The 72,089-nt window shown below is 36.2% G+C and overlaps 2 protein-coding genes across 2 annotated transcripts; one reads left to right on the top strand and one right to left on the bottom strand.

Moving 5' to 3' along the window:
* Window positions 1–35,137: 35,137 nt before the first annotated feature.
* On the bottom strand, window positions 35,138–51,337 carry LOC140167261 (C-type lectin mannose-binding isoform-like). The gene is made up of 4 exons (XM_072190599.1): window positions 51,230–51,337; window positions 49,147–49,401; window positions 45,371–45,537; window positions 35,138–37,656 (listed from the first exon to the last, which is right to left on the bottom strand). Exons 2-4 carry the CDS (start codon window positions 49,391–49,393, stop codon window positions 37,444–37,446), a joined length of 627 nt encoding a protein of 208 aa, XP_072046700.1. The 5' UTR covers window positions 49,394–49,401; window positions 51,230–51,337; the 3' UTR covers window positions 35,138–37,443.
* Window positions 51,338–69,183: 17,846 nt separating this feature from the next.
* LOC140167260 (uncharacterized) lies at window positions 69,184–70,184 on the top strand. The gene is given in 1 exon segment (XM_072190598.1): window positions 69,184–70,184. A coding segment is annotated over 1 exon segment (792 nt). The 5' UTR covers window positions 69,184–69,324; the 3' UTR covers window positions 70,117–70,184.
* Window positions 70,185–72,089: the final 1,905 nt, after the last annotated feature.

Below are 72,089 nucleotides of genomic sequence, written 5' to 3'. Positions count from 1 at the left end.
AAAATAGTTATTTACAGTGCACTATCTTCTATCCAGATTGCCTTGGCACACTAATATAAATAGAGTGTCAGTAAGTAAATAAACACAATACAAAAAGAAACGCCTCAATTGCATAACCCGTCATAAATCTTCACTTGGTCATGTTATGATCGACACAGTCGTGTGCGGCATCTTGTAATAGCTTCAAATTGACAAAGGCTGATGTATGAATTTGGTGCATTTTCAAAAGTTACAAATCAAAATATCACGCAGTAGAAATTTCACGCGACCAATTTTGTTCAAGTGTTAATATAGCTTAGCATTTTTCAGTGATTTTAAAGCACCTTTTTCAGATGCCATGATAGAAACTAGTCTCTATCCTTTTGCGAGCACTGCCCAGCTTTAACTAATGGTATTTTAACATATCAAATCTCGGGTTAAATGCCATAAATGAAAACATTAACCTTTGGAATACATTTTTCAACAACAAAAATTCTGGAAAATCGCTTGACGAGTACAAGACCAGTGAATTTCGAGCACCCTGTATATGACTGTTCCCCTATTTTTATTTCACCTTATACATTTGAGGATTTGCATCTGTAGCCTGTCATGGATAGTACGATCAGGTCAGACTAAGATGAACCTTGGTTTAGTATTCCCAATGCTTGAATCATATTTTGTACTTTGTTCTTAAAATTACAAAACATGACTTAGACAATTATTATCGTAGCTGGGTGACGTTATATAGAGTGAGGCCATGTGGGTTGCTGTAAAGGCCCATATACAACGTGTATACGGAGACTAAGTTTTATTTACACATGACAGTAGGTCCTACATGAACCTGAAAGCTTAAGCTTAATACCTAGCCTAGGCCTAGGCTCATACTGTATTTATAAGTATATGCACGATATTTAAGGCGATGAAATCACCAAAAAATGTGGGGTGGTTGAGGCCCACCATTGGTTTCTACAGTAAAATCGATGATTTTCATTTCGCTCTTGTACAATTATTCAAAGAGCTACTGACTTTTACTGACTTTTTTTTACTGACCTTTATATTTAGGAGAAAATTGGGTGAACATCGCCAATTTTGAATGGTTTCACTCACATTATGACGTCATTGTGTGGGGAATGTGTGCATTTTTTGGTATCACTGCCTAGAGGAGACCCATATACTCTGATCAGCTTGTAATAGGCGGGACTCATAACAAAACCGAATAATACATTGGAACCAAATATAACTGTATGGCCTTTATAATTGAAAATTGGGAGTTCAACAACCCCCCTTCGTAGTCCATGTTACAAAATATTCTAGGGTTAATACCTATGTGTTATGCTTTAATCTTACAACGGATGAAACTATGATATTTTTTCTTTAAAAGACAAACAATCGGCGAAAATAAGTACGCAACAAATAAACTGGCCTCAAAAAGAAACTTATAATTGTTCACAAAATCTTAAAATCCTCTCCATAAAAATGAATAAAAATTGCACACAGGATTACTTCAATACTCTACTCTAACAACATGCCAGTAACCAAGCAGTTGTCCAACTGACACAACAGCAAAATGCACTTACATGGAACACCTTTCTTTACCAAAATTCACAGCCCTTGTTGGGTTCCAATTATTCGCCTGTGAATGTGGTCCTGGAAGCTGTTCCGTGTCAGTGCATTTTACTGTTGTGTCAGATGGACAACTGCTTGGTTTCTGACATGTGTTTCTTTTTGAGGCCAGTTTAATTGGTAATATTATTAACCGACTCACCGTGTGATCCAAAATTTTGGGAACAGTCCATTAGTACGAAATTTGAGTTGAGTATGTATCGTGCAATAATTCAAGTTTTTTTTAATGTATTTTACTATTATTTGTCTATCTTTATTAATTTAATTGTAATTCACCAAGCAATTCAACCATTTTGCCTGCTATTTGAGTGTTTAATAAAATATACCTGAATATATATAAGTCCCAAAAGGGTTAAAGTTAGAGTTGAGTTTGTTGTAGGATTTGGGCTAGTGAAATGGTTAGTATTAGGGTTAGCATTAGGGTTAGGGTTGGTATTAGGGGTATGGTTAGGCTGTGGTAAGCGTCAGAGTTAGGATTTGAGTTAAGATCATGTTTAGGATTAGCATTGGGATTATGTTTAGGGTTAGGATTAGAGCTTAGGTTATATGGCTTGTTGCAGGGCTAGTGACCTGTAACTAAAAAGACCACAACCGAGAGCAAACTAGCAAGTCAGAGCTAACAAATACAAATTAAAGAAATGTACTTACTCATATCGTTAGTTTACTCTTGAAATTCATTTGGACAAATAACTTGCTGATAATCCAGATTGGGGCGGATCCTGGCAGGTGTGTCTAAGGTATGCGCCTCTTTCCCTGAGTTGTTAAATGGCTTATGGAATATGAGTGCAGGTGGTGTAATGTGTAAAGAGGCCTTGTAGATTTTGGATAGCGCATTAAAATCATTTAGGGTTTTTTTCTCTACGTGTAAATACTACTACTATTACAAGTGCTACCGTACTATATAAATAAAATTTTACCGCAATAGGCGCGTTCCAAAAGTTCATCAAGTATATCCTTTTCCCAGTTATGTCGTATGGTAAGCGAACGTGGGTCATCAATAAACCATAGTTTTCCATCTCCATATTCGTCATCACTTCCTGGACAGGTTTTGACATATTTCGGTGCTACGACGCCTTATTAATTATGTTACTGAATGTTTACCGGTAAAAAGTTTGTACTTAGACTCTATTCTATCATTATGCCGTGATCACAGCTATTATGATACTGTAATTTTTGTCTCATCATTATAGTGTTACCTTAGCAACAATAAACACCACTTTAATAAATTGGTCCTATATGAAAGAACAATGGATATTGACTAAACTAATGCATTATCACGAGAACCTTATCCAACCTGTGCAATATTTTTAAATGTATTGATGCTTACAGTAATTACACTCTCAGATCATCAACCTCAGAGAATGTGGTTATTAATATATAAGATATACACACTGAGACTGGCATGAGAACTTTCCGGTTCAGGGGGCTAAAGCATGTAATGATCTCTCCAATACACTAAAAATCCACTACAGTCTACATGTCTTCAAGAACATTACACTTGGCTCTCTGTCTGTGGGCGAGTTCTACCTCATGGTCGAAGAGCTTAATGATATACCTTTGGGCGACTCCTTGTGGTATTTGTGCTTATGCCCTTTATTTATGGGGTAATTTTAAACATTTATTTTTCTTACTCTTTTACGTATCATTTTGTATATATGGTAGTATTATTATGTTTTATCTTGTATTTTAATTTCTTGTAGCTAGTATATGTATATGATAATGATTTTATGCCTTTTATGTGTATGTTTAAATAATTATGTTGTTTTGTGTCCTGGGCAGCGAGGGAGAACAGTGCTGGTGACTGTTTGCTTGTTTAGGTTGTTGCCAGGTTAAAGAAGAAAAATAAATCAAATAAAAAGAGAATAGTAAGTCTATTAAAAAGCATTTAGTCATAAAGCTTAACTTATTGAAAGGGCATAAGGTTTATAGTTTTCTGTTACCATGTGCAAACTTATGACAAATAGTTTGCGAGCGACGAGCGAAGAATTGGTGCTATGGGTGGATTATGAAACTGTTGTGAATCATTTACGAGGTAATTGCCATATGCAATCGCCTCGATCCAGTTTGCAATAATAGTAAGGTACTTGCAGTAGTTCTCCCGGGAGTTAAACGAACTTGATCATATACAACACAATGAAATAGTCATACGCAACACACCAATGCTGACACCTTTAACATATAAGTTTTCAAATTTTTTTAAACAAAATAGTAACTTTAATATCAGGAGCCTCTCGTCATTATAGCCTGCAGATTTAACCGGCGGCTAATTAGTAAATATACCGCAGAATTCCATCTGCAAGCACATATCATGTATATGCATCTAAATGATTGTTTTCATAGATGAAGGAGACGGAAGGCAGACACCCTCCACAAAACAATACAATAGATTGGTCTTACAATTATACATGTTTGTACAGCCGCCTGTACCAGTAATAGAGCTATTAATACTCTAAATAATATTTTTGGAGGGTGTCTGCCTTTCGTCTCTTTCGTAAAAACACTTATTTATAGTATTATGATTGGAACACCCACGGGAAGCATCCCCGGGAGAAACATTATGTTTGTAACACTCATTGAAAGTCATTATGCCTAACACTCATGTAGAGGTATTATAGAGGCATTATGCTTGTAACACTCATTTCAAAGCATTATGCTTGTAACACTCGTTTAGAGGCATTATGCCTGTAACATTCATTTAAAGGCATTATGCTTTGTAACACTCATTTAGAGGCATTATGCTTGTAACACTCATTTAAAGGCATTATGCTTGTAACACTCATTTAAAGGCATTATGCTTGTAACACTCATTTAGAGGCATTATGCTTTGTAACACTCGTTTAGAGGCATTATGCTTGTAACACTCATTTAAAGGCATTATGCTTTGTAACACTCATTTAGAGGCATAATGCTTGTACCACTCATTTAGAGGCATTATGCTTTGTAACACTCATTTAGAGGCATTATGCTTTGTAACACTCATTTAAAGGCATTATGCTTGTAACACTCATTTAAAGGCATTATGCTTGTAACACTCATTTAGAGGCATAATGCTTGTACCACTCATTTAGAGGCATTGTGCTTTGTAACACTCATTTAGAGGCATAATGCTTGTACCACTCATTTAGAGGCATTATGCTTTGTAACACTCATTTAGAGGCATTATGCTTTGTAACACTCATTTAAAGGCATTATGCTTGTAACACTCATTTAAAGGCATTATGCTTGTAACACTCATTTAGAGGCATAATGCTTGTACCACTCATTTAGAGGCATTGTGCTTTGTAACACTCGTTTAGAGCCATTATGCTTGTACCACTCATTTAGAGGCATTATGCTTGTAAAACTCATTTTAAGGCATTATGCTTGTAACACTCATTTAGAGGCATTATGCTTGTAACACTCATTTAGAGGCATTATGTTTGTAACACTCATTTAGAGGCACTATGCTTGTAACACTCATTTAAAGGCATTATGCTTGTAACACTCATTTAAAGGCATTATGCTTGTAACACTCATTTAAAGGCATTATGCTTGTAACACTCATTTAGAGGCATTATGCTTTGTAACACTCGTTTAGAGGCATTATGCTTGTAACTGTAACGGGACCGAGCGGCTGGTGCTGATGTTATACGTGGTTATCAACTGGTTTAAGGGGTGGGTCGGCCAGAGCCGGAATCTGGCGGCGCACTGAGGCGTTGTGATGGACCAACTGGAAAGGGGACACGGTGACAACACTCAGAGGTTCCTTTTATGACTACTGCTTTATTTCTCCACCATACTTTACTCAGTTAACATAGATCATACCTAGTGATAATCCTTACTCCTTACTTTGTCTTGCTCCTTACATAATCTTACAACAATCACCAAATCACAGTTAATCCCAATTTACTTCATTTTGGAATACACGACTACACTACACTAGCCCATAATGGAACCTGGATGGACTGGACTTGAAGTTTGACTGCAACTCAGTCAACCAAGGAATGCTCATGCTCACAATATAGTCCAACTTGAACTATATTCGAAACTTGAATTTGAAGTTGCATTTGGAATCGTAAGAAAAGGTGAATTTCAAAACTGTATCTGAACTTCCACAGAGAATACGAAACTGGATTTGAACTGTATCCGAAATTTGAAACTGTATACAGGTGAATTGTGAACTTGGATACGAAGTTGCATTTGAAACTTGGATTGAAACTGTATAAAGACAAAAATAAATAAATATTTGCTTAGTTTCTACACATAAAATATAGCATGACATTGTAACATAAATGACCGGAGTGACTCACTGAATAATCTGACAGGTGACCCTTTTTTATAAAACATCTCGCCAACTCCCCATAAAAGAACTCATAAAGGTCAAATTGGTATTGAGATTATCACGACGCCAACTGACAAAGTATATCGAGGAACTCCTTAATCCGTATACTCGCCAATAATAACTCCCAACTGACAAAACCATTCAGCATAAGCACACTCATGGTCATTATCGAACATTATACATTATTTGTTGCAAGATCACACATAATACATTAAAAGACATGAGATAATCAATTACTACGAATACTTGCTACTGGTGCACTAAGTGAAAATGACAATGATATCTAATTCTCGGCTATCATTAATCACATCACACAAAATAATACAAATGAGCAAATTTTGGGTTCATGTGTGTATTTCCCCACAACATGACAGTTTATGACCAACTCGCCCCATAACTCCTCAAAGAAAATAAAAACTCGCCAACACATAACTCTCTTGGCATGTGCGAACTTTAGATGCGGCAATTTGCGGTAATTGACAGAATAGTGCACATAATATTAATAGCAAGGATTCATTCTTATAACATACAATTTTAACAAAGCATGCAAAAGTATTTTGTGCTACATGTATAATACATGTATATCAAAACATTGTGGACGAGTTACCTTCTTTTGGAAAATATTGATACTAACTAGTGAAGGCCTACTGGGCTCACAAAATAAATAACGCTTTAATAACTTCCAAATAGAGGACCTACATATCTGGTTGAAAATAAAACGGAATAAATGATAACTCGTCTGAACTCGACTTATACCTCGACTTCACAAACTCACATTTTGGAATGATATCTTTGGTAAAACAAGAAATCCCAATATAAAAATTCACCTATATATTTGGTCCTGAATTAGGTACACAGATTAGTAGCACACACTATTAAGAACACATATTTTAAATCTGATTCACTTTATGTATGATTCACTTTTTGTTGTACACATGATTATATATATAAAAAAAACTGGTAACTTTATGTAACCAGACACACATTTAGCATATAAAATGGACGGGTTTCAATATAAAAATATGACGCATAGACACACATAATTATGATACACAATAAAATTTGCATAATCAGCACCATATAAATATATGACACTCGAGTAAGGTGCCACCTTAATTTCTAGCACACCACTGTAGCACCACATGACTATAGGCCTATGCGTACATGTCAACTAGGCCTTACTTTCAGAAAAAGCACCAATATTTCCTTTGCAACTCTTCGGTTCACATTCATCCTTAACTCGCTCGTCTTTACACTACAAAAATAGACAAATGTTGTTCCTTTACCACGTCCACCACCATGTTCATATCCAAACAATTGCAAATGGAATACGGTAACCCAAAATGTTATGATTTAAATACTGTCTCATTCACGCCAACCTACAACCTAATGAAACAATAACACTCATTCTTTGGTACACACATAAAAATCTGGATCATGACTATAGTTCGCCTGCATCGCAACTGAGCTATAATAAATAATGGCATTTCTGCTCAAACATGATGCCATTTTGCATAACTGACATTTACACGCCTGCACACAAGTTCATGTAACATGATAAATGCATAATATGAAAACACAGCGTTATCACCTATTTACTAGAACTTCACATGATTGAAATGTAACATCATTGACATGAAACTGATTAATTTCTTTTAATCCGAAATTAATATTTGTAAGACATACACTTCTTTTGGCAATTTTGGTCACTCGAATTGACATCACAACATACAGAAAAGCAATTAATTAATTAATTATGAACATCCAAATAATCCAGGTCAACAACATTTTGGTCTATTTTTAGACATCATTTACAATGGCCTTATGATTTATACGGCAACTATACTTGTACATGCACAATTTATAAAATGTTAAATCTCACACTGAAACCTGGTTAGAAAATGACTAATGCACGGTCAATACGCTCATGTTTCATCCAAACAAGGTCATTACCAACTTAATACATATTATTGACATCCTTTATCCATAAGCAGCACCTCTACGTGACACAAAAAGGGAAATTTTGGGAAGATTTCTGGCTCCGCCTGTTAAATTTCATAACAAAGAATGGCTATCGCCTTTTTACATGTAAATCTGAATATCAAAATTGCTCGCATAAAATCCTATTTTACACCGCCAAAACGCTATCCAAAACACTCACCTCCGGTCCCACTGGATTCCATACATGTTATATTTTTAAGATTGATAATCAAAATTTACTGTTACCTGGAAACCTCCCGTTTCTGCCTCGATTTCTCTCTGTCAATACACGCAAAAATATTGTTTCGGCAACCCTTCAAAATTCCACACCATAACAATCTCGATTACTGGCCAACTGCGCAATCGCCAACATGTGCGATTACTGTAAAGTGCGCCATCGCGGTAACTCAGATATCAATTAGACGGGTGTCAGACATGATTTGTCTTCCCTTTTTATGACATTTGCGACATTTGCGACAATTTCGAACCCCCGCTACATAACACTCATTTAAAGGCATTATGCTTTGTAACACTCATTTAGAGGCATAATGCTTGTACCATTCATTTAGAGGCATTGTGCTTTGTAACACTCATTTAGAGGCATTATGATTGTAACACTCATTTACAGGCATAATGCTGGTAACACTCATTTCGAGGCATTATGCTTGTAACACTCATTTAAAGGCATTATGCTTTGCAACACTCATTTAAAGGCATTATGCTTGTAACACTCATTTAGAGGCATTATGCTTGTAACACTCATTTAGAGGCATTATGCTTGTAACACGCATTTAGAGGCATTATGCTTGTAATACTCATTTAGAGGCATTATGCTTGTAACACTCATTTAGAGGCATTATGCTTGTAACACTTATTTAGAGGCATTATGCTTGTAACACTTATTTAGAGGCATTATACTTGTAACACTCATTTAGAGGCATTATGCTTGTAACACTCATTTAGAGGCATTATGCTTGTAATACTCATTTAGAGGCATTATGCTTGTGACACTCATTTAGAGGCATTATGCTTGTAACACACATTTAAAGGCATTACGCTTTTAACACTCATTTAGAGGCATTATGCTTGTAACACTCATTTAGAGGCATTATGCTTTGTAACACTTATTTAGAGGCATGATGCTTGTAACACTCATTTAGAGGCATTATGCTTGTAACACTCATTTAAAGGCATTATGCTTGTAACACACATTTAGAGGCATTACGCTTGTAACACTTATTTAGAGGCATTATGCTTGTAACACTCATTTAGAGGCATTATGCTTGTAACACTCATTTAGAGGCATTACGCTTGTAACACTTATCAAGAGGCATTATGCTTGTAACATTCATTTAAAGCATTATGCTTGTAACACTCATTTAGAGGCATTATGCTTGAAACACATTTAGAGGCATTATGCTTGTAACACTCATTTAGAGGCATTATGCTTGTAACACTCATTAAGAGGCATTATGCTTGTAACACTCATTTAGAGGCATTATGCTTGTAACACTCATTTAGAGGCATTATGCTTGTAACACTTACTTAAGCATTATGCTTGTAACACTTATTTAGAGGCAATATGCTTGTAACACTCATTTAAAGCATTATGCTTGTAACACTCATTAGAGGCATTATGCTTGTAACACTCAGTTAAAAGCATTATGATTGTAACACTAATTTAGAGGCATTATGCTTGTAACACTCATTTAGAGGCATTATGCTTGTAACACTCATTTAAAGCATTATGCTTGTAACACTTATTTAGAGGCATTATGCTTGTAACACTCATTTGGAGACATTATGCTTGTAACACTCATTTAGAGGCATTATGCTTGTAACACTCATTTAAAGCATTATGCTTGTAACACTCATTTAGAGGCATTATGCTTGTAACACTCATTTAAAGCATTATGCTTGTAACACTTATTTAGAGGCATTATGCTTGTAACACTCATTTAGAGACATTATGCTTGTAACACTCATTTAGAGGCATTATGCTTGTAACACTCATTTAAAGCATAATGCTTGTAACACTCATTTAGAGGCATTATGCTTGTAACACTTATTTAGAGGCATTATGCTTGTAAATCTTATTTAGAGGCATTATGCTTGTACCACTCATTTAAAGCATTATGCTTGTAACACTCATTTAGAGGCATTATGCATGACGATGGAATTCTAGGGTACATTATTACAAAATATTGGTACAAACAAACAGTATGTGAAAACGACAATAAATCCTACTATCTAGTACTTTGTTTATCGGACTCTGTCTGTGAGATATGAAATAGCGCCACCGGTTGATCAGTAAGATTATACATGCATTATTACTATTAGCTTATTGCCACCCTGTACATGCTGTCTGAGCTCACTTTTTTTTATCTTCAGAAAACATATAACGCGGAAACTGGTGCGTAGGAGACCGGACGAGTGCAGATCCGTCGGAACACGCTTTTCAATACGGAATAAATGTTAACCTCATCGTGACATCATCCAAGCAGCAAAGTTCATTTCCCATTGAAAAAGCGTTATCCGACGGATCTGGACCATTATTCTTGTAGCGAGTTGCTGCGCAATGTACACAAATAGCGCCATCGGTTGATCAGGAAGAATAGAATGTAAATCATTATTGGCTTGATAAATGTATTGGTGGTGCTATGCTGCATGTTTAATGCTGATGTTAGTCATTTATCATCTCATCTTAGCAAACACGGACATGTGTTTAACATCAATGAACATAAAACATCAAAGAACACTTAAGTAGGGGAGTTGTGCAATTCTGTAGAGGGACAATGGTAATTACTTACAACATTCCCCATAGCCAAATACAGGTTTCACAAAAAATAAAGCACAAGGACATTTTGGTGTATTATAAATCCTTAAGGGCATACTACACCCATATATTGGTTTGATTGGTCTAAAAATTTTTTTTTTCATTTATAGCTAGGCGATATATGCACGGATCATGTGAAATAAAAAAAAAAAAAAAAGAGAAAAAAAATGCTTTTACACATTGTAGTAAGTCATTTTAGCCCTATATATTTTTTGTTTACTGTGTATCCTAGTAACTCAGATCTGTGTTTCATAACAAACTATAATTTATTCTTTTCAACATGTTCAAGTAGGGTACATGAATAGAATACATTAAATTTTAAAGCATTATGCTTGTAACACTCATTAGAGGCATTATGCTTGTAACACTCATTTAAAAGCATTATGCTTGTAACACTAATTTAGAGGCATTATGCTTGTAACACTCATTTAGAGGCATTATGCTTGTAACACTCATTTAAAGCATTATGCTTGTAACACTCATTTAGAGGCATTATGCTTGTAACACTCATTTAAAGCATTATGCTTGTAACACTTATTTAGAGGCATTATGCTTGTAACACTCATTTAGAGACATTATGCTTGTAACACTCATTTAGAGGCATTATGCTTGTAACACTCATTTAAAGCATAATGCTTGTAACACTCATTTAGAGGCATTATGCTTGTAACACTTATTTAGAGGCATTATGCTTGTAAAACTTATTTAGAGGCATTATGCTTGTACCACTCATTTAAAGCATTATGCTTGTAACACTCATTTAGAGGCAATATGCATGACGATGGAATTCTACGGTACATTATTACAAAATATTGGTACAAACAAACAGTATGTGAAAACGACAATAAATCCTACTATCTAGTACTTTGTTTATCGGACTCTGTCTGTGAGATATGAAATAGCGCCACCGGTTGATCAGTAAGATTATACATGCATTATTACTATTAGCTTATTGCCACCCTGTACATGCTGTCTGAGCTCACTTTTTTATCTTCAGAAAACATATAACTCGGAAACTGGTGCGTAGGAGACCGGACGAGTGCAGATCCGTCGGAACACGCTTTTCAATACGGAATAAATGTTAACCTCATCGTGACATCATCCAAGCAGCAAAGTTCATTTCCCATTGAAAAAGCGTTATCCGACGGATCTGGACCATTATTCTTGTAGCGAGTTGCTGCGCAATGTACACAAATAGCGCCATCGGTTGATCAGGAAGGATAGAATGTAAATCATTATTGGCTTGATAAATGTATTGGTGGTGCTATGCTGCATGTTGAATGCTGATGTTAGTCATTTATCATCTCATCTTAGCAAACACGGACATGTGCTTAACATCAATGAACATAAAACATCAAAGAACACTTAAGTAGGGGAGTTGTGCAATTCTGTAGAGGGACAATGGTAATTACTTACAACATTCCCCATAGCCAAATACAGGTTTCACAAAAAATAAAGCACAAGGACATTTTGGTGTATTATAAATCCTTAAGGGCATACTACACCCATATATTGGTTTGATTGGTCTAAAAAATATTTTTTCATTTATAGCTAGGCGATATATGCACGGATCATGTGAAATAAAAAAAAAAATGAAAAAAAAGAAGAAGAAAATGCTTTTACACATTGTAGTAAGTCATTTTAGCCCTATATATTTTTTGTTTACTGTGTATCCTAGTAACTCAGATCTGTGTTTCATAACAAACTATAATTTATTCTTTTCAACATGTTCAAGTAGGGTACATGAATAGAATACATTAAATCCTTTGTTATACTCTCTATAGAAAATCTATAGTGGTGAGTACAATTTAGAATGCCTAGTTGAGATGGATTTCACAAATAAATATAAAATAGTTACCAAAATCACAAAAGTTAAGCTTACGGAAAACTACCCAATATGGTGGTATAGGTGACAAGAAATACAATTTTTTCAACATTTCTGCAGTATGGTTGTGGTAACCTGTTACCTGGGGCTTAATTATGTTTCAGTGAAATAATGTCGCAAGTTAAAAATACAAAATATAATTTAATATTTTAAATCTGATTCACTTTATGTGGTCAGTTGTTGTACACATGATTATATATATAAAAAAAACTGGTAACTTTATGTAACCAGACACACATTTAGCATATAAAATGGACGGGTTTCAATATAAAAATATGACGCATAGACACACATAATTATGATACACAATAAAATTTGCATAATCAGCACCATATAAATATATGACACTCGAGTAAGGTGCCACCTTAATTTCTAGCACACCACTGTAGCACCACATGACTATAGGCCTATGCGTACATGTCAACTAGGCCTTACTTTCAGAAAAAGCACCAATATTTCCTTTGCAACTCTTCGGTTCACATTCATCCTTAACTCGCTCGTCTTTACACTACAAAAATAGACAAATGTTGTTCCTTTACCACGTCCACCACCATGTTCATATCCAAACAATTGCAAATGGAATACGGTAACCCAAAATGTTATGATTTAAATACTGTCTCATTCACGCCAACCTACAACCTAATGAAACAATAACACTCATTCTTTGGTACACACATAAAAATCTGGATCATGACTATAGTTCGCCTGCATCGCAACTGAGCTATAATAAATAATGGCATTTCTGCTCAAACATGATGCCATTTTGCATAACTGACATTTACACGCCTGCACACAAGTTCATGTAACATGATAAATGCATAATATGAAAACACAGCGTTATCACCTATTTACTAGAACTTCACATGATTGAAATGTAACATCATTGACATGAAACTGATTAATTTCTTTTAATCCGAAATTAATATTTGTAAGACATACACTTCTTTTGGCAATTTTGGTCACTCGAATTGACATCACAACATACAGAAAAGCAATTAATTAATTAATTATGAACATCCAAATAATCCAGGTCAACAACATTTTGGTCTATTTTTAGACATCATTTACAATGGCCTTATGATTTATACGGCAACTATACTTGTACATGCACAATTTATAAAATGTTAAATCTCACACTGAAACCTGGTTAGAAAATGACTAATGCACGGTCAATACGCTCATGTTTCATCCAAACAAGGTCATTACCAACTTAATACATATTATTGACATCCTTTATCCATAAGCAGCACCTCTACGTGACACAAAAAGGGAAATTTTGGGAAGATTTCTGGCTCCGCCTGTTAAATTTCATAACAAAGAATGGCTATCGCCTTTTTTACATGTAAATCTGAATATCAAAATTGCTCGCATAAAATCCTATTTTACACCGCCAAAACGCTATCCAAAACACTCACCTCCGGTCCCACTGGATTCCATACATGTTATATTTTTAAGATTGATAATCAAAATTTACTGTTACCTGGAAACCTCCCGTTTCTGCCTCGATTTCTCTCTGTCAATACACGCAAAAATATTGTTTCGGCAACCCTTCAAAATTCCACACCATAACAATCTCGATTACTGGCCAACTGCGCAATCGCCAACATGTGCGATTACTGTAAAGTGCGCCATCGCGGTAACTCAGATATCAATTAGACGGGTGTCAGACATGATTTGTCTTCTCCCTTTTTTATGACATTTGCGACATTTGCGACAATTTCGAACCCCCGCTACATAACACTCATTTAAAGGCATTATGCTTTGTAACACTCATTTAGAGGCATAATGCTTGTACCATTCATTTAGAGGCATTGTGCTTTGTAACACTCATTTAGAGGCATTATGATTGTAACACTCATTTACAGGCATAATGCTGGTAACACTCATTTCGAGGCATTATGCTTGTAACACTCATTTAAAGGCATTATGCTTTGCAACACTCATTTAAAGGCATTATGCTTGTAACACTCATTTAGAGGCATTATGCTTGTAACACTCATTTAGAGGCATTATGCTTGTAACACGCATTTAGAGGCATTATGCTTGTAATACTCATTTAGAGGCATTATGCTTGTAACACTCATTTAGAGGCATTATGCTTGTAACACTTATTTAGAGGCATTATGCTTGTAACACTTATTTAGAGGCATTATACTTGTAACACTCATTTAGAGGCATTATGCTTGTAACACTCATTTAGAGGCATTATGCTTGTAATACTCATTTAGAGGCATTATGCTTGTGACACTCATTTAGAGGCATTATGCTTGTAACACACATTTAAAGGCATTACGCTTTTAACACTCATTTAGAGGCATTATGCTTGTAACACTCATTTAGAGGCATTATGCTTTGTAACACTTATTTAGAGGCATGATGCTTGTAACACTCATTTAGAGGCATTATGCTTGTAACACTCATTTAAAGGCATTATGCTTGTAACACACATTTAGAGGCATTACGCTTGTAACACTTATTTAGAGGCATTATGCTTGTAACACTCATTTAGAGGCATTATGCTTGTAACACTCATTTAGAGGCATTACGCTTGTAACACTTATCAAGAGGCATTATGCTTGTAACATTCATTTAAAGCATTATGCTTGTAACACTCATTTAGAGGCATTATGCTTGAAACACATTTAGAGGCATTATGCTTGTAACACTCATTTAGAGGCATTATGCTTGTAACACTCATTAAGAGGCATTATGCTTGTAACACTCATTTAGAGGCATTATGCTTGTAACACTCATTTAGAGGCATTATGCTTGTAACACTTACTTAAGCATTATGCTTGTAACACTTATTTAGAGGCAATATGCTTGTAACACTCATTTAAAGCATTATGCTTGTAACACTCATTAGAGGCATTATGCTTGTAACACTCAGTTAAAAGCATTATGATTGTAACACTAATTTAGAGGCATTATGCTTGTAACACTCATTTAGAGGCATTATGCTTGTAACACTCATTTAAAGCATTATGCTTGTAACACTTATTTAGAGGCATTATGCTTGTAACACTCATTTGGAGACATTATGCTTGTAACACTCATTTAGAGGCATTATGCTTGTAACACTCATTTAAAGCATTATGCTTGTAACACTCATTTAGAGGCATTATGCTTGTAACACTCATTTAAAGCATTATGCTTGTAACACTTATTTAGAGGCATTATGCTTGTAACACTCATTTAGAGACATTATGCTTGTAACACTCATTTAGAGGCATTATGCTTGTAACACTCATTTAAAGCATAATGCTTGTAACACTCATTTAGAGGCATTATGCTTGTAACACTTATTTAGAGGCATTATGCTTGTAAATCTTATTTAGAGGCATTATGCTTGTACCACTCATTTAAAGCATTATGCTTGTAACACTCATTTAGAGGCATTATGCATGACGATGGAATTCTAGGGTACATTATTACAAAATATTGGTACAAACAAACAGTATGTGAAAACGACAATAAATCCTACTATCTAGTACTTTGTTTATCGGACTCTGTCTGTGAGATATGAAATAGCGCCACCGGTTGATCAGTAAGATTATACATGCATTATTACTATTAGCTTATTGCCACCCTGTACATGCTGTCTGAGCTCACTTTTTTTTATCTTCAGAAAACATATAACGCGGAAACTGGTGCGTAGGAGACCGGACGAGTGCAGATCCGTCGGAACACGCTTTTCAATACGGAATAAATGTTAACCTCATCGTGACATCATCCAAGCAGCAAAGTTCATTTCCCATTGAAAAAGCGGTATCCGACGGATCTGGACCATTATTCTTGTAGCGAGTTGCTGCGCAATGTACACAAATAGCGCCATCGGTTGATCAGGAAGAATAGAATGTAAATCATTATTGGCTTGATAAATGTATTGGTGGTGCTATGCTGCATGTTTAATGCTGATGTTAGTCATTTATCATCTCATCTTAGCAAACACGGACATGTGTTTAACATCAATGAACATAAAACATCAAAGAACACTTAAGTAGGGGAGTTGTGCAATTCTGTAGAGGGACAATGGTAATTACTTACAACATTCCCCATAGCCAAATACAGGTTTCACAAAAAATAAAGCACAAGGACATTTTGGTGTATTATAAATCCTTAAGGGCATACTACACCCATATATTGGTTTGATTGGTCTAAAATTTTTTTTTTCATTTATAGCTAGGCGATATATGCACGGATCATGTGAAATAAAAAAAAATGAAAAAAAAAAGAAGAAAAAAATGCTTTTACACATTGTAGTAAGTCATTTTAGCCCTATATATTTTTTGTTTACTGTGTATCCTAGTAACTCAGATCTGTGTTTCATAACAAACTATAATTTATTCTTTTCAACATGTTCAAGTAGGGTACATGAATAGAATACATTAAATTTTAAAGCATTATGCTTGTAACACTCATTAGAGGCATTATGCTTGTAACACTCATTTAAAAGCATTATGCTTGTAACACTAATTTAGAGGCATTATGCTTGTAACACTCATTTAGAGGCATTATGCTTGTAACACTCATTTAAAGCATTATGCTTGTAACACTCATTTAGAGGCATTATGCTTGTAACACTCATTTAAAGCATTATGCTTGTAACACTTATTTAGAGGCATTATGCTTGTAACACTCATTTAGAGACATTATGCTTGTAACACTCATTTAGAGGCATTATGCTTGTAACACTCATTTAAAGCATAATGCTTGTAACACTCATTTAGAGGCATTATGCTTGTAACACTTATTTAGAGGCATTATGCTTGTAAAACTTATTTAGAGGCATTATGCTTGTACCACTCATTTAAAGCATTATGCTTGTAACACTCATTTAGAGGCATTATGCATGACGATGGAATTCTACGGTACATTATTACAAAATATTGGTACAAACAAACAGTATGTGAAAACGACAATAAATCCTACTATCTAGTACTTTGTTTATCGGACTCTGTCTGTGAGATATGAAATAGCGCCACCGGTTGATCAGTAAGATTATACATGCATTATTACTATTAGCTTATTGCCACCCTGTACATGCTGTCTGAGCTCACTTTTTTTTATCTTCAGAAAACATATAACTCGGAAACTGGTGCGTAGGAGACCGGACGAGTGCAGATCCGTCGGAACACGCTTTTCAATACGGAATAAATGTTAACCTCATCGTGACATCATCCAAGCAGCAAAGTTCATTTCCCATTGAAAAAGCGTTATCCGACGGATCTGGACCATTATTCTTGTAGCGAGTTGCTGCGCAATGTACACAAATAGCGCCATCGGTTGATCAGGAAGGATAGAATGTAAATCATTATTGGCTTGATAAATGTATTGGTGGTGCTATGCTGCATGTTGAATGCTGATGTTAGTCATTTATCATCTCATCTTAGCAAACACGGACATGTGCTTAACATCAATGAACATAAAACATCAAAGAACACTTAAGTAGGGGAGTTGTGCAATTCTGTAGAGGGACAATAGTAATTACTTACAACATTCCCCATAGCCAAATACAGGTTTCACAAAAATAAAGCACAAGGACATTTTGGTGTATTATAAATCCTTAAGGGCATACTACACCCATATATTGGTTTGATTGGTCTAAAAAATATTTTTTCATTTATAGCTAGGCGATATATGCACGGATCATGTGAAATAAAAAAAATGAAAAAAAAAGAAGAAGAAAATGCTTTTACACATTGTAGTAAGTCATTTTAGCCCTATATATTTTTTGTTTACTGTGTATCCTAGTAACTCAGATCTGTGTTTCATAACAAACTATAATTTATTCTTTTCAACATGTTCAAGTAGGGTACATGAATAGAATACATTAAATCCTTTGTTATACTCTCTATAGAAAATCTATAGTGGTGAGTACAATTTAGAATGCCTAGTTGAGATGGATTTCACAAATAAATATAAAATAGTTACCAAAATCACAAAAGTTAAGCTTACGGAAAACTACCCATTATGGTGGTATAGGTGACAAGAAATACAATTTTTTTCAACATTTCTGCAGTATGGTTGTGGTAACCTGTTACCTGGGGCTTAATTATGTTTCAGTGAAATAATGTCGCAAGTTAAAAATACAAAATATAGCTCAACATTGAAAATAGAAGCATTTTAACCAGTTCCTTTTTTGATAGTTGTGGAGCACCAAGTTCATGAAGTCATAAAAGAAATCAGGAACCACTTATTCCCATTTTACATATCAAATTTATTTCCCTAACGTGTTAGCAACACATATCCAAAATTTTAACGAAATCCGTTGATAGTAAGCTTTCCAAAATTAAGTGAATTTAAATCATCAGTGATGTACCACCTTTTGGCTTCTACTTTTAAAAGCATGTAAGCTACGTTGATACCGATGCCACCAATAAAACGAGAAGATTTGCCCTTCATTTTGCATACCACTTTGTCCAATTTTTTTTGTAATTTCTTCACAAAATGCAAAAAAAAATGCAAACAAAAATCAATGGGTGTAGTACCCCCTTAATCTACTTGATAAAATTCGTATGTTTTAAAGTTTTAAAATTAGACTGATTAATGAGAAATGTCTCATCTTATTTTTATCAAACTTTTTGCTTCTGTAGAATCATTTAAATCATCTCTAAAAATGGGTTCAGAACGAAGTTATTTTCAAACTTGCTAGAAGTAATGCATGGTTTCAATTTTGTTTACTTATAATGTATTTCATGTATCGTCTATGTAGTTTTAAATGTGTGTTTATCAACCTTTATTTAGCAAATGACAAATACAGCTAAGATCTGTATATGACCAGATGAGGAATGAGTAAAAAAATGAGCAAAAATTTTACTCAACATTGAGCTCATATAGGTCACAACTCAACAAATGAGTAAAAAAAATTACTCAACATGACCTCAATGTTGAGCAATTCTTTACTCATTTGTTGAGTTGTGACCTATATGAGCTCAATGTTGAGTAAAATTTTACTCAACTGTTGAGTTGTGACCTTTTTACTCAATGTTGAGTAAAATATTTTTTGCAGTGAATATGTGAAAATAAAGCATCATAATGATAACATTTGATGCTTTACGCCCAATATTTAATTGGTCTCGATATGCGCTTTAAAATAATGGTATCGGCTACGTCACGCCCAATATCGCTGTTAAAACTCATAGCTCTACCAATGGGCATAATCGATGGAATTGGCACTAAAATGTAAAACTTAAATTTCTTGAATTGAAAACAGAAGCCAGCATTATCAAATCACTACAGAATTGTCCAAAATGTTATTTTGTGAATTTGAAGTATTGAGTCTGGTATTGAGTAGTCAATTCACTTGCGTAGATATTTTGGTGAAATAGTGTTTCTAGATTGTCCATTGTATTACTGTTATTTAGTTTGCTGCCCATAACCGTTATTTTATGTCTATTGTTTTGATAATGTACATTATTCCAGATAAATGTGGGGTTAACGCAATTTTAACGAAACAAATACAATGGATAATCTAAGAATAGAAAATGGTTTAAGGGATCTAAAATGAGCGTTTATTGCGTTTCGACAGTATTTTTTGTGGGACATGAGAGCACCTCAGACCTATCGAATTGCATTCTGAATACGAAACATGTCTTTCTGATATCAAATAATTTTCATTTTTGAAAATCACAATATAATACAAATTTTATGACAAATTATAAAAATTTGATATTTTTCAAATTTTTGATATATAACAGTCCTCGAAGTAAATTATATAAATCTAATGATATATTCTTAAAATGTATGTAGCAGGGAGGAAAGCCGACGGTCAATTGAAAATTTTGACCTTTCATATTGAAGATATAGATTTTTTTCCCAAAATCCATATCTTCAATACGAAAGGTCAAAATTTTCAATTGATCGTGGGTATTTCATCCCACCTACATACACGTTAAGTATAAATCATCAGATTTATAAAGTTTACTTCGAGTACTGTTAAATATCAAAAATATCAATTTTAATGATTTGCCATAAAATGTGTATTAAATTGCGAATTTCAAAAAACAAAATTATTTGATATCAGAATGACATTCTTCGTATTCAGAATGCAATTCGATATGTCTGATGTGCTCTAATGTCCCAAAATAAATACTGTCCAAACGTTCATACCCCAGCCCTTAAAGAGTTAAGAATTACCTAAGAGGTTTGGGATTTCGTGCAGCTTAAGGTGGTACTACACCCCTTGTTAAATATATGACTATTTTTGCATTTTTCTCAAAAACTAATAAAACACTGGTAACAAAAGTTATACATATTATAGGGGTCAGGAATCCAGTTACTACACTGGAATTTCAGTGACTCAAGACAAGCAGTTATTGATTTATTGATTTATTTATCAAATATTGGTTTTCCCTCATTTTTGACTGTAATTCCACAACTGTTGTCTCCCAGCAAACACAAAACGTTTTCGACATCATTCGCAAAAGGTTATAAAAGGTTGTCAGAAAATGTTTAAAGAGCCGTAATTGGTGACCAGGCCAGCCAAGCACCATATCTGTCACCAATAGCACCCATAAAATTTGACCTTATTGACCTTTTTTCTATTTCTAAGATTCAAACCTGTTTACAAGTTGTCAAATTCCTTATACTAGATTGTAAAAAATGTCATTATCCAATTATGAACACCTCCCTTGTGTATGTAGTTGGGGCAGTAAATACGGCCCTTTAAATGTCGGGTTTTATAAAGGGTATATTAAGGGTATAAAACGTTTTCATAACATTTAAAAACATTTTTTGATAATCTACTGCCCAACAAAAACAAAATGTTTTATAGAAAACGTTTAAATGGAACATGTATTAAACATTATAAAACCCTAAGAAACTATACGTAACTTTAGTGTATTTATAGTTGAGGGCCATGTGGACTTACGGTCTTTTTGCGCTCAGGTCTTCAATTAGCATCACAATATCCATACAACGTTGAAAACCAATGTGTAATTGTGCACTATTTTGTTTATAACAATAGGTCTTATTTTGTGCAAACTATGAACGAAATAGTTATGTTGATGATCACGCATAACTACAATACCACGGACACTGCCCAATCAATCAATCAATCAATCAATCAATCAATCAATCAATCAGTCTTTATTTCATTCAAAATACAACAATGCAATAACAGCAAAACAACACATTTGAATGAGGAGATGCTCAGAAGGCCAAAAAGGCCTGAACAAGCACCCACTTAACCTTAACCTAAGTTTCTTAATTTGTCTAATAAAATACAATTACATACACACAAACACCCCCCCTCCCCCCCCCCCACCCTCTTTCATACATTCATGTAGAACGAACTAAGCAGGAAAAAAATGATGAATAAAGAACATGCAGAATATAAGTGTTACAAGACAAATTAGGATTTCATAACATATGCTCACGTATGATATTGAACCATACATAGATATAAATCAATTTGGGAATGTCAGTGGTATATCAACATCCCATTACCTGATCAGTCTTGTGCACACACTTTTCCAAGGTTCAGACAAACGCAACAATGTAGGAACGGTAGTCCTCACGGACTTCTCCAAGGCATTTGACCTGGTAAACCACAATATAGCCGTTGAAAAGTTGATTGCTTTGGGGGTCCGGGAGGCTATCGTTCCTTGGGTTTGCAGTTTCCTCAATAATCGCATTCAGTGTGTGAGATATAACCAAACCTTGTCTGATTATGCCCCCTTGTGTGCTGGTGTCACGCAAGGTACCAAACTTGGTCCCATAATTTTCCAGGCTGTCATCAACGACGCTGCTGAAGGTTGCAGTTCTCATTACTGGAAATATGTCGACGATCTCACATTCGTTGAGAACCGTGCATGTAGTGAGAAAGGCAACCTTCAGTCTGATCTTGATGACTTCCTGGACTGGTCTGTAAGTAACCACCTGAAACTCAACCCTGACAAATGTCAAGCCATTCAAATCTGTTTCATGAGAAACTCACCTTCTCATCCCATTCTGAAGATACGCCATTCATTGCTTTCTTTTGTTTCATCTGCCAAAGTCCTGGGCATCTTCATACAGCAAGATCTTAAATGGGATGCCCAGGTGGATCACATGTGCAAGTGTGCTAACAAACGCCTCTTCATGCTCCGTTCTCTGAAACGTTTTGGTTTCAACGTTTCAGAGCTGACCACAGTTTACGTTGGTTACATACGTCCCCTATTGGAATACTCTGATGCCATTTGGCATTCAGCGCTCACTGTTAAACAATCAAATACACTTGAGCGAGTCCAAAAAAGGGCATGCAGAATCATTTTGGGTGCTAATTATATTTCGTATGATAATGCAGTTAGTGTATGTAAGCTAGACTCCCTCTCTGCCAGGAGGGAACAACACTCGCTTAAGTTCGCGCAATCGCTTGCTAAATCCGAGCGTACCAACATGTTGCTCCCTCCTAGTAGAAGTGAAGTTCATGGAAGACAGCTGAGAAATGCAGCCCATAACTCCAAATTGCGTGCACGCACAAGCATATTTGCTGAAAGCCCCATTCCCTACTACATTAATCTGTTGAATAAGTAGTAGTAGCTTGTGTGCTGGTGGCTTCTTATTGTTTTGTTAGCAAACTCTGTTTTTGTAAGACAGATCTTGTAATCTTCAGCATTTCTTGTGTGATACCTGAGGTGATTCCTCTGCTCAACCATTTCGTTAAACAAGGCTCACGGAAATAACTATTTCGTTGAACAAGGCTCACGGATGGGAACTTTTTTTTCTTGGACAAACTGTAGACCCGTTTATTTATTCATTATGATGGTCAAGTGAAACTACAAAATGCCATATAATTTTCACACGGATGGGAGCTCATTATTATGGGACACCCTGTAGAAACATGTACTTAAATTTACAAACATTATCCATTTTATAACCTGAACCTGAACACCTGTACTTAAAGGAAGTCTCTGGCAATCACAACATTATGTGTAAGAAAAATAATTATCATTATTTAAAACAAACTCATAGTGACCATAAAAACGATTAAAAACACGTGATATTCAAAACTCGCGGGCGCCAAAATTGTCGAGTGCAATGACGTCCCAGTAATATAATGAAAGCTGACGACAATTGAGCACATTTATAACCATCACGTCATTGCACTTAAACAATTTCGGCGCAGGAGTTTTGAATACCGCGTCTTGAGAGCCAACTGCTTTTATTCGTTATTTTAAATATTTCTCTAACATACAAGGCATAGGCATAATGTTATGATTGTCGGAGCAATTTGAATTTGCAAAAAATGTTCAATTCTAGACCTGGACGATACCATCTACATGTACCTATATTTTAAGCTTTTTTATTCTACAAGCTGTGTGCAAATTGAGGGCGCTATTTAGATATAATTTAAGTTTAAGTAGCCAAAAAAGTGTGACAATTTCGTTGCTATTTGTTACTCTTTTCCTGATGTTTAATGCTATGTGTACCTCTTGTACAGATGAAAACACGATATTAGATAAATATCGCCATCAGTGTTCACTTTTTCTTAAAAATGACGTAGTTTGACATGCTATCAAACAACCGTGCCTGAGCGAAAAAATGGGTCAATGGGTCCAAAAAACTGGCTACTGGCCAGAAGTGAGATTAATTGTCAGTATTAATTATTCTTGCATTGGTGGTAGCATGTATAAATTTATCAACAAGCCACACACGCTATTTGTGCGCAAGAGGTGGGATCCTTGGGAACCATTCTCATTAGCTAACCAACGGCTGCACGGATTTTTTTAATGGCAAATCAGACGTTCAAACAGTTACAAAATAAAAATCATCAGTCGGCAAAACTACTCTTATTATTAAATATACAAGAGAAAAATACCGGAACCAACGTGCATGATAAGTCTGACCGTAAAAGACTCGCATTGCTGATGCAGCTAATATAGAACTCTGAACATTCTGGTAAGTATTGTTTTAAATGGCAAACTATTAAGGCCAATAATGCATTACTTTTTGCAAACAAACTTCATTTCTGACTCACAAAGATAGTCATTCCACGTGTCGGAACCAGAATGGAAATTATAATGTACACAATTTTCACTACCTCCACCATTGTTTGGTTGGGTCGAGTGCCAGTTAGTGTAGTCCACCTGAGTGCCATCACTCCACTCGAATATACCTTCAGTAGTCTGGTCAAGCAATCCGATCCACGTCTGCAAATAATAACGCCCAAGAAAAGATTATGTTACCAAATAATATATAGGGTTTTTTTTTCTTATAAATCTTAGCAAATTTAAACAAATGAAAACTAAATCTGATATCAGGAAACATACTACATGAAATTGTAAATGCTTTAATTCGTGTTCTCTGACGTTCAAAACGTCACCGTGCCTAAGCCACCAGTGAAGCTTTGGAACTTTTTAATGTGGTCACAGTGCAATATTATAGATAAGTTATTAGTCAGTTTTCATATAATTTCCTTCACTATCTGCACAAAGCACTTAAATTTATTGCAATCAAATATCGAATCTTCTTAAATTACATAATATGTAATTATCATTTGTGCATTGCATCATTTAAATTGCGAAGAATTTCTTCAAAACTCATGTCAAAAAAACACTACAAAATGTCAAAACTATCGTGGGATGGTATGCATGAATCAGTCAATAGAAGTGGATAGTTTTGTTTTTTATGGCGTAAGTAAAGACGTGACGATAACAGTTTCACCAGAGGGTGTTTAAAGACATTCCCATAACCCAATGGGGTTTCTGACATTGGTATGTCTGGCTTTTGTACACATGTGGCACAGTTGACCATACTTTGCATTGGGATTGTGTGCAAATATCTGGTGTTTTCATCCTTTTATTTAACATTCAAAACATTGAGACTTATGAATACAATTACTGCAGCACGACAATATGAATGTTTTCTCTCAGAAAATCAAATTTAATTTGATAGCTCTCGCAATTTTAAAATCACCATTTTGGGTGTGTGGTAATGGGGACTTTGCCTTTAAAATTAGGCTATATTAATCAAATTTCCCAGTCATAGTGCATTGTAGGAATGCCTTTAAGCCTCCTCTGCAGTTTGACAGAATAATCAGTGTGTGGAATTTATCGGTGGTTATCGGTTTATTGGTAACCAGGACTTTGTAATGCTACGCGTATTGTCAAGTGTATATAAAATTGTAGGGACATGTTGTTGGAACCGTTTCTCAATAGTGTCCGTGTATGTGGAACGGGTATAGTTTACTTTAAAATGATTATGTACTTTCATTAGCATTAGATAACATATTCTTTCCCTAATTGTTTTGGACAATGTCACAGTAGAATTTGATCCCAAATTAATGGGTTTGAACTCAGTATAAATAACAAATAGAACCATCCTTACCCAAAACTTTATAACAAAAACCCAATACAGTGGAGGATGAATTTGTCAAGGAATACATTCTCAAATACTAACAGAACTAATTATTTACGAAAATTAAGCCAGGATCCCAATTTAAAGGGGACGTCATTTTTACCTTCTATCGATATATTGCGGCAGTGATTTTATTTTCAATTTTAATTTCAATTTTAATGTATACTTTTATACAGAGTTGGGTGGGGGATTTCTTTTACTCATCAGTGAGGTAAAATTATTTTGTTGCCCTGACCAATATGGCGGCCAAATGGTTTCACTTTTCGGTCGCCGCCGCTATCCATAGAGGTCAGTGGTAATGTCGGGTCGAATGGACTTAAGATACATCATTGCTAACGCAAGCGTGTTCGTCAACTATAACTTTAGTCGCTTCCGCCTTTGCAGCACGCTAGTTTGAATTCACTATGTGCAGTGACTGGAATCAAACTGCCGGCGAAGGAATAATACTAGATGGTCAGACGGTCTAATTCTGTCAAGCATATTATACCTTAATAATCACCATATTCCATCGATTTACAAGGAAATTGTTCTTGACATTTCATGAAAATCTCAACGTTGTCATTACTTATCATTAATACCGTATTGTTGTTATATATTTGTTCTTTTATTTGGAAAGCTGAATGTAATTGCCCCGATTTTTGTTATTTAGTTTTAACCAACGTTAAGGGATATCCCGTTTTCAATATCCATAAATTTGAAAAATGTCACTTACCCGATCCGATCCAATAAGCCCTTTGACAAAGTTGTTTTCCTCTGAGGAATGAATGCTCACAAGATGAGCTCCGTACTGACTGATGCAGTACATTTCAGCATCAGACCATGATTTAGGATTGTCAACATATTTGTAGCAATTCCCTTCCCATTCATGAGAGCAATCGCCTACAATGTGAAAAGAGAATTAGAGTAAATATTTAATCGCGTTTGTATTTTTAACTTCAAGTATGATTTTATAGAGGGCAAAGTTGTTCGGTGGTCCGGGCTTCGACTCGTGATCATGAGGTTACGGGTTCGAACCCAAGTGCCGTCGCCTTGTTTATGTAGTAAGGCCTTTAACCTCTATTGATCATTTTCCATTTTCATTTTCACACAAGAGTTATATCAGTTGCAGCAAAAAGTGCTCGATGCATTATTTGCAGAGCTTATTACAACATAAAATTAGGTGTATTTTGCAACCATCGGTTTCACGCAGGTCTTATCAGATATATCTGTTTGATTAGACTTTCTGATAATTTTGTCATTGTGAACTTTTATCGCCGATTTCATGCTTTTCATGCAGCTATAACTAACTTTTACGGTATTCTTGTTAAAGATTTTACGCAGCTTGTGCATTTCAGGAAAGTGCTTAGCTATCAGTGACAGGAATGTTCTACCGACATTTAGTGACGGTCCCGGGAAAAAAGCTTATGCTTCAGTCTTACAATTTTATGAAACTATAGTATTTTACCGTAAAGAGCACAAATATATCACCGAAAATATGTGCTCATCAGATAGATAGATAAGTATTATATAATTTTCAGGAGATAATTATGCTTAAGGGATCTAAAATGAGCGTTTTAATGATTTGCCATAAAATGTGTATTAAATTGCGAATTTCAAAAATCAAAATTATTTGATATCAGAATGACATTCTTCGTATTCAGAATGCAATTCGATATGTCTGATGTGCTCTAATGTCCCACAATAAATACTGTCCAAACGTTCATACCCCAGCCCTTAACTGATGCATTAAAAATGACCGCAGCAGATATGAGCTAGGTATAAATTTCGAACCCCGACAAGTTAATTTACTCTCGTGATTGAGTAAGCTTGAAATTCTCCTGGACCAGGAGGCGGGGGGGGTCAAGTAAGTTTAGTTTGGGTAGGGGTATGCCGCTGAGAAACAACTTTTCCCAAAAAATGTGGGGAAATTTCAATACTTTTGGCTTTTTAGAAAATATTGAAAAAAGGACCCATCCATATATCAAAATTGGCATATACAGGGTGAGTCAAAAAAAGTGCAATAGAGCAAAGAATCGATAATTGTGTAAGAACCACGTTGAACTTTCCAATTATTGAAAGTTTCTATAAATTCCAAACTCAATACGCACCCGTTGTGAAAAAATGAAGTCAATCACATCTACCGTTTAATTTTTATGAGCCCTTTTGCTATGATACCCAATTTCATTATTTGTCCACGAGGTACCATGTATTTTGAATGAGAGCACACAATGCACGATAAAGTCACCAGCTCTGAAACTGACTTTACCTTAATAAGGTTGATTTTAGCGTTATTTCAATTTCTTTTTTCTGTTCAAACAAACTTTCTAACATCACTTATAAGTACTTCATACCTCACTCGACTCCAACTCCAGTTTTTAAATCCCAATTATGTCCAACTACTGGATATTTTGTAATTCACACCACTTCAATTTGCGCGCATTTCATTTCGACATTTGAAAAAATCCGCCTACTTAATGTGTATGTTTTTGATAGAGAATAAACATCTTCAAAGTAAAGGTAAAATGAAAATAACAACAAATAATGTTTCTTTTCCTTAAACAAGACCAAGGACAATAACAATTTGGGTGCTCCATTTTATTTCAATGCCAATGAGGTTAAGAAAATAGCAGTTGTTCCAAATCTACCTTACACAGAGTGGGCTGACATTCAAATTTTAGACGTTTCGTGGACAAACATTCAAATTGGGTATCGCTATAAAATGGGTCATAAAAACAAAACGGTAAATGCTAATTCCTTGTTTTTTTCACAAAAAGTCACTAATGGATATATCACTTATAAAATGTTTTAAAACCTAAAAGGTTCAAATCGGTTCTTAAATAAAAATGGATTCTTTTCTCTATTGCATTTTTTTTGACTCACCCTGTAGAACCATTTGTACTGAGTGGGGACAATACCTTACTGCTAATGAACTTGCCCCGTTGTAACCCATGCGAAATTCGGGGAGCTGATCCTTGCTGCGTCTGAGTATTTTTAGGATCTGATCCTCTTTCGCTGAATTGTTACATGGTTTGTGGAGTCACTAGTAGTTTTTATCAAGTAATTTGGAAAAGTATGCAGAGGCCAAGTACATATTGAAAATCGGTTTACCACAATATGTGCGGTCCAAAAGTTCATCAAGTATGTCCGTCTTCCAGTTATGTCGCATGGTAAGTGGTCGTGGGTCATCAATAAACCACAGATAACCATCCTCATACTCGTCATCCCTTTCTGGGCACCTTGACATGAATACAGGTGCCACAACACGTTGACAAAAGCATAATTCTGCATATGGTAAAGACCATCTTAGGGCATCGCCTCTTGCTGGATCTGGTCTTTCTTTGAGAACACAAATGTGGCTCTGCACCATAGCCAGAGCTGTAAATTAATCAGAAATTCAAAAAACAAAGATTTATACTGTACTTTAATGCGTGTTATTGTGAAATTGTACAGTAAACTATGCAAGGCGACTTTATCTGTGTTATGGGTAAATATTGAGCCTGTCCTAAAATCATGGGTAAGATGATTAAAAAGGGGGTCTATTGACAGGCACATGACGCGTGCCAATATATGCGAGTGCCCCCCCCGATTCAAACAAAAGATGTATTGGTGCCCAAAACAGGGAATATGATCCATGGGCGAGAGGGGATATGATCCATGAGCGAGAAAGAAGTTGGGATATGTTTCCAAAAGAGGGCCCAATGGAAGTTCTGGTGCACCATTTGCACACTATTATCATGATTATTGTTTAAAAACAGAACGGAAATTGGACACTTGTTTATCAATATGCAAAACGAAGCACTTTGTGCTTCGTTTTTACACTATTATTGCTTTGAACAAGAAAGTTTACGAGTGTCTAAAACAGAAGCCAAAACGTCCATTTTTGATTACATCCTGGCAAAAGGCAATGCAGCTTACTTTGGCCTAAAGTCAAACGGTTCCATATTCATATTAATAGGCCTAAAACAAACAATCTCTTGCTCTTTCTTTTCTTCTCTCCCTTCTCTTTCTCTCCTTTCTCCCTCTTTTCCTTCTCTTTTTGACTTTTTCTTTTTTTTTGCGTTTTTAAGGGGGGGGGGGGGCGTCTTTCCTACTTTTGATATTTTTACGGGGAAGCGTGCCCCTCCACACCTGGATCCGTACCTGAGTATCATGCTGTAAACATTGCGTTTGACTATATTGACTGATCAATACCAGAAGTGGGTTAGTGTAATAGCTGCCCTGTGATGATTTGGCAATTTACATACAGTATATTGTATACATCTAACACATAGCAGCGGTTGCACTTACCCACTTCTGACACTGAGCAGTCGATAGCATGGTTGAAAAAGCTGTTATTATCCCTTTGTTTTTAAATTTAAAATATTGGTAAAATAAGAACAATTTGATTAAGGTGGTGTTGGAGGTATTATGGAAGTGATCTAAGCATGTTTTAAACAGATTAATTGAGTAGAGCAAAGCACACTTATCAATGTGCCTTTTGTTTGAAGCAAATTGGACAAATTTTCAAAATATATGAATTTACATTTTCTCTGTATCTTATTGTTTTATCAATAATCAATAAAGTTAATGAGCTAAAATGACTGGAGAAACTCATTAACATATAATTTTTCCAATAATTTGCTAAAAATTCATGCATAAATGCTCAGGGTACTTTTATTTTAAGTACTTTTGCCTTGAAACTTGATCAAAGTGTTTCGAATATGTTCTAATGTCTTATATAGTGAAGCCGCTCCCTAATTTGCATATTTGCATAATTAATTAGCATTGATGCAAATCAGCTCATTAATTATGCAAATTAAGGGGCGGCTTCACTATGTAATGCATTAGAACATATTAGAAACACTTTGACCAAGTCTCAGGGCAAAAGTATGCAAAATAAAAGTACCCATGCATTGATTTTTAGCAAAATATTTGAAAAAAAATTACATATTAATGAGCCTTTCCAGTCCTTTTAGCTCATTAACTATATTGATTATTGACAAAAACAATAGGATACAAAGTAAATATAAATTTATGTATTATGGAATCCGTATGTCCGATTTGTTCCAAAAAAGGCATACTGATATTAGTGATAAGTGTACTTTACCCTACTCAATTAATCTGTTAAACTCAAACTATTTCCTAATTTCTAGAAAATGCCTCCAATACCACCTTAAGAAATCAGTAGCATGGTGATCTTAAAACTCTGGGCTGGTTCAGACTTGACCAATGGGTAATTTTATACGGAGGTTAAAGTCACAATCCATGATTTTACTAGAATACCCTTAAATTCCTCATAATTAAAGTTTAGTATTTTTGGAACAAGTATGACAAACACAAATCTGACATTACTAATTAATGTAGGATAAGATGTGTACTTACTTCAATTCTCTACTTTCTTCAAGGTTGTCAGGTTGTCGAATTCATAAACTATGGTTAATATACAAACGCGAGCAGTCGATGCAATAATAGACATAGGATTTACAGAACCAGTTATTTGCAATGCTATGGAATAGGCATTAATATGACCAAATTCACCTTTTATGCTTGTTGATCTCTTAGTGGCAGGAGTACTTAGACAAACTATTTTATACAGGAAAACTCTGATTGTCCCTTTAAGCGGGAATCTTTAAATGATCGAGCTTGGTATTATGTATTGAAAGATTCCATGCAGTTCGAAAACGACATTTAATAAAAGCAATCAAAAGTGATATTGTGATATAATATAAACAAAAAATTAAGATGATAATTATTGTAGCCTAAACTGAATCTTTCTGTCCTTTACATAATTATTATACATGTAACATTTTCAGGTCTAAACTTGTTCTGCATGACCTTTTTCGAACTTTTGTAGAACCATTTAAGGTTACACGAAGAAACGTATAAAAAACGTATAAAAGACGTATAAAGTTGTTCTCTAAAACCGCGTTTTCTCAGCAATCAAATATCGCAGTGAGTCAAAAGTTAGTGCATGAATGTATCTTTACATTATTTTTGTGTGTTTATACAAATTTTTAGAATCCGTTTGAAAATCATTCGTTTAAATCATTTTTACGCACCATGTTCACAAGATCAAAAACGCGTTCCATGCAGTTTTTTTTCAAATGTTCGCTCCGTATGAAACCACGCCGAGTGATTGTTTTCTCCTTTTTTGTATTGTACTACAAATCGACCAAAGAAATAATGCTGCCATGGGGAAGAACCAAATACAGTACCGATTAAATTTTATTAGCCCGTTTTGGGGAACAATTTTCGAGAATCTTGTACCACAAAACACTGTTTTGTTACATTATCGATATCTGGATTGTGGAACGTTAATTTTGATTACTAACTGCCTCAAATGTCTGTCGCTTAATTTACCATTTGAATTTCACTCCAAATTTAAGCTACTTTTGCAAAAAAACGAGGTTTTTCGCCATCGATACCTCCGACATGTACAGCGGTAATGAGCTTGTTTATCATAAGAGCCTGTTATGCACTATTCGATAATAGTCAGTTTGAGATCAATTAATTTCATGTGTCCCTCAGTGGCTCAATCGGTTAGCGCGTTGGACTCACGCTCGACTATATAATACTATAGTTTTGAGCTGGAAAACTTTGCTACGTGTTCGAGTCCCTATGTGGTCCATTCCATTTAGTTTAGTTTAGTTTTCTCTCACTTTTTTTCTTTTTTCTTGTTTGTTTCTTTCTTTCTGACTGCAGCGATTGATTGTTTTTGCCCGTTTTTTTTTTCATTATATAATTCAGGAATTTTTAGGCCTATACTAGTCTAATAGGCGCGGCCTATGAATATATTTTTACAAATTAGATTAACAAAATAGGGCCCTATTGGTTGTTGGTTTTGTTATTGTTGTTGTAGTTATTGTTGTATATATTGCATAATCAGGGTATTAATAGGCCTACTAGGCCTATTATACTTATAGCCTATAAGCATTGATTTATTTCACGACAGATATCATCCAGGATGATTTTAAAAATTGAAAATTTAGAAAATCCAAAGGAAAATCCAAAGGAACATTGCCGAAAACGGCTGCCCACAATCCCCCCCCCCCCCCATCAGCCCATATGGTCCTATCATGGTCGCCCCTCCCTATCCCTGCAACATATAGGATGACTCACGAGCCGCTGTTTGTCCGTGGCCCTAGTTCAGATTGATACACTATTGCACGCGTGGTCGAGTTTTCTGCATGGCTGTTTCCATTATTAACTTACGCCCCTATGGAATCAAGCCTTGAAAATCAATTGTGTTTACCCTTAAGGTTCTAGTTCTACATACAGGACAGCTCAAGAATATTTGAAGAGCGTAGTAGTTCATACTTGCCTCGTATGTTTCTATGGCTACAGGTGCAAAAGCTATACAGGTGCAAAAGAACTTGGCCTGAACTCAGCGCTAGAAAAAAGTGCAGTTGAAAATAATATCGTTAGCAATGGAACTATTTTGCCTGTTAGATTTACAAGGTGTTACTCCGGACACACCAAATGTGTTTTAATGTTGGACCTGTTGAATCAATACATACAGGACCTGGGATATAAACTGTCTAACAAATAATATTAGTGATCGTTAACGTTACTCTCCTATTGTAAGTAAAATCACATTGGAAGGCATTCATCAAACTGACAACATAGGAATGATCACGCAAAATATGGGAAAACGTTGTCATACTGCAGTTACTGTCCGTTTTCCTATACACAATACACAGTGCTCTCACCATTGACGCGTGACCTATACAAATGATGTATGTTGGGAGAATGGACACTTGCCTAGTTAACATCACTGTGTGAAAAATAACCAGCCAATATTTTATTTATTCTCCAAAACTTCTAGCAAATATATTTCTCTAACATGACCTAAAATTACAGCTAGGTTAGATGTTCAGAAATGGTCGCACTTTTGTAAAATATGAGTGAGGGCAAGGCATAGCTAGCCAACTCCCCGTGTTAATTGAATGGAGATTTGACCGAAAATATTGGTATCGGACCGCTCACTTCTGAAGGATGCCACAAAAAACCGGTAAAAGCTACATTTAAATTATTCTAAATAGGTTCTAGAAAATAAAGTTTTGTAACATGTCCTAAATTTTTAGCTAATTTAGATGTTTGGAGAGGGTCGCACTTTTGTGTTTTAGGAAGGATATGTAAACGACAGATAACACCAAAAATATGAAGAAATTATTTCCAAACCGTGTTAAGTCAACAATCATTATGTTGCTCATTTTGAAGAATGCTGGTTAACAAAAGCAGGTCTTTGTCTCATTTCGTGAACAAAAGTACACATACCATTGTTTCCTTTCGTTTCCTTTATAATCGGTTACCCAACTGAAGCTATAATACGCAAACTTTATTGCGATATCGCACATGAAAACAGTCACATGTGCACAGCCAGAGAAGATCCGATTTAATCAGTTGAGCTGTTTCAATGAGTGTTATCTTGGTTTAATAGCTTTTAATGGGGTTAAGTCCTGCAAAGGTCGAGATGAATTCTACTGTAGACATGACTGCATCATGTCTGGCTGAAATGTTGGCATGTGCATGTATATTGTTATATCCACAACAAATGGACCATTCTGGACCAACGGGCAAGTTGATGTATTAAATAAGGGGTGAAAAATAAACCATTGCTAGAAATAATGGGCGTGTTGTTCAGTGGAGATGTTAGTTGGGTTGAGGTTGAGGCCCAAATGTGTCACAACATTAAACTAATTAATATTGATCCTGTTCTAAACAGCATACCCATCATTTCTAGTAATAGTCTGCTTTGAACCGTTTACCTAACATATCGTGGCGAGATATATTACACTTATGGCACTAACATGTATGTAAAAGAAAGCTAATGCAAAACTTTAATTTCTTGAATTGAAAACAGAAGCCCGCATTATCAAATCAATACAAATTGTCCTGAATCTCATTGGCTTCTGTACTTGAAGTGTTGAGTGGTCATTTAGTAACTTCGCTAGTGAAATAGTGTTTCTTGATTGTGTTATATTTGTTTATCGCTGCACAATTTCAACAAATGAAATCCAATGGATAATCTGTGAATAGAAAAGGGGTTAAAGAAAAGCGTTAAGTTAGAGGTTTGGGCACTCCAAGCGTTACGGTTAAGACAATAATAAAAACAATCAACAATTTTTTTTGTACTGCTAATTAACTAGCTTTATTGTGATACTTTGTCATGAAAAAACACCATATTAAAGTATTATTATTGTGGTCTCTGGACGTTTACAATATTAAAGGTTCAGTCAATAAACTGAACGGTGAAATCCGTCAAATACTGTGAAAATCCTTTATAAAAGCTTTTAATACTACTTTCAAAAGCCAGATTTAAATGACACCAGACTGTTTCTCAAATTGTCATCTGTATTTTAACTTACACTTGTCTTCATATACATAGGAATATAAATGTACTTTTAAAGGTGGGTGGTCAGCATTTCATATGGTGCTTCATATGGAGAGCGTGGCTTACCGGCTAGGGTACTCGCATTTGGTACGGGGTTCAACCAAATGCGAACAGTTACCACCACCGCGGTGGTGGTAACTTTCTGGGTATGACTTGGGGGAAAATCTGGATTTAATCGGCATCTCTTTTGTTTTGTTTTTGTTTCGAAAAGGAAGGGTGATTAGATATTCCCAATATAAGTACAGGCAAGACGTGCGTTTAATAGCCATTAAACGCACGCCGCTTGGAGAAGTGTCCTGATTCTGATATTCTGTGTTTTGTAGAGCTCCACATAATATGCTTGTAATAAATTATAAATAAATACGTGGAGGCCTATCGTCAAAACAGTCTGATTCCAAGTTCAGGCTGAATCGCCCGGGCGATTGGGTTTGGGATATTGGAAGCAAAAACGTGGCCCATAGAAAAGAACGGGTGATATGTCACGATCGGGGAAATGAGCTTTCCACTTTTTGTATTTATAGCGGAACATATACCTGTTTAAATTTTGTTGAGGATATGAGATAAATATGAGCTTTCTTCAGACACCAAAATCTCAACTATAATGGGATAAAATGAGTGAACGAGGTTATCAATTAGGTCATCCACCTTTAACTTGATTATTATGATTAAGATATATGTGGTGTATAGCAAGAGTGTGTATAACCACCTAAAAATAAACTGGAATCCAAGATGGCGACAAAATTCTTAAAAACTAAGCTAAAAAAACAACTAAATACTAAAATCTGAAAGATACCACTTATTTATCTTTATAATATACATGCTACAGAATTGGTATACAGGGTGTCTCACAATAATTAGCATCGGAACTTATCAAAACCAAAGGCATACAACGTTGAAAATTAGTTTGTAAATTTGCACTCTTTCTGTTTATAGCAGAGATGGATCTTGTTTTGTGCAAACTATGGAAAAAAATATTGTAGTTTTACTCATGCTGATGGTCACGTGAAACTACAACATATCATAGAAATTGTCACACGGATGGGAACTAATCATTATAGGACACCCTGTACTTAAATTTACTAAACGTATTAATATTATATATAATCTGAACAACACTCGGTACTTATTAACTGTTCAAAGCACTAACTCATTTGCACTGAGATACTATAAACCAAGAATTTGAAATTGCCCGCCATTCGAAGTAAGTGATGCATGGTAAATAAATTAGTGAATAATTGACAAGTCTTTTCTGTTTGATAATGTAGGATCTGTTTTTCAAAGTTAAATATTGTTCACATTCTGTGTTATATAATATTTATTTCCCAATAGAAATATAATAATACCAACCACTTTGTAAAGTCGCAGCAACAGTTTTGCAATAGCTCCATATACAAACTACACTAACATAAGTTTATAAATTATTGTATCCGACCTTTCCATTAATGTACATGGAGGGGTTCCTAAAGAGTGTACAGAGTGCTAACTGCTGCTTCAATTACAAACAACATTTATCTAAATAAATGTTTGTCAGAAGCCTGTTACTAGAATGACAATGGTTCTTCAAGTAGTGCACATTTGTATATAGAATTTGAACATTGATATACACAGACTTATGGGTAGTTTAAAACTAATATGTACAACAATATGTTTTTCAAATTACTTTTATGTTCAAAATTGGTAAAAACTGAAAAATCGTATATTTGCCTGTATAATTACAATTAGCAGCAATTTATTTTCAAATAAATGTCATGTAGCTGATCAAAGCCACCAATATGATTATTTTTCAGCATTAATTTTTGAAGCATTAGTGGCGGCCTATGTAAAAGTATCAACAACTCACATCCCCCGTTTGTGCACAAGAGGTGGGGTCATTGGGACTCATTCTCATTAGCTAATCAATGGCTGCACGGATTTTAATTTTTATGTCAAAACAGGCGTATTAAAAAGTCCAACAATTACAAAAAATTATCAGTCGGAAAAACAATCTTTTTTTAAATTACAACCTGAACCAATGGACGTGATCAGTCTCACCACAAAAAGTAAAGTATGAACATTCTGGTTATTAATATTACGTGGTGTGGCAATTTTGATTTGCTTTAAATTGCAAACTATTAAAGGCAGTATTACTATTTACAAACAAACTTCTTTTTTTCGGTACAGGGAAGGTCATTCCAGACGCCGGAAGTATCTCTAAAACTGACACAATCTTCAATATCACTTTGTGCAGTAAGATATTGGCTGCTTGGTTCGCCAGGGTACCAGTTAGTGTAGTCATATTGAGTACCATCACTCCACTTGAATGTATTTTCAGTAGTTTGGTCACTCAATCCGATCCACGCCTGCAAATGATAGAGGGCAAGAATATATTAACTTTGTACAGATAATGGGTTCCAACATAAATTATTTCGTACATCATGTAGTTTCCGGACTAATTAACTGATGGGTTACTCACGGTTTCATCGCGAAAAAGACTTCACATGATACATTTTTTTAGAAATTGTTACTTGACCTTACTTCACATGCCAAAATTATCATTGCTTAATACACCCGAAAAATTTGTGGCTATTTTTGCATTTTTCTCAAAAACTAATAACACACTGGTAACAAAAGTTATGTATATTCTAGGGGCAAGGAATCCAGTTACTACACTGGAATTTCAATGACTCAAGACGAGCGGTACGTTAGTTATGATAAGAAAAGAGTGCCAACTTAATACATATATTGTCAGGTTTTGGTTTTTTATTACCAAAAGTAAGTTTAGGAATACTGTGATGTGCCCTGAGTAATTTAATTTGATGATTTATCTTTGTTTACAAAGTTACATGAGTGATGACATTTTAGGGAATTCCCTCTCAAATTGAGCAAAACAAGTTGAATCATATCTAATTTGGAATATTTGGAAACCCCCTTCAGATTGTAAAGAGATGACATCATATATGGATTCCCCTCAGGAAGTGATGTAATGGGATTTCCCCTCAGGAAGTGATGTCATGTGAAAGGTTAATGTTATAATTAAGACTTTGGAATTTCCCAGATTGAGCATAATGTGAAGGTAGTAAATGGCCCATAATAGAATGGGGTTTTTCCCATGCTTGATATATAAGAAATGTAAACACAATTATTGTCACAGTTGATAGTGTTGATCTGGGCTATGCTTACAGTCCAATTCCTTGAAAGAAAGGAAATTACAAACCAGAAATATTTTATGTAGTCAAAGTACTACTATTTACCGGTGTTGTCGGAGAAGATCTAGAATATGTCAAAGAACGTTATTCTTCCAAGAAAGGAAATATATTCTTCTGTCGACTTGCTGAAGTCTGGTATTTTGATTCAACGCAACTGTCAAAATAAGTGGGGACAACTGCATCGCAGTCCTGCTTCCTGAAGATATTGTGTGAAAGGTGGAAATAGCACCAAGTTTGGAGAAAGCAGCGCAAGGAGTTAAATTAGGAGAACGGCGCAAGGAGTTTAGCATAGGAGAACGGCGCAAGGAGTTTAGCATAGGAGAACGGCGCAAGGAGTTTAGCATAGGAGGACGGAGCAAGGAGTTTAGTTATAGGAGAATTGCGCAAGGAGTTGTAAACGTGTTTGGAGAACACCATTTTCGTGTAAGGATTTTATACGCAAGGAGTTATCAATGCAAGTGTACAAAGGACTTCGCTGATTGTCGCAGGACAAGTGAATAGGGGTATATTACATCAGTCGTCCAGAACATTACAAGAACTTTATGATCACCAAGAAGAAGAATGCTGGCTAAGTACAAAATAGATAAAGAGTGATTATATTTGATTAATGTATATGTGCATTTGTAGTCATTATATTGTACCAAACGAAACTTGCTTTCAATTAAAGACTTAGATTTTGTTAGCTTAAACGAACAGTGTATTTGTGTTGTGCATTCGTGTGAGTTCGGGTAAAAGGTGATTTTGGCCTTGAGTCAAGTACGACTCGTAACAAAATTGGGGGCTTGTCGTCCGGGATATACACTGTAAAAAGTTGACATTAATATACTGAGTCTTGAAAGTGAAAGTACAGTATGGCAGAGTTCAAAGCAGAAGAGTTTCTTGAAACTATAAATTGGGAGAAGTTTGATGAGTTGAAGAAGCCTGATTTATTGGCATTTGCCAAACATTATGACTTGAAAGTAAAGCAAGCTACAAGAAAGCAAATAATCAAAAATGTTTTGGTCGGGGAGGACATTTTTGATGAATCCTATTTGGAAGAGAAACTTGCAGTAGAAACTGAAATTGGTGGGGACTCAGCATTTAAATTGAAAGAGTTGGAAATTCAATTAGAAATGAAGAAAATGGAAATGGACCAAAAGAAAATAGAAATGGACCAAAAAGAAAAACTGGAAATGATCAAATTAGAGAATGAAAATAAAGAAAAACAAGAAAGGCTAGACATGGAAAACAAGAAATTAGAAATGGAAGACAAAGCACGCCACGAAAAGATGGTGCTTGAACAACAAAGATTGGCTATGGAAGAAAAGGAAAAACTAGCTAAAATTGATATGGAAGCACATTTGAAAGAAAAGAAATTGAGTTTGAACAAGAGAAGTTAGCAAAACTAGGTGACAAATACTCATCAAGTTTCTCCTCAAAGTCAAAGTCAGGGTTTGATGTTACAAAGTATGTAAAGCTTGTGCCTAAATTCAAAGAGAAAGAAGTTGACGAGTACTTTCAACATTTTGAAAAGGTAGCTACAAATTTGAAATGGCCTAAAGAGCATTGGACCCTACTTTTGCAAAGTAGTTTTGTGGGGAAGGCCAGGGAGACTTACTCAGCTCTACCAATAGAGAAGTGTAATAATTATGAAGAAGTCAAACAAGCAGTCCTGAAGGCCTATGAGCTGGTGCCTGAAGCATATAGACAAAAATTCAGAGATTCACGAAAGCAAGCAGATCAAACCCATGTAGAATTTGCTAGAGTAAAAGAACAAATGTTTGACAGGTGGCTTGGTTCAAAAGAAGTCAAAGATGATTTCGGCCAACTTAAGCAATTAGTTCTTATAGAAGAGTTCAAGAAATGTGTCCACGTTCACATTAAAACCCATTTGGATGAAAGCGCTAGCAAAATTAAGACCCTAAACGAGGCGGCGACAATGGCGGACGACTATGGCTTAACTCACAAATTGAATGCGAGTAGATTTAGTTCATAACAGAAGTTATTCAAACAGGTTCAGCAATAACCAACCTAGGGCAAATCAGGGTGGTACACAAGAAGGGAGATCTCAGTCTAATCACAGATCCTGGTCTAATTCACAGCATAGTGCTGGTGGTAGAGGGACCCCATGGAGTTCAGGTACCAGACCAACAGGTGGGACTGAATTTAAATCCCAATTAGTTTGCAATTTCTGTAAGAAACCAGGACATACAGTGACCATGTGTCGGAGCTTAAAAGCCAAACAAGATGCACAAAAACAGCAGCAAACTGCTAGTAATACTGTAGGATGTGCAGTGTCACTTGAGTCAAAGAAACAAGTCAGTCAAATCAAAAAACAAGAATTCCCACAAAAGGGAGGTGAGACAGACAAGGTGTGTGAAGAATTTGAACCATTTGTGTTAGAGGGAGTAGTATCACTTGGTGATAATGGTAGTCCAAAGCCCATTAAGATTGTGCGAGATACGTGTTGTGCACGGTCTATGATTCTGGAAGGAACTTTGCCCTTTAATGAGGATAGTGCAGCTGGTAATGCTTTGATCCAGGGATGGAAATACTTAATGTACCTCTCCACAAAATTAACTTGACATCTGACTTAGTTTCTGGTCCTGTAACCATAGGAGTTAGACACGAATTGCCAGTCAAAGGAGTGTCCATGTTGCTAGGAAATGACTTGGCAGGGAAGGTTTTTCCTGACCCAATAGTTACAGATAAGCCCTGTTTGCAGGATGATAGTAGTGAAGAAAAGGAGATATTTCCTGCATGTGCAGTTACACGGGCAATGAGTAAGAGGGCCTCTGTAGAAACAATTGAGGACAACCAAATTGATGACATAGGCTACAGTTTGGAAGACACATTTGTGTCAAAGTTAAATGAGAAAGAAGATAAACTTCCTTCTCCAGGGGATAAAAGACCCTCAAAATGACACAGCCTCTGAGCATGAACAAATTGGGGAAACATTGAGAGACCCATTAAGTCATGACAAGCTGATTCTGGAGCAACAAAATGACCCAGAACTCAAAGAGATCAATCAAAGGGCATTGACCCTAGAAGAAGCAGAACAAAATTCTGTCTGTTTTTACAAACAAGATGATGTGCTAATGAGAAAGTGGCGCCCCCCTGATGCACCTGCCGATGAAGAGTGGAAGGTAGTGCACCAAATTGTGGTACCAAAAGTCTACCACACTGAAGTTATTAACATAGCACATGATAGTCCCATGACAGGGCATTTGGGTGTTAAGAAAACTCATGAAAGAATTCTGAGACATTTCTGGTGGCCCACTCTCAGAAAAGATGTTTCTGAATATTGCAAAACATGTCACATATGCCAAGTAGTAGGGAAGCCAAATCAGAAAATACCTCCTGCTCCATTGAAGCCAATTCCAGCCTTTGATGAACCATTTAGTAGGGTTATTATTGATTGTGTAGGCCCCCTACCAAAGACTAAGTCAGGTAATCAATACCTTTTGACAATTATGTGCGCGTCAACATGCTTTCCTGAAGCCATACCATTGAGAAATATTAAAGCAGTGACCATAGTGAAAGCTTTAACTAAGTTCTTCACATTTGTGGGGCTCCCCAAGTCCATACAGTCAGACCAGGGATCAAACTTTACTTCTGGAGTATTTCAGCAGGTCATGTATCAATTAGGTATAGAACAGTATACCTCAAGTGCATACCATCCAGAATCACAAGGTGCACTAGAAAGGTTCCACCAAACATTGAAAAACATGATCAGGACATATTGTTTGGAATTTCAGAGGGACTGGGATGAGGGAGTACACTTGTTGTTGTTTGCTGCTAGGGAAGCAGTTCAGGAAACTTTAGGATTTAGTCCTTTTGAGTTAGTGTTTGGACACACAGTGCACGGGCCCTTAAAGTTGTTGAAAGAAAAGTGGCTCAATGAGAAATCAGATATCAATTTATTGGATTATGTCTCCAATTTTAAGCATAGGCTTAACAGAGCAACTGATATCGCCAAAGAAAACTTGAAACAGGGTCAGGCCAAAATGAAACAATGGTATGATCAACATGCCAGAGAAAGAGTGTTCAAACCAGGTGACAAAGTTCTAGTATTGTTTCCAATTCCAGGACACCCATTACAAGCCAGATATCATGGCCCATGTGAGGTAGAGTCAAAAGTGGGTGAAGTAGATTATATTATCAAGACTCCTGGTAGACGCAAGAGCAGGCAGTTATGCCACATAAATATGCTCAAAGAGTATGTTGAAAGAAGTGACAGTGGCAGTCCAAAACCTGTGTGTACAGTAAAACATGCTAATGTAGACAAACATGCCGATGTAGACAAAATCGCCAATGTAGACAAGAGTAAAGATGACAATTCTAATGTCACACTTGACAAGGATAAAGAGCTGGAGCACAAAGAGTATAATGTAAAATTGAACAATTCTGATGTGCTCATTAATTTGGACTCAAAGTTAGGTCATCTTTCTCAAGATCAACAAAGTCAAATTGCAAATTTGATTCACAAATTTGACAATATATTTCCTGATACGCCAAGTAGAACAAATGCTGCATTTCATGATGTAGATGTTGGTGATACAAAACCAATCAAGCAGCATCCTTACAGAGTCAATCCATTGAAAATGGAACATCTCAAAAATGAGATCAATTACATGCTAGACAGTAATTACTGATGATGCGTTCAGGATAGAACGTGAAAATGTCCCACTCAAAAACGTAAGTCCAGTTGCCTAGATTGTAGTTCAAAATAATTTATTTCAGAGAATGGTAAATCAAATTGTGGCAGACATAGAGGGATGTGAAGCGTATGTAGATGATTTGATTGTTTACAGTCAAACTTGGGAACAACACATGGAACAACTCCATCAATTGTTTAAGAAGCTGTCTGAAGTACAGTTAACAGTCAATCTGGTAAAAAGTGAGTTTTGCCATGCCACAGTCACATACTTGGGATATGTTGTAGGTCAAGGTCAGGTGAAACCTATCAAAGCCAAAGTTGAAGCAATTGAGCAATACCCCACACCTGTAAACAAGAAGGCACTCATGAGATTTCTAGGAATGGTTGGCTATTATAGAAAGTTCTGTCCAAACTTTTCAGAGATAGCAAGTCCTTTGACTGATTTGTTGAAGAAAGATGCAAAATTCATTTGGTCAGAACAGTGTGAAAATGCTTTTCACAAAGTCAAATCTATACTCATGAGTTCACCAGTACTTACTGCACCTGATTTTCAGAAGCAGTTTAAGTTGACTGTTGATGCCAGTGGCATAGGCTGTGGAGGTGTTGTGATGCAAGAGGGTGAAGATCAAATAGATCACCCCATTTGTTACTTTTCAAGGAAATTCAACAAGCACCAGAGAAATTACTCCACAATTGAGAAGGAGTGTCTAGCTTTGCTATTAGCACTGCTACATTTTGATGTGTATTTGGGTACCACAGTATACCCTGTGCTTGTTTTCACAGATCACAATCCCTCACCTTCATCAACAGGATGAAGAACAAAAACCAAAGACTGGTGAGGTGGAGTTTGACCTTGCAAGAGTACAATCTGGACATCAAACATATTAAGGGAAAAGACAATGTAATGGCTGATGCCTTGTCCAGAATTGCATAAAATTGACAAACAAAAATTCCTTTAAGAAGGAACTTGTGTGACAAGTAGTCACTGTGTATGTTGAGTTAAGCACTCGAAGTTAATATTATGTTGAAGTTGATGTAACAGAAGAAAACATTTAAGAAAGTTTTCATTACATTCAAACTTTTCTTCTTTTAAGGGGAGGTGTGATGTGCCCTGAGTAATTTAATTTGATGATTTATCTTTGTTTACAAAGTTACATGAGTGATGACATTTTAGGGAATTCCCTCTCAAATTGAGCAAAACAAGTTGAATCATATCTAATTTGGAATATTTGGAAACCCCCTTCAGATTGTAAAGAGATGACATCATATATGGATTCCCCTCAGGAAGTGATGTAATGGGATTTCCCTCAGGAAGTGATGTCATGTGAAAGGTTAATGTTATAATTAAGACTTTGGAATTTCCCAGATTGAGCATAATGTGAAGGTAGTAAATGGCCCATAATAGAATGGGGTTTTTCCCATGCTTGATATATAAGAAATGTAAACACAATTATTGTCACAGTTGATAGTGTTGATCTGGGCTATGCTTACAGTCCAATTCCTTGAAAGAAAGGAAATTACAAACCAGAAATATTTTATGTAGTCAAAGTACTACTATTTACCGGTGTTGTCGGAGAAGATCTAGAATATGTCAAAGAACGTTATTCTTCCAAGAAAGGAAATATATTCTTCTGTCGACTTGCTGAAGCCTGGTATTTTGATTCAACGCAACTGTCAAAATAAGTGGGGACAACTGCATCGCAGTCCTGCTTCCTGAAGATATTGTGTGAAAGGTGGAAATAGCACCAAGTTTGGAGAAAGCAGCGCAAGGAGTTAAATTAGGAGAACGGCGCAAGGAGTTTAGCATAGGAGAACGGCGCAAGGAGTTTAGCATAGGAGAACGGCGCAAGGAGTTTAGCATAGGAGGACGGAGCAAGGAGTTTAGTTATAGGAGAATTGCGCAAAGAGTTGTAAACGTGTTTGGAGAACACCATTTTCGTGTAAGGATTTATACCATTTTCGTGTAAGGATTTTATACGCAAGGAGTTATCAATGCAAGTGTACAAAGGACTTCGCTGATTGTCGCAGGACAAGTGAATAGGGGTATATTACATCATTATATTGTACCAAACGAAACTTGCTTTCAATTAAAGACTTAAATTTTGTTAGCTTAAACGAACAGTGTATTTGTGTTGTGCATTCGTGTGAGTTCGGGTAAAAGGTGATTTTGGCCTTGAGTCAAGTACGACTCGTAACAATACCCACTTCAATATGAAGAAGCTTACTTACGTCATTATCGCCAATATGTTCCTTGACAGCAATATGTTCTGCAGAAGAATGAATGCTCACAAGATGGGCTTCATACTGACTGATGCAGTACATTTCAGCATCAGACCATGATTTAGAAATGTTAACATAATTGTAGCAATTTCCATTCCATTCATTAGAACAAACACCTACAATGAGAAACAAATAAGTTTTGTGTAAGTTTTCTCGATCTGTTATGAAGTTTTAATGATTGAAAGCCTAATTTAAACCATCAAAATGCAGGTGAAAGCTCATATTTTTCTCAATAACATATTGAAATTAGACGTTTCAAACCAGTATATTTCCGAAGAAATCATCAAAAAACTGTTGAATTAAAATAACTGTGGTATACTACGCTTGAGATTATTTCGGGGGATTTCGACAACTTTTTACTGCCAGATGCCATTACCACTTTGGCTTCAACTCGTAGTACATGGAGAAATCTTTTGCAGCCGCTGCTTCGCAGCCGAATGAAATGAAATGAAATGAATTCCATAGGGAATTAGTCTCTTTTACAAGAAACATTTACGTGTTCTTTTTGCATGAATGCTTGAAAGGGACAACATTTTATGTTATACGTCAATTTCCAAGATTTCCATTTTCCCAATATAACAGGTCACCTTTCTTTAACTTCAACCATGGTTTATACAAGGCAATGTGGCTCAGTGGTACGGGCTTCGACTCATGATCATGAAGTTGCTGCTGGGGTTTGCAGGCTCGAACTCAAGTGGTGCCATCGTCTTGTTTATGTAGGTAATAAATATGACGGCGTGTCAACATTTTTGGGATCTCAATTTGCAACCTTATGGTCTAGATATACTCTCCTGACGAAATGTTTTTCCGCACCCTCTATAACCGCAGAAAATGTTAAATTGTAATGATACTACAGATGGAAAACGTATCAAACCTAACTGTCACTAAAATATAAACCCTTTAATCAATAATAATCATAATTGCAGGAACTTGGAACCCTCATTTATTACAAAAATAAATAAAGACAAAATATTCTTATTTTGCGGTAAATTACACAGTAAAATTCCATTGAGAAAAGAGGCGGCGCTGTTTAACGAGGCTCATTATGACATCAATACCCTGTTGCTATCAAAAAGTTGTCATGATCGACTTACAGTTATCCCGACTGCACTGCTAGTCATCAGCAACAATGTTTCATGCAAACGCTATTTGAGTTCGGTTGCTATTATTATCTTGGTGTTGTTTTTTTCGGCCGTCCAGATTTCGGGCGATTGTCCATTGAGCCATGAATCTCCTTTTTTTCTCAAATTATATCGAACAGATCCCTCGTCAATATTCAATAATCTTGCAATTTTACGGTTAGAATTTCCTTCACCAAGATATGCTTCTATCATTCCCTTCTGGTGATCGGTAATTTTTGGCATTTTGAGCCTGATCTGATATTAAAACTGAGCAATTTTGGAAGTCGAAATTAAACTATAATGCGCTGCTAGATAGGAAATCCCTATAGTGAGGCCGCATGATATTAACTGAATGGAATTTATCTCTTTTGGATCGTGGCAAATAACATAATCGCATAACAATTAATAATCCGTTGTAATCGGGTGATAGCTTTATTCCTCTAGTATCACAATTCATAACCTTGATCACTTGTTATGCATCACATGTTTTAAAAAGAGTTCAAATACCCCGGGCGTCATCTGTTGTTATGGTGGTCGTCAAGGACTGACGTCATAATTAGCTAATTAAGCACAGCGCTGCCACTTTTGTACAGGTTTTTCATGAGATCATAAGAAAGTTTGTTTCGTTATTTTCCAGCAATGTTTTGATGTTGAAAAGTTGATTAAAACTGATTAAAGGTATTATAGATGATATTGAAGTAAATAAATAGGTTTCAAGTTTAGTATTATTTTCTAAAAATAGTTTGGCCCCCCCCTCGGCTTCCCAAAAATTGCCCCCCCCTTTTTTTTTTTGGCGTGCACACATTTTCTTGCCCACCCCCACCCCCATTTTACCATTCCATCAGGAATTTACATCCAGGGGTGTATATCGGTATAGGCTCAGTGCGAACACCATATCGTGATACACCATGTGAACACAGACATTGACTTTTATTAGAGAATGATGAAGATAATTTGTTTTGTTTTTTTCATTCAGCATGTTACAAATGGATATACATTACAAAAATTATATTGCACTTACAGGTAAAACAAACAAACAAATGTGACCGTACAGCACGAATGAGCCGTAAATGTCCTAATAGTATTCTGAGTTACCGTGTAAAATGTGTATGAAGGTCGCATTCATTGGTACCTCAAGTTGGCGCCACATGTATCTTATTTTAATAGTCAAACAGTTTTAAACCAATCAATAATCCTATTGTTGAAGAGGATAATAAGCTTCTACATTAGATGTCTATAGAATTCTTAATAGCTCTGGTCTTTGTTTGCTTTGGCTAAATCCTGTTCATGTGGTGGTTTACAAAGCATTGTATTTTACAATTGAACCTCGTTGCCTTGGGGATGATTTGAAATGACCGCCAATTATGACTGTTTGAAATTATTAGGCCTAACAGCAGTGTGGAAAAAGACACGCATGTAGAAACGAAAAAGCTACCATTTTGTTGAAGGAGCAAAGTTCAACAAACCATAACCCCGCTTCTGGATATCTTTGAAGTCAAATGATATACCCTTTTAAAGCTTATGATATATATTTTCTAAGCACGAAATAAAACAAAATTGACCGGGGGAGGAATTTACGGTTCATTCGTCGTATACGGTCACATATTATAAACATACAAATTTTTTTAAACATATCTAATCCATAACACCATGCCAAGGAGAGCCCTTTAAGCTTAAAAACCTATTTCCAAAGGGGTCCTTAAGTACAGAACAAAAAAATTAACAATTAAGACTGGTAAAAAACACCAAAATAGAATAAACAAAAACAAAGCATTAAAACTAGACATTCATTGGATTTAAAATGTGAGTTTTATATGTTACTAGTTCACCTGTAGCTGTGAGAGTAACTGATGGCAATGTTGTTTGACCCCTGATGACCCTTTTAACCTTTTGACATGTTTCTGTCATATTTCGGATTCCTTTTACCACTTTAAGCCCGATTGGGCATACTTTAACGTTTGACCCCATATGACCTTTGACTTCGAGTGACCTTGGTTTGAGTTTGTTCATGCTCCAGTGATATGGAGAATTACTTTCACCAAGTTTAAGGCAGATAGGGCGAAGTTAAAAATTTAGGCCCTGGATGACATTTGACCTCGGATGACCTCGATTATATTTTTTTACGTGTTCCCCTCATACGAAGGATTCCACCCACCAAGTTTAAGCCCGATCGGACAAAGTTTGACATTGGAACCCTCGGTCATCACCTTTGACCTCGCAATATAGTCCCCTCGTAGCGAGGATCTCATCCACCATGTTTGAGCCCGATCGGTCAAAGTCTAAAATTGTTACCTTTGACCTTGACCTCCGATGACTTCTAAAACCAACCGGTTAACATTTTTTTCCCGATACCAATCCATATCCGAAATATCGGATCGATGCGTCAAAGCGCGGCGAAACGCATTGCCGGACAGACAGACAGACAGACACCCACCCACACCCACACACACACAGACAGACCCCCACAGACGCTCATTATTTTAGTAGCATAGATATCAGGAGCAGAATTATGACAAGCACAACTCACAATAAAGCACTGAGGTTGTTTTAACTACTACTAGATACTACTGCTACTGCTACCGTAATAAATGAATATCGGTTTACATCTATGTGTGCGGTTCAAAAGTTCGTCAAGTATATCCTTCTTCCAGTTATGTCGCATGGTAAGCGTTCGTGGGTCATCAACAAACCACAGATCCCCATCTACCCTTTGTGGACACGGTGACTTGAGTACAGGTGCTACCATGCGTTGACACAGGCATAATTCTGCAAATGGCAGAGACCATCTTAAGGCACCGCCTCTTGAAGGATCTGGTCTTTCTATCAGAACACATAAGTGGCTATGCACCATGGCCAACGCTGTCAATATATCAAAAATTTGAAAACAAAGCTCAGATTTATTTTACCCTATACGTGTTGTTGTGACATCGTTTTGTTCATTTTGTGTCCATGATATATGCCAATGTAACTAAACAAAATCCAAAGCGATTTTATCTGCATTATGAAATAAACCAATTAGTACGTACATGTGCTTTTTTGTATCCATTTTTCGGCTTGGTTAGTCCCCCTAACATGAACAGTTTAATTCGTACTTAATTCGTAGTACTTTTTTCAACACACACCCACACAACACTTGGTTCTTTCAGCATTAGAAATTATGTTAGGAACGTGTTACTTGGTCACACATGGTTAACCTGATGCGACAAGACAGGAATATGGGAAGGAGTCTGATTTTAGAATGCCGGAGGAAAACCATAAAACCGATGAAACCTGCAAGGACACTCATGGATAGGCAACCATGCTCACTTGCGCAAATGCGGGGAATCACACCGAAAATGAGTATAATCCTTCTTGTCTTCCATGAGCAACCGCGTCAGATCGGGTATAATCTTCCTGCCAGGAGCAACCATGATTGACGGGCTATTCCATTGCTCATAATAGGGTTGTGTATTTTAGCGGGGCAATGCTGGATGGTGCACGCACGGGTGCACGATGTACAAGGTAGACTTGCACCAAGACTTCGCATGTGGTTGTTGGTGTAGGGTGTGTAGGGGTGTGTGTGTGGGGGGGGGGCGTGTTGTCTGAGATGTTAGGGACTTTTTAATCCGTATTGGAAGAACGTTTTAAACTTTAATTTAAGGCATCATATACGATTTTATATTATTTTAGATTTTCAGTTAATAACAAAGTAATAAAATAGCATTTAAGTATTATATTAATTTGCCTATTTAAACTATACTGGAAAGGTTTATGATATAGCAATCGAGATCTGACTTAATTGTGTTTGGTGGTCATGGGAGTTAAAATATGTTATTTAGGTGTGAAGACAATCCAAAATGCTTATGAGTTGGTCACTTTTAAGTGTCTAATCAGTAAAAGTTTTGAGATTTAGTTCATTTTAGGGCTGAAATTTTTTTAAAGACTAGCAAAAAATTTAAAATGAGTTTTTGTAAACATTAAATGTTAACTTAGGCCCTAACCATCACTTTTTTTTTTCAAATTTTTATCCGAAAGTGTGCAATTTTTTTTTATTTCATGTACATTTCTTAACAGAAATTAACATTATATATTACCGACATTATACGCTTTTGTAGCTGAATATTAATCTTGTATTTGATTGAATGATTCAAATACACTTCAATTCATATTTGATCAACTAATATGTCATGTTAAAGGCTATATAGCCTATAGGTCTATATTGACATTGCAGCGCAAGTGTAAAAAAAAGTGAAGGATAAGTTATTGAAAATGTCATTTGGTATTTTTGAAATGAACAATTTGGTAAAAAACGAAGAAAACAGCAGTATTAACGAACACTAAACTACACGTGTATTATGAACCGCCACGAGTATTTGTTTTTACCAGTAGGCAAGCTCACCCCTACAGTCGCAATGGTTCTAGCCCAGATAGCTTTTAACTCACGCCTACTAATAACGTACTTTCATCAAGTGATGGCGCTATACGGTTTACCACGGAAGCTGTTTGGTTTACCGTGGAAGAAGATTATACCCCATATGATCACACCCGGGCCGCTGTGGTGGGAGGCGAGTGCATCAACCACTACACCGACAAGTCCTCCCATTAATAGTGTAAAAGACTTGTAATTTTGCTTCCCTGAACAAAGTAAACTCGTATATTGTGGTAAAAGGCGCTGTGAAGAGGGAGTTGTTTTGAATAGGTAACTTACCTGACAAAATACAGAGTACGTGTAGTAGCAAAACCGGCAGCCGGCCTACATAATTGTAGTATTGTAATATTAAACAATATTCATATTGCAAAGTTAGGAATGTGTGCAATTCACATTTTGAAGCTGTGAACAAAATATAAGCATAGTACCAAACTAAACACAGCCAAATTAAAAAGTCTCCATTAGTTCCATCCACATTTAATCAGAATCTGATGAGTTTATGGCAAAACAAATCATATAATCATTTTCTATATACTTTCCTCCGAAGGTTGATACCAAATTTGATATTAAAAGTTTAACCATCGTGAGCATAGGAACCGTTGATTGGAAATTCGTGCAATTTTAAAAATGACATAGTTAATAATTGTATCACGTAGCGGAGCTAGCGTGAGTGCCAAGAATTACGTCGCCTGAATAGGCCAGCAGGTTAAAGGTTTACCCATGCATGTCAAAATGCAAATCAATTACCCGCTCTTTCAATTGTGCGCAGGCAAGTGTACAATGATTCCTGTACGGGTTGCTTCAGGCCACATAATAAGCTGATACCATTCATTGACTTTTGCGTGGTAAATTCGTAATTTGTCATTTTTAAAATTGCACGAATTTCCAAACAACGGCTCCTGTGTTCACGATGATTAAACTTTTGATATCAAATTTGGTATCAACCTTCGAAGGAAAGTGTATAGAAAATTATTATGTAAATTATTTTGCCATAAACTCATCAGACTCGGATTAAATGGGGATGGAACTACTGGAGACTTTTTAATTTGGCTGTGTTTAGTACAGGTTTACTTCGTAGCACAATGCTTATTAATACGGGGTGACCATGGTAACGATGATGTATTTCGCTTGTTTATAATTACAATTTTCCTCAAAACGTTAATCATGAAACAAGGAAAAAACATAATACAGAAACTATAGTATCCAATTACGCCAAGTTAGTTTTAATAACTTGAATGAAACAAACATGCTTTGATGCATGAAACCCTCTTTGCTTTTAATCAGTAGTCATTTTAATGATTTTAATGTTATTATTATTATTGTTGTTGTTGTTGTTGTTGTTGTTGTTGTTGTTGTTGTTGTTGTTGTTGTTGTTGTTGTTGTTGTTGTTGTTGTTGTTGTTGTTGTTATTATTATTATTATTATTATTATATTATTATTATTATTATTATTATTATTATTATTATTATTATTATTATTATTATTATTATTATTATTATTATTATTGTTCTACGAATTGTAATACTATTTAAAGACATATTTTGATTGTATTACACCCTGAGTCAAAAAGAAGTTTGCTTGTCATAAAAAAATTTAAAAAAATGGTTCTGATCAGTTAACAGTAAGTTTCAGTTCCTTTAGCTTCTTTGTTTTCAATCACAAGATTGAAGATTACAAAATACGGCATCTTTTGCGAAGATACCTGTATTTGTCCCCGGTTGCTAAATTTCACTCTTTAAACTTTATTCGAATTATTATGTGAAACACTAATGTTATGATTATAAAAATTAATGTTTAAAAATATTATTAGAGACATTGCGATTTCTAAACGTAGACATCGGACGTACGTTGATCTATTCAAAACCACTCTCCTGTATCGAAGCGAGGTCACGTATTTAGCTATTTTTGAAGATATTCCACGTGCGAAATCGACGTAGATACATCCCGAGATACATCGTTGAAAATGCACAAAATTTGTCCATTTCACAATATGTTAAAGACAGTCAAAGGTGATGAACATACGAAGGAAAGTCTAATTATTATTATGATCCTTTTTGTTTGTAACAAATCATCATAATAAAGGTACAGCGATGTGTTAAAATGGACTAAATGTAAACGCAATATTCATACGCAGAGATTGCCCATTGAAATGTGTGTGATACTTTGCGTACAAAAATGACATTGCGATTTCCCATTTTGGATTCCAACGTAGAATAAAACGTAGATGTTACGTTGAAATATGCTGATTTTACCTCATGTCTAAGTCCATGCAACGCGCCCAATTTGACAAAAAAGTCTCATTTTGAAAGTAAAGTCATGATGTATGGATGTCATCATCATCAGTCGGCTTTCTCCAACTGTTGCGATCTTGGGCAAGCGAAACAATTTTGTTTGGCTGCAGCATCCCTTCAGTATCTCCTAGGAGGTGCTGGACATACTGTAGGTACAGTGTGCGCGGCCGTCCCGGTTTCCTCTTCCCATGTGGTGGGATATAAAGGGCATATTCTTTCACAGGCTCGCCATCTTCAAGACGCAGTATATGGCCAAGAAATTTGAGTTGATGAAACTTGACTCTGGCAACCAGTGGAGTGGTGTTGGTCAGGTTGTAGATGGTTTCATTTGGAATCCGATCCACACGCTTGATGTTTAACATGACTCTGTAGCAAGATGTTGCAAAGGCATTGATCTTGTTTTCCATGTCCTTGATAATTACCCATGACTCGCACCCGTACAGAAACCCAGTAACACATGTTGTCTGCACCAGCTTGATTTTTGTCTCGATTGGCAGGGACGGGCTTCTCCAAAGGTGTTCCAGTTTCCAAAAAGCATCCCAGGCTAGTGCTTTTCTTCTTTTTAGGTCTCCAACACTAGAGCCCATCTTGGAACCCAAATACTTGAAGTCTGTGACATGGTTGATGGTACTACCATAGACTTCAAGTGCTGGTTGGGCATTACAATTTGCAGTCATATATTCTGTCTTAGATGCGCTGATGACAAGGCCTAGATCTGCTGCTGCAGTTGCAGTCCTAGTAAGCTGTGACTGGGCCCGGGCTATGGAAGATTCCAGCAGGGCAATATTTATCATCAGCAAAATCCAGGTCATTCAGCATCTTGGCAGGATACCTGCTTGACCGACGTGGGTAGGTAACAATGCCAGCGTCAATTCCAGAAGTTGATTTCTTCAGAAGGTAGTCTACCAGGATAATGAACAGGAATGGTGCCAACACATCACCCTGAAGCACTCCAGTTGTTACTTTGTGATGTGCCCTGAGTAATTTAATTTGATGATTTATCTTTGTTTACAAAATTACATGAGTGATGACATTTTGGGGAATTCCCTCTCAAATTGAGCAAAACAAATTGAATCATATCTAATTTGGAATATTTGGAAACCCCCTGAGGTTGTAAAGTAAAGATGATGTCACAGGATTCCCCTCAGGAAGTGATGTCAGGGGATTCCCCTCAGGAAGTGATGAAATATGAAAGGTTAATGTATAATTAAGACTTGGGAATTTCCCAGACTGCAGAATAGTGTGAAGTAGTAATAGAATATTAATAGAATGGAGTTTTCCCCAGTGATTAGTATAAAAGAAAAGGTAAACATAATCATTCACAGTTTATAGTGTTGATCTGGGTTAGCTAGCTAATATGCTTACAGTCCAATTCCTTCAAAGAAAGGAAATTGCACACCAGAAATATTTTATGTAGTCAAAGTATTACTATTTGCCAGTGTTGTCGGAGAAGATCTAGAATACGTCAAAGAACGTACTTCTTCCAAGAAAGGAAAATATATTCTTCTGTCGACTTGCTGAAGTCTGGTGTTTTGATTCAACGCAACTGTCAATATAAGTGGGGACAACTGCATCGCAGTCCTGCTTCCTGAAGATATTGTGTGAAAGGTGGAAATAGCACCAATTTTGGAGAAAGCAGCGCAAGGAGTAAAGAGATTTGGAGAACTGCGCAAGGAGTTTAGTATTGGAGAACGGCGCAAGGAGTTTAGTATTTGGAGAACTGCGCAAGGAGTTATAAACGCGTTTGGAGAACGACGCAAGAAGAAAACAGCAGTATTAACGAACACTAAACTACACGTGTATTATGAACCGCCACGAGTATTTGTTTTTACCAGTAGGCAAGCTCACCCCTACAGTCGCAATGGTTCTAGCCCAGATAGCTTTTAACTCACGCCTACTAATAACGTACTTTCATCAAGTGATGGCGCTATACGGTTTACCACGGAAGCTGTTTGGTTTACCGTGGAAGAAGATTATACCCCATATGATCACACCCGGGCCGCTGTGGTGGGAGGCGAGTGCATCAACCACTACACCGACAAGTCCTCCCATTAATAGTGTAAAAGACTTGTAATTTTGCTTCCCTGAACAAAGTAAACTCGTATATTGTGGTAAAAGGCGCTGTGAAGAGGGAGTTGTTTTGAATAGGTAACTTACCTGACAAAATACAGAGTACGTGTAGTAGCAAAACCGGCAGCCGGCCTACATAATTGTAGTATTGTAATATTAAACAATTCATATTGCAAAGTTAGGAATGTGTGCAATTCACATTTTGAAGCTGTGAACAAAATATAAGCATAGTACCAAACTAAACACAGCCAAATTAAAAAGTCTCCATTAGTTCCATCCACATTTAATCAGAATCTGATGAGTTTATGGCAAAACAAATCATATAATCATTTTCTATACACTTTCCTCCGAAGGTTGATACCAAATTTGATATTAAAAGTTTAACCATCGTGAGCATAGGAACCGTTGATTGGAAATTCGTGCAATTTTAAAAATGACATAGTTAATAATTGTATCACGTAGCGGAGCTAGCGTGAGTGCCAAGAATTACGTCGCCTGAATAGGCCAGCAGGTTAAAGGTTTACCCATGCATGTCAAAATGCAAATCAATTACCCGCTCTTTCAATTGTGCGCAGGCAAGTGTACAATGATTCCTGTACAGGTTGCTTCAGGCCACATAATAAGCTGATACCATTCATTGACTTTTGCGTGGTAAATTCGTAATTTGTCATTTTAAAATTGCACGAATTTCCAAACAACGGTTCCTGTGTTCACGATGATTAAACTTTGATATCAAATTTGGTATCAACCTTCGAAGGAAAGTGTATAGAAAATTATTATGTAAATTATTTTGCCATAAACTCATCAGACTCTGATTAAATGGGGATGGAACTACTGGAGACTTTTTAATTTGGCTGTGTTTAGTACAGGTTTACTTCGTAGCACAATGATTATTAATACGGGGTGACCATGGTAACGATGATGTATTTCGCTTGTTTATAATTACAATTTTCCTCAAAACGTTAATCATGAAACAAGGAAAAAACATAATACAGAAACTATAGTATCCAATTACGCCAAGTTAGTTTTAATAACTTGAATGAAACAAACATGCTTTGATGCATGAACCCTCTTTTGCTTTTAATCAGTAGTCATTTTAATGATTTTAATGTTATTATTATTATTGTTGTTGTTGTTGTTGTTGTTGTTGTTGTTGTTGTTGTTGTTGTTGTTGTTGTTATTATTATTATTATTATTATTATTATTATTATTATTATTATTATTATTATTATTATTATTATTATTATTATTATTATTGTTCTACGAATTGTAATACTATTTAAAGACATATTTTGATTGTATTACACCCTGAGTCAAAAAGAAGTTTGCTTGTCATAAAAAATTTAAAAATGGTTCTGATCAGTTAACAGTAAGTTTCAGTTCCTTTAGCTTCTTTGTTTTCAATCACAAGATTGAAGATTACAAAATACGGCATCTTTTGCGAAGATACCTGTATTTGTCCCCGGTTGCTAAATTTCACTCTTTAAACTTTATTCGAATTATTATGTGAAACACTAATGTTATGATTATAAAAATTAATGTTTAAAAATATTATTAGAGACATTGCGATTTCTAAACGTAGACATCGGACGTACGTTGATCTATTCAAAACCACTCTCCTGTATCGAAGTGAGGTCACGTATTTAGCTAATTTGAAGATATTCCACGTGCGAAATCGACATAGATACATCCCGAGATACATCGTTGAAAATGCACAAAATTTGTCCATTTCACAATACGTTAAATACAGTCAAAGGTGATGAACATACGAAGGAAAGTCTAATTATTATTATGATCCTTTTGTTTGTAACAAATCATCATAATAAAGGTACAGCGATGTGTTAAAATGGACTAAATGTAAACGCAATATTCATACGCAGATATTGCCCATTGAAATGTGTGTGATACTTTGCGTACAAAAATGACATTGCGATTTCCCTTTTTGGATTCCAACGTAGAATAAAACTCAGTTGTTACGTTGAAATATGCTGATTTTACCTCATGTCTAAGTCCATGCAACGCGCCCACTTTGACAAAAAAGTCTCATTTTGAAAGTAAAGTCATGATGTATGGATGTCATCATCATCAGTCGGCTTTCTCCAACTGTTGCGATCTTGGGCAAGCGAAACAATTTTGTTTGGCTGCAGCATCCCTTCAGTATCTCCTAGGAGGTGCTGGACATACTGTAGGTACAGTGTGCGCGGCCGTCCCGGTTTCCTCTTCCCATGTGGTGGGATATAAAGGGCATATTCTTTCACAGGCTCGCCATCTTCAAGATGCAGTATATGGCCAAGAAATTTGAGTTGATGAAACTTGACTCTGGCAACCAGTGGAGTGGTGTTGGTCAGGTTGTAGATGGTTTCATTTGGAATCCGATCCACACGCTTGATGTTTAACATGACTCTGTAGCAAGATGTTGCAAAGGCATTGATCTTGTTTTCCATGTCCTTGATAATTACCCATGACTCGCACCCGTACAGAAAGACAGTAACACATGTTGTCTGAAACAGCTTGATTTTTGTTTCGATTGGCAGGGACGGGCTTCTCCAAAGGTGTTCCAGTTTCCAAAAAGCATCCCAGGCTAGTGCTTTTCTTCTTTTTAGGTCTCCAACACTAGAGCCCATCTTGGAACCCAAATACTTGAAGTCTGTGACATGGTTGATGGTACTACCATAGACTTCAAGTGCTGGTTGGGCATTACAATTTGCAGTCATATATTCTGTCTTAGATGCGCTGATGACAAGGCCTAGATCTGCTGCTGCAGTTGCAGTCCTAGTAAGCTGTGACTGGGCCCGGGCTATGGAAGATTCCAGCAGGGCAATATATATCATCAGCAAAATCCAGGTCATTCAGCATCTTGGCAGGATACCTGCTTGACCGACGTGGGTAGGTAACAATTCCAGCGTCAATTCCAGAAGTTGATTTCTTCAGAAGGTAGTCTACCAGGATAATGAACAGGAATGGTGCCAACACATCACCCTGAAGCACTCCAGTTGTTACTTTGTGATGTGCCCTGAGTAATTTAATTTGATGATTTATCTTTGTTTACAAAATTACATGAGTGATGACATTTTGGGGAATTCCCTCTCAAATTGAGCAAAACAAATTGAATCATATCTAATTTGGAATATTTGGAAACCCCCCTGAGGTTGTAAAGTAAAGATGATGTCACGGGATTCCCCTCAGGAAGTGATGTCAGGGGATTCCCCTCAGGAAGTGATGAAATATGAAAGGTTAATGTATAATTAAGACTTGGGAATTTCCCAGACTGCAGAATAGTGTGAAATAGTAATAGCCTATTGATAGAATGGGGTTTTCCCCAGTGCTTGGTATATAAGAAAAGGTAAACATAATCATTCACAGTTTATAGTGTTGATCTGGGTTAGCTAGCTAATATGCTTACAGTCCAATTCCTTCAAAGAAAGGAAATTGCACACCAGAAATATTTTATGTAGTCAAAGTACTACTATTTGCCAGTGTTGTCGGAGAAGATCTAGAATACGTCAAAGAACGTACTTCTTCCAAGAAAGGAAAATATATTCTTCTGTCGACTTGCTGAAGTCTGGTGTTTTGATTCAACGCAACTGTCAATATAAGTGGGGACAACTGCATCGCAGTCCTGCTTCCTGAAGATATTGTGTGAAAGGTGGAAATAGCACCAATTTTGGAGAAAGCAGCGCAAGGAGTAAAGAGATTTGGAGAACTGCGCAAGGAGTTTAGTATTGGAGAACGGCGCAAGGAGTTTAGTATTTGGAGAACTGCGCAAGGAGTTATAAACGCGTTTGGAGAACGACGCAAGGAGTTTAGTACTTGGGAGAAAGTAGCACCATTTTCGTATGAGGATTTTATACGCAAGGATTTATAAATGCAAGTGTACAATGGACTTCGCTGATTTTCACAGGACAAGTGAATAAGGATATATTACATCAGTCGTCCAGAACATTGCAAGAACTTTATGATCACCAAGAAGAAGAATGCTGGCTAAGTACTAAATAGATAAAGAGTGATTATATTTGATTATTGTGTGTGTGCATTTGTTGTCATATATTATACCAATCATAACGTGCTTTCAATTAAAGACTTAGATTTTGTTAGCTTAATCAAACAGTGTATTTGTGTTGTGCATTCGTGTGAGTTCGGGTAAAAGGTGATTTTGGGCTTGAGTCAAGTACGACTCGTAACAACTTTGAAAGGCTCTGAGATACTGCCATCTACCATAACGGCACTATTGGAGTCCTTGTAGAGCACCTGCAATCCCGGACATAAGTCGTTCGAACACTTGTGTCAAAGTAGGACTGTTTGAGACCGTATTTCTGATATACTTGACATATTAAAATTTCGCTTTATTTGACGTGAAGTCTGAAGCACTTCCTATTACTTCAACCCTCCCCCTGCCCCACCAATCAATGTTGGATGTTTCTAGGGTTCATGACCAAAAGAAAAACAACCAACAACATTGATCAGGGGGAATGGGTGCATATTTGAGGTACCCATGTTAAAGTGTTCGAACAATTATGACCGGGTTTGTGGATGACCACAACCTTTGGTATTCCATAATGCCGCAGCACTGAAAACATGACGGACCTGTTGATGGAGTCAAAGGCTTTTTTGAAGTCCACAAAAGTGACTGTTAAGGGAAGTTGGTACTCCTTGAAGCCTCCCATGATCCTCCTCAAAATGTGTATTTGTTGAGCACAGCTGCGACCCGATCAAAAGCCAGCCTGGTTGCTTCTCAGTAGAGGATCAAGGTGAGGTCTGATCCTATTCAGAAGGATCTTGTTGTACACTTTTGCGGCAATGGACATAAGCGAAATACCACGGTAGTTTGTCATGAGAGAGAGGTCACCTTTCTTTGGTAGAGGAATGATTACATTCGTGACCCATTGACGTGGCGGTGTCAGCGTCATGGATGTAGTGATCTCTAATCTACCAAAATATATGTTTTTGGGCAACTATAATATTTGGGGAGCACAAAAACAATTAAGTTTAATCAGCATGTAGGTCAAAATTTTAGTCAAAATCAAAAGCGGCCTGTTTGAATTAAGCAGAGACTCAGCTTACTGTTATTTTTTTCAATCACTATGCCCTCTATCGACCTAGATTAGATTATATCAAATATTATAGTCTTTCATTCCAGCTGACTCGTTCTCCTTCGTGACAAATGAGCACAGTCCAGTTTGGAACCGAGACTAGCAATATTTAACACCGTATTAACGTACGTAAAAACGTACGTGAAAACGTTCGATCCACGTGCTGCGTTTGGAACATCGCAATGTCTCTAATATCAACAAATGAATTGAAACAAATAAGGAAAAGGAAAAAGAATGCAATAAAAGTCACAATATTTAAAATATTGCAATTCTGATATGGTTAACGTTGAAATAATATTGCGTTGATTAGAATAACTTATCTTACTTAGTAAATGTGTTGTTATCAAGCAACATCAACCTGAAGTCGGTCATATCTAATTTTCATATATGTTTTCTATATGATTGCATTAATCATGTAAACCCCATTGAAATTGATCATTTAGTTCCAAAGATATGAACAGTTGAAGTGTGTCCAAAACAAAATGCAACAAAAGAAATTATTTCCTTTGTTTGGCTATATCTGAAAATCACTATTTCCGACTTTGTGTTGATTTTGCTGGATCACATCACAAATATAACATAGTTATCCTGCATTAAAATGCTTTGTATCGAAGAACAACATGTAAGCAATATTAGCCAAGCGTACAATTTGTGGATTTGATGTAACTTGTGTAATATTATAAGTCCCATGCATCAAGTATTGCTCTAGACTTGGCACATAATGGAAAAATAAGATTTAGACCTGTGGAGCCTATATAAATAAACGGTTTCAAAACAGTAAGTTCTCACCTAAGATATTTTGGTATAATCCGAAAACGACTCAATCAATACTCTTGTTTTAAAAAATGGAATATAGACTGATTAGTTATGCATCAAGTGAGCGGGGTTTTGTTTCTACTTTTCATCTTCGTTATTGAGAAATACAGCCATTTTATAAATTTTCGGCCAAAAAAAGGTTTTTTTCTACATAGGCTTATAAAGCATGTTATGCTTCAATTTGTGTTTGACAACTTTTTGCCCTTAAAGTAAGTAATTTTAATCAAAAAGAAGCATTGATTTTCATAATTTAACTTAAGATATTCCTGATTTAGGTGTCACACATCCAAAAACACTTTTATGGTTCAGTGAATAAATTAAAAGAAATGCCACAGCTTATAAATGTCTTTAAATAACGACCTTTTCAATCAAATTGTCATAACAAGATCAGGTTTTGGTGTAGGACGGGTTACATGACTGCGGACTTTCTTCAAACTATAAATTATAACTCACCTAATGTTTCATGTAACTCCTATATTTTCATCTCGAGGTAATAGATATGACATACACTGGAGTAATGATGAAGGAACGTGTAACTACGCCTGCAGTAATTCCAAAGCCGTGACTACTTCCATGACATCTAACCATCTCTGCCATGCTCCGTCGGATTTTGTGTCCAATTTTGTTTAAATTGAATACAATGTCATTTCGTCGAATGCTAATATTAATCAGCATCCATCCATAAATAATCATCATTCATCTTATCAAATTCTGTTGGTGCTTGTTGATTTGTACCTTATCATTTATGTACACCGGATAAGACATTTCTCGAGCAATTGTTAGTTTGTTAGCCTGGTGTTTACTCGATTAACTTTGTTGGTTTTTTTTATTGTTTTTCTTTCCTTTCTAGTTCACGTGTATTTGAGGAACAAAACCGGTCCTGCCACTTTATCTTTTAAGCCTAATTATAAGTATATGGAATAATTACTAACACAGCAAACACATGTTTATATTTCGGGTTTGAGTTTTCATGGTTTTGTTAAAAACGTTTTAATGACATTAAATGTCGGGTTATATTATATAGGTCATGGAAACGCTTTAAAACGTTTTGATAGAAAACACACTATAAAATTACTTTTAAAATGTTTTCAAAATGTTGCCAAATATTTGTCAACACTTAAATAACATTATGTTAGAATATTATATAAATCAATAACTATTTGCCTTGAGTTGCTGAATTTTCAGTGCAGTAGTTGTAGTCCTTGCCCCTATAATATACATATCTTACTTGTCACCAATGCGCTAGAATTGTTGAGAAAAATGCAAAAATAGACACAAAATTGGCCAGGGTGTAGTACCCCTTAATAACAACTTTAATAATAAATTTAATAAAATAATGCTTAAACCTTCTTCATATTATTCCGCCTCATTGACACCAAAGTGATAATTTGTTTTTATGAACGTACAAAATACAATGATATAAAATTGGATCGATTGAGCCCATATTAATTGGTCGAGCTATGAGTTTTAAAATATTGGATGACACGTAGTCAAGTCCAATATAATTACTAGTATTAAAACTCATAGCGAGACCAATAAATATTGGGCGTAAAGCATCCGATTTTATTCATTATTATGGATCCAATATTTTCACACACTTGGATCCATAAAAACATAATAATGAACGAAATTGGACGAATGGGGTATCAATATGCACGTACATTTTACCACTTGTCTGGTATAGACGTATTTGAAACCATGGTAACGGCTGCGTTACTTTTTTTTTTTTGAGGTCTTTGTTATACTTGCCATCTACGCATTGGGATATTGCTAGAATAAGATTGGTATACAATTACTGTCATTATTATGTTTTAATGAGTCCAAGTGTGTGAAAATATTGGATCCAATACATAATAATGATAAAATTGGATGCTTTACGCCCAATATTTATTGGTCTCGCTAAACTTTTATATCAATATAAACAACACAGCAGTATTTTTAGGGACAAACCTGAATTAAAAAGTTGCACTTTCAGCGACCAATGGTCATCAAACACATTAATTTGGATTAATAAAAATCAAAATAAAGGCCCAATTGAAATCATTTTGTGGACCATTTAACACTATTATTGTTCTCATTGCTTAGTGTCCAAAACTTTCACTTCTTTATCCATACGCAGGGGTGTCTATAAGGGACGTTCCACCTTGGTTGTTGGATTTTATTTAAAATGTTTGCCCAATTGAAGTCATTTGTAGACATTTCATAATGTGGCAACTAAATTGGCCTCAAAAAGAAACTTAAAATTTTTCACAAGGTCATATCTTAAAATCCTCTCCATAAAAATGAACAAAATTGCACACAGGATTACTTCAATACTCTACTCTAAACACTGGTCAGTAACCAAACAGCTGTCCAACTGACACAACAGCAAAATGCACTGACATGGAACACTTTCCTGGACCAAATTTACAGCAAATAATATCAAATACAATTAAAAGTATAAGCTGATTGCTTTTTAAAGATTATCATAAATTTATTTTTCCTCAAATTATCCTTATTTCGATAGGATGTCGATAGGATATTACTCAATCTGTTAAAGTTATGGAGACCAGTATTGACAAACTGAAATAAGCAGGGCTGTCAACTCTCACGCATTGGCCGTGAGTCTCACGCATTGGGTCACTTTCTCACGGTCTCACGCCAAGGTAGTATAATCTCACGCCTAAAATTAAATCTCACGCAAAAAGCTGAAAATTGAGTAAAATCTCACGCATCGCCATGAAGAAATTGTCGTTCCTTGACATTTAATATGGAATATTTTTTGCAAAGTTCCAAAACTGATCTGGACGGAGTCTGCATAGACCGCATGGGCTAAATATTAATTGGGGTGTGTCGGGAGATGGTGTAAAATAATTGTTTGATAGAATGTGCTTTCGATATGTTTACATAATGGTGCTCATAATGTAGCGAATTTGCCTAAAATGGCGGATTTAGGGAGGCTGAAATTGAGCTTTGTAGTGGACACAATTTCGGACTTCATGCAACGTGGTTCTGTTATTATCAAATTTATAGGGGTTTGAGGGATATTTTTAAGTTCGTCAGCAACTGGCATTCATCACTGCTGAAATACACTTACAGCGTACCAAGTTTATGAACAGCGGAGGAGCTTTAAAATAGGGCTCTTAAAAAGCGCTACGTACTCAGAAAGTTTGAATGCCCCCCCCCCCCCCGGTTCAAAAGTTATAAAATTACACGGGGCCAAACAACCCGGGGGATTCCTGGTTTTCCAATGAACTCACACTGTTTCTTTTGTGTACAGTACATTTATAACATTTGGCCACAGAGGACCATTCAAATTGACTGAGTGCATACCACTGTAAAGAGCCATATTTTTTAAAGCTCCTCCCACTTTCAAAACTGGTAGATCACAGGTGCATTTCAGTTCTGACGAAAACTTCAATTTGTTGACCACTCTCTGGCTAGTAAGGTTTGACGATTGATTCGACTTCTATGGACCATTTAGAAAAAATAGCCCCATGTCCCTCGCGAAAAACCCGGTATTTTTTGCTAGAGGCCAAAATCCAAAATGGCCGCCGCCACCATTTTGAAAATTTGAAAGTTTTGAACCAGAGCACCTATAATCATGCACAAAGACACTTTTTCGGATATGTCGAGTACAAGGATTCCGATTCTGACATTAGTTTGACATTACGGCATCATTTTAACCCAGCACCATCTTGAAAAATTTATTTGGGGTTTGGACTGCTTTATCGGTGGTCTACCTCCCTTATCTGGGATTACGGCGCATTATCTGGGGTTTAGATGCCTTATCTGGGTTTAGACTGCGATATGCTAAGGTTAAGGCATCTTAGCCACAGGTAAGGAACGTAAACCCAGGATAAGGCCGTCTAAACCACAGATAAAGCGCCTTATCCCTAGAAAAGGGATGTAAACCCAAGATAAGGCAGTTTTAACCCCATATAAGGGACATGAACCCCAGATAAGGCGGAAATGACACACTTATGCTTCTGCTCTCATTCAAAAATCACATTTACGCTCTACCAAATGGGGCCATCTTGGATTTCTGGGCAAAAATTATGTTATAACGTCAAATTAATGTCAGATTCGGATATATTGGGGTCGACTTACCGGAAAAAGTGTCTTTGTACACGATTTTAGGTACTCTGGTTCAAAACTTATTTTTTCAAGATGGCGCCGGCGGACACCATCTTGGATTTCTGGGTAAAAATGAAGTCGTAATGTCAAAGTAATGTCAAATTTGAAATCCTTGCGGTCGACTTATCCAAAAAAGTGTCTTTGTAAACGATTTTAGGTCCTCTGGTTCAAAACTAAATTCGATATTCGATAATATCAGAATAATGTTGCTCAAATTCAGAAATTTTACCCCCACAAAATTCAAATTCAGTCTCCTTACTACAATATGAGCGCCATAATGTAAACTAATGGAAAGTAAATTTTTTTTCATACATTTATTTTACACTATCTTCCGACACACCCCAATTCATATTTAGCCCGTGCCCTTTATGCAGACCTCTACCAGACCATTTTTGGAATTTTGCGAAAAAGTATTCCATATTAAATGTCAAGCTTGTAAAATGTTTTTACCTACACCAAGACCCAAAATATAACTTATTTAAAACGTTTTTAACGTTTTGCTTTTGCTGGGATACAATGCACTAATTTTCGAGAGGATGCGATACAAATTAATTTTTATGCATTGTATGTCACTGGTATAATATGGTCTTTTCAAAAATAAACTGTCTATCCAAAACATAGGTGTGTGGTCGTCTAAAAGGCCAAAATGAACATTTATTTGGGGGTAGGGGACTACAAACCGTGGTCTTTTCATCTTGGAGGAAGCCGGAAGAATCCACTGATTATCTTCACAGTCTTATAATAATTGGGTTTTTTGGGGTTCTTTCTGTTTTGTTTTTTGTGTTTGGCCCAATACCAGGTGAAACAAGAACAACAGCAACATCATAACATAACATCTTGCTTTATTTTTCCTTTATTTTACCTTTTAATTGCTTTATTTTTCGTCTACCTTTTAACGGATACAAACACGATATGTACATTGACACAATTATTGTTGTTACGTCGACTTGACGCATAAACTGTGTGTATATCGCTATTCGTGTTATATACGCCTTGTTTGAATCCCATCAGCTCCCGATAATCATGATAATAATCGGCGAGCTAAATACACGCATTGTAGGCGCTGGAATAGGATACCAATTTTCTTCGTTTTACCTCATTTGTTTGGCACGAAATTGAAAGGGGACAATGCAATCAGTAGCTATCAGTGAAAACTAACATTTAAATAGGAATCTATTTTTTATGTAAATCACACATTATTGCTTTAATGGTATGTCTAAGATTTTACCAAAGGCAGACCCAGAACCAAGTGTTTATTCCTGCCCAAAACTAGCCATATACACCATGTACTCTTGTTGTTCTTGGACGTTTTAAACACATGCGTTTGCTGTAATTTACGAGGCCCGCTTTTTGGCAGTCGGTCGTTTCAAGTTATGTGTATTGGGCTTGGTTTTGGTTTTGGTTTGGTTTTGGTCACGTGGTTTCCTATTATCCTGTTAAAGCTCTTGACTGACGTCAATATCTTTATCTATACCCTTCGTTAGAAACTTTAAATTTGTAGAAAGCAGTTTCGGTTTATATTTCAGTTTGGTACATAATCCTAAAACCGCAGAATATCTGGTTTGCAGATACCTTGATCAAAGTATACAAAAGAAGTTTTTCAATTTCGCAGTGCAATATTCACGAGCAGAGAAGTCGAACAAGTCAATCTACATATGAAAGCGGGGGTTTGATTTCCGAATAAGCCTTAGCTTATTTCCCTGCAAAAATATAGAGCATCGAAATATTTCAACTGAGATTACAAACAAAGTGTTTATTCATATGCATATCGCATGCACGATGATCGATTGAAGATTGAAGCTATATTACTTCCAATATAGACTAGTTGACTTTTATTCATTATTTATTTTTGCTCGAAGGAAATTAGAAGAGAGAGAGAGAGAAAAAGAGAGGGGGAAGAGAGGATGTGTGGGAGTGGGGTTTGGGGAGCGAGAGAAAAAAAGGAGGCGAGAGATGGTCGGAAGAGTAGAGCTAGAGAGTTGAGTGGAATAGGGGAGGAGCCCGAGAAGGAGAAGGAGTAAGAGGAGGTAATATAGGAGACTGGAGAAGGGAGCCTAGGTAAGAGGTAACTCCTCCAACTCAAACAAGGATTACACCCGCTTTTAAATTGAAAGCACATGAAGCGGAAGCTATTGACACCGAAATTTAACGCCTACAAAATAAAGGTGTAATTGAAATGGTAGGTCACGAAACTGGGGAATTTGTGTCCAATATTTTCACCAGGCCTAAAAAGGATGGTGGCCATCGAATGATATTGGATCTTTCGAAACTTAATGAACACATATCGTTTCACCATTTCAAAATGGAAACCTTTGAGTTAGCAACACAGTTAGTCTCCCGAAACTGCTTCATGGCTTCAATCGATCTGCGAGACGCATATTATTCGGTACCAATGGACAAAAAAGACAGAAAGTACCTGCGATTTTGCTGGAGAGATATTCTATATCAATTTACAGCACTACCAAATGGGCTAAGTTCAGGACCCAGGTTATTTAAAAAATCTTAAAACCACCACTAGCTGTTTTAAGGGCACAAGGGCATCTAATTATTGTATCATACATTGATGATACCCTGATACTGTCTGATTCCTGTGAACAGGCTACTGTTTCAGTGGATACAGTGGCAAAAACTTTGGCTAAACTTGGATTTATAATTCATCCAGAGAAATCTGTGTTTGTGCCCACACAAACGATACAACTTTTGGGGTTTGTGATTGACTCAAGCACCATGCAAGTGAGACTTCCTAGTTCTAAATAAAAGATGTTTGTAAAGAACTTCTGATTGCTCATTTACCAAGTATTAGGTTTGTGGCTACTGTGTTGGGAAAATTGGTCTCAGTTTTTCCAGCTGTACAGTTTGGCATGTTACACTACAGAGAACTTGAAAAGGACAAAACAAGGGCACTGAAATTCAATAGAGGTCACTTTGATAGGCCTATGCAAATTTCACAGGGGGCTCGAAGAGAGCTTGAATGGTGGATAGCCAATATTGATCTTGCGGTTAAGGATATAACCAAAGGAAAACCTAGCATATGTATCCACAGTGATGCCGCAGGGTCTGGTTGGGGGCCACTGATTGTGTGACTAATATTGGGGGAAGATGGAACCCTCAAAACGTAGTGAGAGCAGATAACAATGAAATCAATTATCTAGAATTACATGCAGTCTTTTTGGCTTTGAAATCCTTTTGTGCGGAATTACAGAATATCCATGTGATGCTCAGAATAGATGATACCACAGCTGTGGCATATATTGCACACATTGGAGGTATCAAATCTGAAGCCTGCAATGAATTGGCGAAAGAATTGTGGTATTGGTGTCAGAACAGAAACATTTGGGTCTCTGTAGCACATGTACCTGGGGTAGAGAACCAAATTGCTGATGCAAAATCTAGAAAATTCAATGATCAATTGGAGTGGATGCTTGATAGAGGCATATTTGAAGAATTGTGTACAATTTATGGTACACCTGACATAGACCTGTTTGCTTCTCGGTTAAATGCTCAACTGACCGATACATTGCATGGAAACCAGACCCTGGAGCAGAGGCAGCGGATGAATTTTCTATTGATTGGAGCCCACTGTTTTTCTATGCATTTCCTCATTTTCTCAAATAGCAAAATGTTTGCAAAAATTGAAAGTGAAGGGGCTGAAGGGTGGATGATAGTTCCAAAATGGCCTACTCAGCCATTGTTCTCCAAGCTCTTACGCATGTTTGTTGAAGAACCATGTGTACTTCCAAATTCGAAATACCTACTCACCCAACCTACAAGTAAACAGGTCCATCCACTAATTGAAGCCAAACATCTTGCTCTTCTTTCTTGCAGATTATCCGGCAACCCTTTGAGGTCGCAGGAATTTCGGACAAAGCAGTTGACATTATCCTCGCCTCATGGAGAGACAGTACAAAGTGCCAGTATAGAGTGTACATCAAACAATGGTTGGCTTTTTGCAGTGAGCGGAAAATTGATACCCTGCAAACAACTGTAGTGCATGTTTTGGATTTTAAACATATTATTTGATCGTTTGGGTTACAGCGCCATGAACTCTGCCAGATCGGCACTATCTGCATTTGTTGTCCTCCCAGGGGGACATTCCCTAGGGTCACACCCATTTATTTCAAGATACTTGAAAGGAGTGTTTAATCTGAAAACACCAAAACCACGATATGAAGTTGTGTGGGATGTAAGCACTGTTCTCAATTATTTGCGCACATTATCTCCAGCCAACATGTTGCCATTACGAGATTTGACTCACAAAACGTGCATGTTGGTAGCGCTGATTTCAGCTCAACGACAGCAGACTTTGCACAAACTAGACCTCGAACATATGACAGTGAAAACAAACTCGATTGTGGTTTTTGTGCAAGGGCTAGTGTAGCAGAGCAAGCCTGGCAACACAGGACTTAAAGTTGAACTTGTTGCATATGACCCAGACAAGAGAGTATGTGTGGTTGCATACCTCTTAGAATATATGAAACGCACAAAGGACCTCCGTGGAGGAGAAAAACAACTTTTTGTGAGTCACAGGAAGCCCCATGGGAAAGTTAGCAAAGACACTATTGCTCGATGGATCAAGATTGTTATGTCCAAAGCAGGAATAAACGCAGAACAATTTAAGCCTCACTCACGAGCGGCTGCTACTTCAAAGGCAGACAAAGCTATGCTGCCAGTAACTGACATTATGCAACAGGCAGGATGGAGAAATGAAGCTACTTTTCAGACATACTACAACAAGCCAGTGATTGTTTGCAATAACTTCGTGAGTGCAGTGCTTGACTCTTGAATAGGAAACCCACAATAAACACTATGAATATTACACTGGAAACTTATCAATAGTGACCCTAGCAAATTAATGCCAACTGACTATAGAAAGAAACAGTGAAAGTGAAGTTAAATTCAGTCTTCATTTTGAAGGTTTTTATTAATAAAACATTTTAGAATTGCAAGTTGCAAGTTCATACATCAAGTGTTGATTGGCATTGCCAAAAACGGTTTTAAAGCCAAAAAGGCATGTGTTAGCTGCAAAGCAAATTGTTTGATGGTTCATAATTATTTAACAGTAACTTGTGCATGATTAGTTTGGAATACATAGAAGAAAAAGACTACTGAATAGAGAAACAAATCTGAGTAAAATGACAAGTGTACACTAAATTATTAGTTTCTTTAAATGCTTTATTTTAGAGATTCATTTTGTTCACATACAGTAAATAATAATAATTTATTGAACAACTTAGGCCTTGTGCAAATTCAGACTTGGCTTTGAAGGTCTCGCATTATCTCGAACGTATTACGAGATAAAATAGAAAGATTAAACGAGAACTTACCTGTTCGAAGTTTGCTCATTATTTTGAAGTAATGGTGAGTGAGAGATAATGTGCCCACCTCTCCCACCCTTATTTCACAGGAGTAGTTTAAGTTCTCTATTTAATCTTTACAGTTGGATCAACTCTGTATTTGCACCTTTCAATCCTGATTACGCATGCGCGGATGGTATCTCACATTATCTCTCACTCACCATTACTTCATAAAATAATGATCAAACTTCGAACAGGTAAGTTCTCGTTTAATCTTTCTATCAAATAGTATACATCCACTAAAAGTAGCGTGAAATTTCATGAAGTATTCCAATATCTTTTGATACGAGAGCCACAAGTGCATTTGAAGGCCCATAGAATATACTACGTGAAGGGAAAAAGTGGATTAACCAACAAATAAAAGATAAACATCATCTAATATAAATGTGAAATAAAAAAAAAAAAAAAATTAAGGTACCAGTTATGTTCATGCCCCTGTATATCCTAAACAAATGCAAACATGTCATAATTGGAACCAACAGCCAATAGCTGCATCTTTCAGCTCGAATTTAAGACCTCATTCGTTGACATTGTCTAAGAAATAAAGACACGACGATCCAAAAACCCAAGAAAGATACAAATATAAAAGTTGCAGTTTGCCACATTGCATGCCCTATTGATTTGTACACAAAGCATACGCGAACAAGATAACTAGCGCTGTGCTTTCATTGATTAGCACGAAAAACTAGCATCGTGCTTTCATTGATTAGAACACAAAAGTGCAACTTTTTATTTCGTATCTTCATCAGGTTGTGGACTACCGTTTCTTTAATTCTAAACCAATTTCAACAAATAAGGTCTTAAATCAGAGCTAAAAAGTACAGACATCGGCTGCTTGTTTTAATTTTGACACATTTATTTTTAATTTAGAATATACAGGGGTGAACACAACTGCTACCTTAATTCTTTTGCTTACTGTAGTAGCGGTTGTTTCTGTGTAATAAATAACAGTTTATATGTATTTTCTCAATAACAGACTGAGAGTTTAAGCACATCAGTTAAGCTTAAACACATTTCATACAATCAACACGATATCACTACCAGATTTGAGGACTAATAAATTGATGCTCAAATCACACCCCCCCCCCCCTTCCGAAGATAGAGAATAAATCCCTTTTCTGCTCTAGGCAGGATCGACAGCGTCGTCGTAAGAGAATCAATGAGAGAACGTGGGCTTTCCACTAATACCAACATCTCTTTTGTGATGTAGAAATGGTGGGGTTGAGTTTGTTGATAGGATCCTCCTCCTCTAAGAGCTTACACCATCTTTTGATTTTGATAGAGTTAACATAGCTCGTTTTGGTGAAAGATTTGTGTGTGTTTTGTTTTTTCGGCCAGCTTAACTTTAAATCCGAAATATAATCAGCCAGGGTGTACAAAATTGGGTTTATGGAGGCATTTA

The sequence above is a fragment of the Amphiura filiformis genome, chromosome 13, assembly GCF_039555335.1.
Source record: "Amphiura filiformis chromosome 13, Afil_fr2py, whole genome shotgun sequence".
NCBI classification, from domain to species: domain Eukaryota; kingdom Metazoa; phylum Echinodermata; class Ophiuroidea; order Amphilepidida; family Amphiuridae; genus Amphiura; species Amphiura filiformis.
This window is presented reverse-complemented; position numbering and strand designations above follow the sequence as displayed.

Bases quoted from the DNA above. Each gene is read 5' to 3' on its own strand.
- LOC140167261 (XM_072190599.1), bottom strand. From the start codon at position 49,393: ATGGTGCATAGCCACTTATGTGTTCTGATAGAAAGACCAGATCCTTCA. The intron at 45,538-49,146 runs GTAAACCGATAT...TTCTCATTGTAG, and splicing joins TTTGAACCGCACACATAGAT to GTGTTTGTTCTAATGAATGG. The intron at 37,657-45,370 runs GTAAGTAAGCTT...TATCATTTGCAG, and splicing joins AACATATTGGCGATAATGAC to GCGTGGATCGGATTGAGTGA.